We start from the raw sequence: 72,089 nt of genomic DNA, 5'->3' as shown, positions 1-72,089 counted from the left end.
GAAGTTCTGATATCAAATGTCTTACGCTCGGGAAAAAGCGTGACTATAATGATAATTCTACCAACTGACCACACAGACGTCAAATGCAAATAACGAATGTCTCGCTATAACCAGAAGGATTTGGTGCACTGATGTAGAATAAAGAAGGAAAAGGAGAAATTAGCATCAGCATGAAAATCAGACAATTCAGGGCAACAGGTTCATACTCCTGGCTTTCCAAAGAGCGCCGGGAATTCTGACCTGTGTCATGACAGTCAACACATTTCTGCCATGACTTGATAATAATTCTGCTATACTGGTCGCTGAGACGTCAAATACAAATAGCGATAGCCTTGCTACTATTCAAACAGCTGTCATTTTTCTATTGATGCACAAAAGAATTCCACAGGTGCACTTGTGCCTTTGATGATCGGGGTTCCATGCCGCCGTCTTTTTGAGCAATCTGAAGATTCATTTTAAACTCTAACATAATATCGGCTTTATTCTGCTTGTTTCAGTCTGTGTTTATATTTGTTAATTAGAATAATGTTCACGTAATGATAAAGTATATGAAAAAAAGTAAAACCCGTTCACGATTATGTGCAAAAGTGTAAAAATGAGCTGCATGTCGTGAAAATATTTGAAACCGTACCCTCACTGCAAAGCTAATTTTATCATCTTTCCGATCACTTCCAAAAAATGAAACTAATATCGTATAATTTTCGAGTATAGGTCATTATTCATTTATATGTTGGATTAGTGTAAAGTCATGTAAAGTCGACAATTTTTATTTTTATCGCATCAATTTTTGAACAATTTTTATTCGCTCGTCCCCGTGTTTGTACCTGCATGTATACCGCTGTTTTATAAGAAGGGACGGCGAAAAGTAATTACCATCATAAAGACATATCTTCCTCAGAAGGCGTTTTCACATCAGCCCGATGTTTCGAAATAGCGCGCTATTTTGCTGACTATTTTCTGCGAAAAATATCTCGAGCTTGGATTTTTATCGGGCTGATGTGAAAACGCCTCATGAGTGACTAGTCATGATGCAATAGGCGTTTTCACATCAGCCCGATGTTTCGAAATAGCGCGCTATTTTCTGACTTGGGAAATTAAAAAAAAAATATCTCAAGCTTGGATTTTTATCGGGCTGATGTGAAAACGCCTTCAGTCTCCCTATCTGTGGGGCAGCTCCACTTTGGCACATACTTCAAATATTTCTGAGAGGCGGCATGAAACATGGGATCAAAGGGAATGCGATTGTTGTTACTCCATTTCTTAAACCTCCTTGGCTACACCCAAAGGCCCGAATTCACGAAGGTGGTACAAATGAAACCATGGTTTAAACCATGGACAAAAACCATGGAGCGCCAAGTGTCGCACGGAATATTTCGTTACGAAATTGGTTATTTCGTCGACAAAATAACTGTTTCGTTAACGAAATTATCATTTCGTGGACGAAATGTTCATTTAGTTACAAAATGTTGTCATTTCGTTACAAAATGTTGTCATTTCGTTACAAAATAATCATTTCATCGACGAAATGACTGATTTCGTAACGAAATATTCCGTGCGACACTTGGCGTTCCATGGTTTTTGTCCATGGTTTAGACCATGGTTTCATTTGTACCACCTTCGTGAATTCGGGCCAAAAGGGTTTGGTACCTATGAATGATGAGAAGACATGACGTATGCATCCTGAGGAGTCACTGCTAACATTGTATCATGACAGCCTACGAATGGAATGTTCATTTTATTGTTATTATTATTACATGTATTATTATTATCATTATAATTATTATCATTATCATCATTATCATTTATTATTCGTTTTTATGAACAATGCGGAAATCAAATCGAATCAAATCAACAAATCAAAGTCTTCCGATTATGGAGGCATGTTTGATCATCTTCTTTTATCTGTTTTCAAGCATCACATCTTTCTCATCTATCAACTTTTCCTTACAGATAGCAACTCTCTTCTGAGTTTATTCCGAATTTCATTTTGATCTTACGGGGTTGTGTTTTATTATAATCATTTTTCACATATAATTTACAAAAATCCAATATCTGCGAAGCAGATTTCTCAGTCTTTATCAACAGCCTAGGCCCCACCGATATGTAGGCAGTAGAATCCGATGCTTCCCAACAGAGGAACCTCAATTGATCCGATTCGAAACCAAACCAAATCAAACATGCAATGTTAAAGGGACTGTGCAGTACTGGTTTAGGTGGGGATTTAGGTTTATAGCATTCCTAAAGTGGGGTAATGAGAAACCTCTTAAAAGAACTCCGTGATTGAATGAAATTTGGAATAAACCCAGAGAGTTGCTATCTGTAAGGAAAAGTAGATGAAATATGAAAGAGCATGTAATTTTAAGAAGGATTCAACATTTATTTGATGAAAATTGGTTGTCAAATGGCTGAGATATCCAAAAAGTGGTAATAATGAAAGGCGACAGGCCACGCCTTTTATTAGGATCTCTTTGTTTCACCTTGTCTGTGGATATCTCGGCCATTTCAAAACCAATTTTCATCAAATAAACGTTTGATACCCCTTAGAATTGGATGCTCTTTGACATCGCAAAGAGTTGGTTCTGAATATCTTGCAAAACGTTAAAAGCTAACTACTTCCCTCAACCAGAACTGTACAGTCCCTTTAATAGGATATAAATATAAATATATATAATAATCACAATTGGATTCTTGAGTGAAGGAAGCAACCACTTGGCTGTTGGTGCACATTGCCTCTTCAAAATGCTTCGAGGCAGAGTTAGTACAGACTATATAATTATACATAAGTGGGGGCTAAAATCTAAAATCTTCGTGATCTCATATCACTAATACTAGACGAGCAATTGGTGTACTCTACTGAATTAGATGAAGTTAGTAGCCTTTGAATTTTGTCCTCATGTGTTTCAGCTATAGCATCATAGATCTTGCTGTTATATATCTGGAGTAGAACCTAAGAAAATGTTTAACTGCTTCTGGGACTTTACAACTAGTCACATATACCCGACACTTGTTGGTTTATTTTGAATAAATTGTCACTCAAACCTAATTTCCCATCCTGAGGCAATGTATAATTAATTGTCTCAGCCCTTTTGTCGCTCAAAGTGCATGAATAGTTCTGAGAAACCCTTTTTTTTAAACATAATAAGGGGGAGTTCGTCTCCTCCCAGTTAATTTGCCATTTCGTAATATAATGCAGATTACAAATAAATACCCTGTTGGGGTCATAAAAATAATGCAGATTAAGTTGTTCGTAAAATTCATATTCACTCAGCTTGTTCTTCACTTGTTCGATGCCTTTTGTAAAGCCTTTTTTGCTGCTTTATGCCACTTCATTTCCTCTTATTACACAGTGTCTGGGAATCCATTCCAAACTTCCCAATATTCCCTTAGAATATAAGCTAGTGTAGAAACTTATATTTCTGTAACAAAGCTTTCACATGTGAATCACAAGTGAATCACTAAAGATGAATACGCCTGTATGAAGCGCTGGTAATTGATCAATCCAATACAGAGCCGCCTATTAATTTAGCTCTATAAACAGACGTGTGGTTTGGCATTCTTTTACTCTGTACATACTCATACGCTTGCACATAAAATGAGGCTACCTTCCCTTCAAGTGATTAAGAGCCATCTGCATATAAAATACGTAAGCAGTTTTGCCATGTGGTATACATCACTTCTAAAGTGGCTTGTTTTTTAAAGGCTGCGTTGTCAATCTTTCATTATTATGCACTTTACAATCGTGTGGATACACACGGAGACTTCCACATCCAGAATGGCATGTTATTAGGTTTACACACAGTTCTTTTGTAAATCTGGATGGCCTTTGTCCGAAAGATTCTCTTGAGGCTGTATTATTACATAATTCAAATTGCCAGCGATTCTTAAGCCCCTTTTCTATAGGATAGGTATTCTCAATCCTTTCAGCTTTACCGAGAATACATCTCTCGACGTAACTCTATAGGTGACCCTGCATCACAAAACCAACAAAAGGCGCCAGACACGGATTTTTAGTTAAGAACAGATTCTGAAAGAGCAGACTCTAAGCTATAAAATGATGTATAACTCAATTCAAATGGACTCCCCTAACCTACCGCAATACTGGAAAGAAAGCACACACTCTGGAAAAGGCTGAAATGAGAACTTTAATATAGGCTCTGAAGTACACGGTCTATTCAAGCCCTTGATCTTTACCAAGCTAAAGGGATAAAACAGTACTAACACAGGATGGAAACCACCGGACCAACAACAATGAAGGGATTATCAGATTAAGCTGAAATTAAAGATGTTCTATCAAAACATTCTACTCATGATTAATGCTAACTTTCAAAGTAGTAGCGTCACCCTGTCAAAAGTCATTAGACCTGAAAGTAAAGAGTGTGCAAAGGATTTCAAGAAATAAAAAACGGCCTCTAAGACATACCTGATCATTCCACACTCCCCCCAAAAAGGTTGTAGAAAAACAGCTAAAAACACACTTTCCCATTCATATTAAGAATCTAAACTGAAGAATAATGTAAAAGAAGGATAATTCTGCCAGAAAATATGAAAGACTCATATGAAAAACTCAACAGATTGACTTGATTGACTCAGTATCCCATATTTGGTTGAACAATATAAATATATCTCCTTTTTTGATTCTGGTAAATATTTTTATACCTCATATCCTATCATCATATCTTATCTTCTCCCTGTGTTGAAGCCTTTTTATCTTGTACAACTCTTTCCAATTCACTCATGAGAAAAAAAGCTCGCTTAATATGCTTAAAGCCAATTGCAAGCCTTTCTCATTCTGAACCTGAATCACATCGAATTCTTCCTCTATCTCTTTATTGTTTTTACTTTTATGTATTATCTTTCTCTATGAACTTAAAATGTTAACCAAATTCATAAGCTTTGTTTTTATTGTCAACAATAGTACTTTTACCCACATACAACAGAGACATATTATGGGTTTTCTCACAAGAAATACCGTTCATTCTGTTTTTCTGTACTGTCACTCTATCAAACCCAAACTACGATATTGTTTATGGAATACGCAATCAAAAGAATAAGAAAAAGAAAAAAAAATCACTTAATGCTTCAGACATAGAGATCAGGGGGGCATTTCATGAAGGAACTTGTCGGATGAAATATCTGACAAGTCAATTATATCCGACAAGTTTTGAGAAATTCTTTAGTCTGATTGGCTGATTTCTCTGAACTTGTCGGATATAGTTGACTTGTCGGATATTTTATCCGACAAGTTCCTTCATGAAACGCCCCCCAGATCAGTGTGCTCTTTTATAGGCCGACATATTCAAGTTGTAGACTAAATGTTAGATTTAGGTCAAATTAAGGATACTGAGGTGTAACTCTATACTTGAAAATGCCATATCTCAGCTGTAACTTATTCAAGATGTCATAATGACCGGACATTTCCAAGAGGGTATTATACATAAAGCAGTTTCGAATACACGTATGCTCTCACCAATTACATGTATAGCTCGGATGTACACTTTTCCGTATATTTCCTAGATTGACTTTTGTTTTATATGCTTCACATTGTTAGGTGGAGTTTCACTTCACTTCATAAATAAAGGAACAAAATTCATCCTATTATAGAGAACAGAGTATGTGCTAGCTTTTAGACTGAAACATCTTCAGATGGCTCATCATCAGAGGGACGGCGGCATCGAGCCTCGATCATCCAAGGCACACAAATGCACCGAAATAATTCTTTTAGTGAATCCCAAAGAAAACCTCAGAACTGTCTGAATGAGTTGGTATACTTTGAACAACTCATACAATCGACTCGCAAACTTACAAAAGAAGATGTTGCAGGGTGCCGGCTGGTGGAAGCTTTCGACCGTCGGTCTACTTCAGCTTTATTGTCTGCTGAGCAGACATCCCGCCACAGACAGCCACAACACACACAAAGAAACACATACTGCTTGTCTGCTCAGCAGACAATAAAGCTGAAGAAGACCGACGGTCGAAAGCTTCCACCAGCCGGCATCCTGCAACATCTTCTGTCGTTACTTTGTCTCGATTATAATTCTTCCTAAGATGACAGAGGCGTACAGCACGAGTATCAGCATCATCTCACTATATGTATATATAAAGTCACTCTAGATATGAAGGACACTATAGGACTGACAGGAGAGAAACAAACAAACAAATATAAAACATAACACAATACATAGAACACAGTACAGAGCGTGCTCAGGTATGTCTTGAAGGCCGCGTAATCTGATAATACCTTCATTATTGCTGCTCCAATGGTTTACAACAGGGAGGTTGGAACCCTGTTTATATCCTGTTTTGTCCCCCGGCGTTATTGCACAGCTAGCACGGCTTGGAGCATTTGTGTAGACCCCTGGCTTGAAAGCCTCTTTTCTCAGTTCGAAATTTTTCTTAAGTATGTGCGTTCTTTATCATTGAAATACACGTAGGTTAGAAGAGTCCATTTGAATTCAGTTATGCATCGTTTTTAAAGCTTGGAGTCTGCTCTTTAGGAATCTGCTCATAACTAAATTTCTTTTTTTTTGTGGTGACTTTTAAAATGTTTTTATCGAACAATGAACAAACAATGTAACAATACATTTTATGCATATACGAATGAAAATACATAAACATGTATAGCAGCGCTGTATGGTGTCTGGTCACCCTAAATCTGAAAAAACAAACTTTTTAAAATGTAAGCTCTTACAATTTTTAGAAGCAATGGAATGTTTTAATTTGTACTTCATGCGAATAAAAGATATCAAGTGGTCAAAGAAGGTTTTATTAATTGAAATTTACAATGTATACCTGGTACATAGTAGATAACAATTTATACAGGCTATAGTTTGCCTTGATCACTACAGCAAAACAGCCTTTCCAACACTGTAAAAAGTACAGTTCTTTTTAATTTAGATGAAATTAGATGTTCTAGACGTTTCCAAAGGGGATTTTGTACATAGCTTAAAGGTGATGAATAGATTCTAAATCTTGCACAAAAGTTACGTAATTGACACTGATTGACATCCCTTTCCTTGATTTTGAACAGAAAATCATTTAATTCAATGGGAATGGCTTAAGTTATGGAAGACATCGAAATAAAAAGATTTCACTTGAGTTTCACAAGAACTTCTAAAATTCTTTTATGAATCACTGACCATTTTTGACCTGTTCTCTCTACACTGAGTAAATCGACAGCTAAGAGTATTTGTACAGGTTTAACAGACAGGGCTTGAACGATAGTCAGCCGGCTCAGGTTAACATTGTAGACTGTCAGTATGTATAGGCCTACACACATCCGTTATAAAATCGGAGCTCCAAGGTTTATACATAATTTGTGGCGTTTAACTAAGAGACTGTTATTAATAAACTCTATGATTTTTTTTTAAAATCTTATAACCTGTCAATCTTAGCAATTTTTTTCTTTAACTTTTATATTAATAAATGATGCTTATTTTGTTGACACAACGATTTCCCGGCTAATCTTTCCCGATATACCATCATACTTTGTACGGGATAGGCTACCATACAATTCTTTGACAGTTGGAAGACATAAAAAGATCACCAACTGAGTGGTCTGAGGCCACACCATTAGAAATACAACTCTCTTTAGGATTAGAAAGACAAAGCACTGAATGGAAATATATTATATTGTATATATTATATATATATATATATATATATATATATATATATATATATATATATATCTTGATAGAACAAGTGGAGAATGGTAATGTCTAGTGTATTTCTTTTTATTGGGATGAAAAGAAATGCCATTACATCAATTAGGGGTGCACGTCACGAGACCGACACCCACGAGTCACACAGCCCACAAGTTATACAGCTCACAAGTCATACAGCCCACGAGTCATACAACTCACAAGTCATACAGCCCACCAGTTATACCGCCCACCAGTTCGACACTGAGTAAATTAAGCCCATGAGTTCGACATCAAGTAAAATAAGCCCACGAGTTTATATACAGCCCATGAGTTCGACATTACGCACAAAAGGCTCACGAGACCGACACTAAGCAAAGAAAGCCCACGAGACCGACACTACACTTAAAAGGCTCACGAGACCGACACTAGGCAAAAAGAGGTTCACGAGACCGACACTAGGCAAAAGAGGCTCACGAGACCGACACTAGGCAAAGAAGGTCCACGAGACCGACAGGAGGAACAGCGCCACCTATAGACCAATTAATTGTACAGGGTATCCAGATAATGACATAAAGAAGGTATAAGAGATGAAAAGGGAGAGTTGCTGGGGTATTGCCCTCCCTCACCCCCTGAACGGTTCAAGGTCTCTAATTGTGTTTGCGTATGTATTGTGAGTGTTTGTGAAAAAAATAAACAAAATTCAGTATGAAAGTGCATGAGATGTTTCAACATTACTTTCGAAAATGCCAAAACACCCTCGTTTCCCTATATCTGCAAAGCCCATACCGGTATACCTACTTAGAAAAAAATAATAAAATGATGTGGACATTCAGATCAACCAACTAGAAAAATACCCATGTATTGAATAAAGTTCACTACAAGAAAATTATTCACAAAATGATCAATGTTGTAGTGCACACCTGCTTTATATGATATGGGAGTGGGGGCTAGTCATCTGCAAAGGTGTTGAAATAATGAAAAAAAAATCACAGAAAATAATGTAATAGTCAATTAAGGCAGCGTTAAGAATTCGGAAAAAGAAGATGCATCCATGAAAGTAAGTTTTCTATTTCACGAAAAATGTGTTGAGAAGAATAATTTTACAAATACAAGCTAATGAACTCGAGGTGAATCGCTGCGATAAAAAAGGAAATTTCGTCTGTTGAATTTCATACATTAAAGTTAAGAAGAAAATTACGAATTGAACTCTAAGCAGGCGGGTAAAAGCAGGCAGAAAGGATATCTGATAAGGCCTACTTAACTTGTGAAGCGAGAAAGAAAAGGGCCAAAAAAAAAAACACTTAGATCCTGTCCACCGTCTAAGTAGAAATTAGGAAAGACAATTAAATATAGCATAATGGCATCTAAACTATTCTCTACTACTATTCTCTTCGGGGCTACATCCCTCAGAAAATAGTACTACTGATCGGAGTCACCTCATGCACGTATTTTCAACCAGAATCTTTCACAGCTGGTATATTTGTATGGTATACAATCCCCCCCCCCCTTCCCCATTCTGAGGCCCACAATTTTATTTTGTCGTTTATGTCTAGCGACTTGTTGTTGGTGTTGTCATGCAGGATGGGCTAATAAAAAAACAGAATGTAGATGGTACGACTAGACAGATAGCATTTCAGTCAGACCGCAACGCGACTGTTAATGAGCTCAAATAAAAAAAATTTATCGTAGGCCTAGGCGCAGGTTTTTGCGCATGTCCTTCTCAGCACCAACATTCACCAGCACTCAACAAAATCCAAGCCAAAGTTGAGCTGTCGATCAGACTCAGAGTGGAGCGTTGTTCTTGTTTGCGTGGAGATCGTAGTTGCAGTTCTGAGCCCGAGCGCGTTTACATACCATGTGCGCGCACACACACACACACATAACTACACTGTCAGCTACATACAGTGTACTTAGTATTACTGTATGTGTACAGTACACGTTTACTGTCATTCCGCGAAAGTTCCTTCAACTCTCCACTCAGAGGGAATTAACCAATCAGGTACGCGTATTCGCGGCAAACTGAAATCTCGTCAAAAATTAATTGTACAACGTAATGATTTATTCGACAACCTGACCCGTTCAAAGAATCAATCCACACGATGTCATTATGTTTTCATTTTATACCTCTTCCATTTTTGGTCCACGTTTATTTCATTGGTCTAGTGTACTCCCTAAAAAAATGAAAAAAAATTTATGTTTTATAATTTCCTTGTTCAGTATATTTTATATGTCATAACCTTTCAAGTGGTCGAATTTCATCAAAGTGCAACTCTTCAGCTCTTTATCGATGTATAAATCATGTAGATTGCTAATGTTGTGTAGATTTACAGGGACTCTAAAAATGTGACCGTGCATCACAAAATAAACAAAAAAGTCGCACCCCCTGATTTGATGAGGAATTAAAAAAGGTGTAATGGGTCAACCAAGTCAATCTTAAGTTTTTTATATTTTCTGAAAGAGTCATTCTTCTTCTACATTATTGCTAAGTCTGGGATCATAAAATGAATGGGAAAGTGTGCTTTCGGCAGTTTTTCTACAATCCTATTTGTTGTCAAATAGTGAGATAAGGTATGTCTTGGAGGCCCCTTTTCATTTCTTGAAAATCCCTTGCACACTCTTCACTTTCAAGTCTAATAACTTTTCACAGCCTAATTCTACTGCTTTGACAGTTGGTAGTCATCATGGGCAGTATATGTTAATCAATCCAGCTTAATTTCAGCTTAATCTGATAATCCCTTCATTGTTGTTGCTCCAGTGGTTTATGTCCTGTTTTTGTCCCATTCATCGCCAGCTAGCGTGGTTTGGTAAGATTAAGCACTTGACTAGACCCTCTACTTCAGAGCCTCTTTTCTCAGTTTACACTTTCCCAGAGTGTGTACATTCTTTACAATATTTAGGTTAGGAGAGTCCATTTGAATTGAGTTAAACACCATTTTAAAGCTTAGAGTTTGCTCTTTCAGAATGTGCCCTGAACTAAAAATCCACGTCGAACGACTTTTTGTTGGTTTTCTTCGACTTTTTGTTGGTTTTCTAATGCAGGATCACAAACGTGATCTCCCAGTTCATTAGGCCTACGTATTTATGTCCGCGAGGTCCACGCATTAGCGTACGATAAATGAGAAGGCTTTTCAGGGAGTTACGGTCTGACTGATTTTCAGGTCTCATTCTAATTGCCAACGAAACCTCGAGCAAGCCACACAACACAGAAGTTACGACCCGAGCGTAATCCTTTCCAGCATTGATATTTTTTGCTAACTATTGGTTCTGGACACTGGTTTGGCAATGAGAATTCTTACCTCCCCACTCTAGGCGAGGACATTGCGTCAGAAATAAAGCATCACACACGAAAACTAGTCTACAAGACGTAGGGCAATCCACCACTCCAGCCGGCGTATGTGCGCTTAACTCCTTACACAGTCCCAACACTCCCCCAGCTAGCTACACACAACAAGAGTGAAGACTTGCAGACATGGAAGTGGAATTCTTCGGCCTTTCCATGTCATTGACATGGTTTCTTGTGCTTGCAGCAGTTCTCCTGTTTGTACTGTAAGTATGAAAAGTAGTTTTTACCTCACTCTTATACTGGAAGGGTTTACATACACTCTGTACTGGTATAACTGCTGCTGAATTACCTTCCCAATAAGACTATTGTAACAGGGATGTGGGAAAAGAAACTTCTCACATCCCTGATTGTAACGTCACGTTGTATGGCAGGCAAATCAATATAGACATAAAATTACGTCTGTCCGGAGGAGTCTTAAATCATTTTTTTTTTTTTTTACTTTATCGGCTCTCCGGAGGAGGGGATCTGTGAGACAGACGCAGTCTGCACGGAACATAGTCCCGACGACCAGCCACAGACCGATCTTTCGGTCAAGCAAATCAATAACCTTTTGTTAAACCCACAACCCGCCCTCCGACGGGAATGGCGTAACCCTGCATTTCGGTGCAGGAGTAGGCAGGAGACGTCTTTTCCTAAAAAAACCTATCCCCTTTCTCCTTCTCTGATTATCTAATTTGTGAATATAATAATAAATAAAGTAAGATTTTTGTAAATAATTAGAAGTAGTTAGGTTTTATAATTGAATTTAAATGGATATTTAAATTGATATATATTTTGGTGTATTGTCCACCCGGCAGAGCGCTCCATAAATTTAAAAGAGCAACAACAACAACAATAACTGTTTCAGAAATTAGGACAAGTCATCTGGACAAAAGGCCTGGACGCCTGGAATGAGACTTGGCGCACATCCACACATATGTGTGACCAGAAAATACGATCGTCGATTGGGAGAGCTCGAACCGAGGCCAGTGAGGGAGATTTCATTTCGATATAATGTATTATTTTGAATTATTTATCAATAAAATGAAAATAATATAGGGTAAAATTTGAAAAATTTAAAGTGATTTTATGAATATTGATTTGGTGTAAATATTCCTTGAGGAATGATAAACGCCAAATAAATTCAAATAACAACAACAACAACATATTTTCGCGTAAATACTCAATGCTGAGTGATACATGCCATTAAAACCAAAGCAACAACAACAACAACATTACGCAATTTGACTGACCAAGAGTGGACGTCTATGACGGGCTGGTTGTTGGAATTTTGTTGTTTTTCCCCCTTTTTGTGGCTAAATGGATTCAAGATTGTGGATAGAATCACTCAGAGGTAAGCAATCATTCTGGCCTATATTTGCACCCCATCTTGCACAACTAACAATTTAGTATAGACCTATACTAGAGCTGTAGATTTACACATAGATTTTGTATCTCTCGCCCTTAACTATTCAGTAGCGCCAATATGGCTGCCGCAACCCCCCCCCCCCCCCCGGATCCATTTATGGATTCGGAAGTGGGTCTTGCGACGTGAGATGACGAATTTCAAACTGTTGTGTCTGGTAGACCAGTCCATCTTAAAAAGAGGAAAATACGAGAAGGAAGTGTTGATGTTGAGGACCTCACAACAAAAGTAGACTCCTCTTCGGAGGATGACCATTTCGATAAATCTATGAATGGTAATGAATAATTTGGTACACCCCGTTCTAAACCACCTGATCTGAGATTAGACATAGGCCTATATGTGACCCTGCACCTCAAAACAAACAAAAAGTCGCCAGACATCAATTTTTAGTACTGACCATATTCTGAAAGAGCAGACTTTAAGCTTTAAAATGATGTATAACTCAAATCAAATGGACTCTCCTATTAAACCTATCTAAATATTGGAAAGAAAGCACAAACTCAGGAAAAGTGTGAACTGAGAAAAGAGGCTCTGAAGAACAGTGTCTATTCAAGCGCTTAATCTTTACCAAACCATGCTGGTTGTGCAATGAATGGGACAAAAAACAGGAAGTAAACCACCAGAGTAACAACAATGAAGGGACTATCACATTAAACTGAAATTAAGCATGCCTCATTAACACATTCTCTCCATAATTAATGCCAACTTTCAAAGCAGTAGCCCTATCCTTTCAAAAGTTATTAGAGTTGAAAGTGAAGAGTGTGGACAAGGTTTTTCAGAAATGAAAAAGGGATTCTAAAGACACACCTAATCACACTATCTACCAAAAATGTTTGAGATAAACTGCTAAAAAAAACACACTTTCCTGCCCGTTTTATGATACCAAATTTTAGCATAATGTAAAAGAAGACCCGCTATTTCAGAAACTACGAAAAAGTCAAGTTCAGCTAGGTTGGCCCATTTCACCCATTTTCAGTCCTCACGCAAAATCAGTGTGTGCGACTTTATGTTCGTTTTGAGGTGCACGGTCACATATGTCCAGTAGACAAGAAAAAGACTTTGACAAACACAAGCCTGGATACGGTAGCCAAAGCTATCCATACCTGTTGTGGCTCTCCACCACAATTTGTTAAGCCGACGCGAAATGGCATTATGGTGAAATGCAGAAATGAGAAACAGTTCAGAAAACTGATGGAACTTCAAACGATCGGTACCCTGCCAGTAAAAGCACAAGATCAAATGTACACGGTGAGAGGAGTAATATCTGGGATCCCTACGGAAATGTCTGAGACAGAAATTCAGATGGAATTGAAAGAGCAAAAAGTATAATGAGAATAATGAGAAAGGAACAAAAGAATACGCAAAAACCCCAAAACCTCAGGGAACGGAGAAACGAAGCGCATCCCGTCACGCTGCAGTGTCATACTATACATTGAAGCAACAACACTGTCATACTATTCATTGAAGCAACAACACTACCCCAAGACATTGTTTTATGCTTTCAGAAATTCCAGGTCAAACAATATATTCCTCCAGTACTCAGGTGCTTCCAGTGCCAAAGATTTGGGCACACAATTGCAAATTGTAAAGCAAAACAAAGATGCCTAAGATGCGGCGGCCCGCATACATTCGAAGAATGCCCCCAGAAGGATACGCCAGAATGTATTAATTGTGAAGAAAACCACTCAGCCGCATACAGCGGATACCGAGCGGTTTAATAGAAACGTTAAAGAGATACAAAAATTGAAAGTAGTGAACAACTTAACTTGCGCACAAGCCATCCTTAAATGACGAGAACATGAGCAAAGGGTATATAAGGAGATACACTGCCCATATCTCAGCCTGCAGTGAAAGAAATGAAGCACGTTACCACTCGGGCAAGTCAACCCGTAAGTCATACCCAGCATGCAGCGGAAGTGAATAACTCCCCACCAAAACCCACATGACCGTTTGCATCGACTCCTAACCAAAGCAAAAACCCCGCTCAACCTCTGCAAAAGTTAACAACAGAAGCAGAGGGACCTGCCGAAAACAGGTTGGGTGTAATTAATCTTTATAGCTCAAGCTACAGACAAGGAGTTGATTGATTTCATTGTTATTTTGATTATGAATCTCATGAAAGACAAATCAGAGGATGAAATTTGTCTTCTAATCAAAACAGCAGCCGGTAAACTTCTTGGACAAGACAGCTATGATGTTGGGGAAACTTGCTAGTTTTTATATGTCGGTCTTCCTCGTTCTCCAATGGAATGCTGAGGGGATGAGAGGACATGGACAAGTATTGATACAACTTTTAAGTAAAGATAAAACTGATATTATACAATAAATATGTGCACAAGAGACATGGTTTAATGATGATAATGTTGTGCAGATTCCAAATTATATTTGTTTGTTAAAAAATAGAACAACACAAATCAGAGGAGGATGTTGTTTCTACGTACATGAGTCTGTAGTAGTCTTTTGATCCAGCCGTGACTGAGCAGAAACTTCAAAAATTCATAACTCACATATATATATATATATATATATATATACATATACAGATGGCTCTAAATCACTATTCATTTTATGTGCCAGCGTATGAATATATTCAGAGTAAAAGAATGCAGAACCAAACATCTATTTATAGAGCTGAATTGGCGGCTAGCATGTTAGCTCTGCATTGGATTGATCAATTACCAGCACTTCAAACAGGAGTAGTTATTTTCAGTGATTCGCTCAGTGCCCTTCAAGCCATACGATGTCAAAGAAAAGAAAGTTTTGTTACAGAAAATAGAATATTAACTTTCTGCACTAATTCATATTCTAAGGGTATATTAGTAAATTTGGAATGCATTCCTGGACACTGTAGTGGAATAACAAGAAATGAAGTGGCAGATAAAGCAGCAAAAAGGCTTTACAAAATGTTTCTTTACAAGTGAATAACAAGTTAAATAAATATGAATTTAATAAAACCTTGAAATGTATTATATTGCAAAAAGGCAAATTAAATGGGAGGAAAAAAACTCCTCCCTCAAATATGTTCAACGAAAGGTTTCTCAGACCTATTCGTGCACTTTGAATGACAGAAGGGCTGAGACAATTGTACATTGCCTCATAATGGGGAACTTGGGTTTGAAAGACAATTAATTTTGTTCAAAATAAACCAACATATGTCAGGCATATGTGAATATTGTAAAGTCCCAGAAACAGTTGAACATTTCCTTAGGTTCTGCACCAGATATAATACCCATTCATATGATGCTTTGCTGAAACAAAAAAAAAAAATCCCTCATGAGAACAGCATTCAAAGGTTATTAACTTCATCCAACTCAGTATACCAAAGAGCTCTAGCAAGTGTTTAGTATTATACATATGTCAAAAGATCACAAAGGATTTAGATAAGCCTTTATGTTATATAGTCTACACTAACTGTGCCTCAAGGCATATTCTTCAGAGGCAATGCATGCGCACCACAGCCCGGAGATTGCTTACTTTAGTCAAGAGCGTAATTTTGATTGTCATATATATTTGTATCCTATTAACATTGTTTGTTTGATTTGTTTGGCTCTGAATCGAACCAACTGACACGATTGAGGTTCCTGTGTTGGTAAGCATCGGACTCTACTGCCTGCATATCGGAGGGGCCTAGGTCGTTAATAACGGCCGAGAAGTCTGCTCGAGACAATGAGCCGGATCGGCCAGAAGATATACTTTTAAGCAGGCAAATAGATCGACGTACCGACAGCTGACCAAGGACTCTCATTAAAATATTTGACCTTTTTGTGGGGAAAAAATTAGAAAAGGAAAGGATATTTATAGGGCAGTGTTTGGCGTGCATTTATTCTAAAGAGAATGCAAAACGCCACTAAACACAAAACAACAACAACAACATGGTCGCAATTTATATTCTATTCACAATGATGTCAAACAACTTTTCCCCATCAATTGCACTTGCCGTCGTGACGAAATCATCATTCATCGACTAAGGATGGGTTGTGCTCGTCTATAAAATGATTATTTAATCCATAAACATCCTCCTGGCATATGCCATATCTGCAATTCTCCAGACACCATAGGGCACTACTTGCTCTACAGCTCTGCTCTTTCATCATGCATAAGTCCATTGAAATTTCCTTCTATTTTGTTTGTGTGCCCTTTGCTGCTGTGTTGGTTGTTGTCATTCAAATCAGTTAAGCCTCCCTGTTAGCGCTCTTAAATTCTCGCTATCGCCAGTGACGTAAAAAGTACCCGGATGTGGCTTTTTCGTCAAGATTTAGTGCACTTGGTAGCAAGGGCACTTCCGGCGCGGGGCATAATTTGCACAACGCTAGCGTACGCGTACGTGTACCTTACCTATAGCGCAGCGCCGACCACGGATACTAGTACTAGTATTACTTGGGTGACCCGCACCTCGTCATAGTTAACGTTTGCCCATAATTGAATCACATTTCGCCACTGAAATTCTTTGAAATCCAACTCACATACAGGAAAAATGCTGAAAATTCCAATGGAATCACAAGTTCACTGATCGATATTGAAAATTTGCAGCTATCGTCGTCAAAGGCGAACGATGCGAAAAAGTTGCGCGCTAAGGAAGGGGCCCGCAACTCGTCACCCGCTCTCCCATAGACTTAGCACGTAAAAGACGTGTGCGGGTGACCGTGATGTTCCCATAGACATACACGTAAAAGATGCGTGCGGGTGACATATAACACGTACTCCTATAGCCCTATTAAAATTTCAGATTTTCGCGAAAAACTGTTCGGTTTTCACCACAGTTTGCTTGGTTGTGGTAGTCCTGCTAAGTTTCAAGCGTACAGAACACAGTCCCGGGCATACATTTTTGTTCAGTGCGCTCAAAACGATTTTAAGCGGGGTGACGGTATTCGGGCCCCTGACGAGGTGCGGGCACCTGGCTATACAGTAGGCCGCTGTACCGCCCGAGCCAGCGAGTGGCCAGGCCTGTCATACTCGTACACTGTAGTCCCCGCCGGCGGCCGGCCTTGCATTAGCATGCACCACTGCACGCAGCGCATAAGCTAACACATACCGGTACAACGTACTGCTTGATCATGCGATCGATGTGCACATCACAGATCAGTCATCTCTGCATACGCTGAAAATATGCTGGAAAATATTCACCCACCTGGATATACAGTATATCGTCATGGAATGCCCATCTTTTTTCTTTATTTGATCTCTGTCGAAATGTCGCAAACACAATCGGGAACGAACAGTGATCTCGAACTTATTCTGTCTCCGAAGCAATTTCTTCCAAGTAAGTACGTAGGAGGAAAATAAACGGAAAGATGTTAACTCCGCAAATGCCATGGGTCGTCAGCAGCACACCAGGGATCACCAGTGTTTCGGCCATTTAAGTGCTGTACACCTCCCCCTGGCTGGCCGGTGCTGCGTTGGGATCCCCTTGACAGCACCCCCATGGCATTTCAAAGAGAAAAACAAACAAAACACGAGATATGAAACTCGTCACGCTGACGAGTTAGGTGATACGCTTGGGGTCATCAGGTGTCGGTCATCTGTGATCGACAAAGAAAAGAATGTGATATAGGCACCTTGAAGTTATATTGAGCGTGCATGCAAAACCGTTTCTCTAACCACTCGGCCACGGGACATCCCCGGAAATGGTAAGGCAAAAAAGAAATGTATAGATATGACAGGGAGAAAAAGTCAATGCCCACTCAACAATCGTGGCCGCGTGAACATGTATTGCATTGCTAGACGGAAATGAGGCCTTGTAACGACTGATGTCGCTATGCCATTTCTGGCAACTTGGGAAAAATACGCGCCGTAGACATAAAGCCTATAATCGGCTGGTTTTGATACCTTGTCTTTAATCACAATTTTCAGTGTGATGACGTCATCAAAGTACAAAACAATGACATGGTCTTGAAAGACATTTTTTCAAAGTACAACACCTCAGTCGTCGTCATTACATACTATGATCGGTTTGACAAAGTCAGCCTGCAAAGTTTTGCAGCAGTCGAAGCAATGTGGTCTCCAACACAAAAAAGAGGGATATGGTGTGTGTCTGTGTGTCTGTGTGTGTGTATAGGTGCGTTTATATACGAACGTGATTTCTACATGGACGAATATGTAATACAAAATTGAAGAAAAAAAGTAAAATAGCTAAGTATTTTGTTTCGTGATCTTGCGGGGTTCGAACCCGCAACCTCACGTCTCTGAGACGTCGCCTTTAACCGCTCGGCCATACGTCTCGGCGAGAAAATATGAGGAACGTAAACTTATGTATGTGAAAGCTGAATCGGGAATCGTTTTGTCCACATTCCATTCTCATTTTCAGTTTTAAACTGCAAAATTGTCAACCTGATGATGAGATTTCAAAAAATAAAATGCATGATTACTGCAGCTTATTGTCTCAGCTACAACATACTAAAGTTTCAGAGGAAATGAAGCAAAATCAGCTGAGATAAAGGTGCTTAAACGTTGTCAAGTCAATGCATGGTTTTAAAAAAGATCCCCTCCCATAGACATAACACGTAAACTTGTCCGATTTTGCGTCTTTACCTTTAATCACAATTTAAAGTATGATGACGTCATTAAATTTCAAAACCATGACATGGACCTGAAAGGCAAATGTTCAAAGTACAACATATCTGAATTTGGGATAATATTGAGCTTAAACAACAGAGATACGAGCAAATGAATGTCAGAAACAGTACCTCAAAAAAATTAATTCCACTTTTTTGATTTCAGATGATGATATGATGACGTCATAATGTAATTATGGAAATATTAATACTTGAAACGTTATTTCCAATTCATATGTTTTTGTAATATGCAATAAAAACATAGGGTAACCAGACGTTTTAAAGAGCTATGGCGAAATAAACAAAGACATGTTTTTCGCTATATTTGCACAAAGACGCGCACACGAAATTTCAACTTTGACGCCAACGCATTCCTTTGTTATAGGTCAAAATTGATCGGAAATCAATGGATATTGTTACTTAATGTATCAGGAATCCAAATCTGTCAAAAAATGTGCATTTTCAGTTTGCTTACGCGCACTACGCGCGAAAATGTGCGGACGGACGCGAACGCGCGAAACGCTTAAAATTGTCTGAAACTTCGAGATTTCCCATTGGTAAGTTGTTTTGAGCCTTTTAAAAGTTTGACGCGCGCGTACGCGCGCGTAATAATGTCTTAGGTAATTAGCATTAAAATGTATGATAGAGCGTGACCTGAACTTAATGTCCGCCGAAAATGATACAGACATGACCTTTAGATATGAAGTTATGATCGATCATGTAACATGGTCCGAAAATCACAAAATGGCGCCTAGATGACGTCATAGATATGTTACTGTCATGAAAACCTTATTGTGGCTAGATTTTGTCATGAGACATGTTCCCTGAAAATGTCATGTTATTCCGTAATGTCATTCTTGAGATATTGATGACACAAAATTGTCCAGAAAGAAAGAAGAATAAAAAGAAACGAGATATGAAACTCGTCACGCTGACGAGTTAGGTGATACGCTTGGGGTCATCAGGTGTCGGTCATCTGTGATCGACAAAGAAAAGAATGTGATATAGGCACCTTGAAGTTATATTGAGCGTGCATGCAAAACCGTTTCTGTAACCACTCGGCCACGGGACATCCCCGGAAATGGTAAGGGAAAAAAGAAATGTATAGATATTACAGGGGGAAAAGTCAATGCCCACTCAACAATCGTGGCAGTGTGAACATGTATTGCATTGCTAGACAGAAATGCGGCCTTGTAACGACTGATGTCGCTATGCCATTTCTGGCAACTTGGGAAAAATACGCGCCGTAGACATAAAGCCTATAATCGGCTGGTTTTGATACCTTGCCTTTAATCACAATTTTCAATGTGATGACGTCATCAAAGTACAAAACAATGACATGGTCTTGAAAGACAATTGTTCAAAGTACAACACCTCCGTCGTCGTCATTACATACTATGATCGGTTTGACAAAGTCAGCCTGCAAAATTTTGCAGCAGTCGAAGCAATGTGGTCTTCAACACAAAAAAGAGGGATATGGTGTGTGTCTGTGTGTCTGTGTGTGTGTATAGGTGCGTTTATATACGAACGTGATTTCTGCATGGACGAATATGTGATACAAAATTGAAAAAAAAGTAAAATAGCTAAGTACAGTGTATTTTGTTTCGTGATCTTGTGGGGTTCGAACCCGCAACTTCACGTCTCTGAGACGTCGCCTTTAACCACTCGGCCATACGTCTCGGCTAGAAAATATGAGGAACGTAAACTTATGTATGTGAAAGCTGAATCGGGAATCGTTTTGTCCACATTCCATTCTCATTTTCAGTTTTAAACTGCAAAATTGTCAACCTGATGATGAGATTTCAAAAAATAAAATGCATGATTACTGAAGCTTATTGTCTCAGCTACAACATACTTAAGTTTCAGAGGAAATGAAGCAAAATCAGCTGAGATAAATGTGCTTAAACGTTGTCAAGTCAATGCATGGTTTAAAAAAAAATCACCTCCCATAGACATTACACGTAAACTTGTCCGATTTTGCATCTTTACCTTTAATCACAATTTAAGGTATGATGACGTCATCAAATTTCAAAACCATGACTTGGACTTAAAAGGCAATTGTTCAAAGTACAACATATCTGAATTTGGGATAATATTGAGCTTAAACAACAGAGATACGAGCAAATGAATGTCAGAAACAGTACCTCAAAAAAATTAATTCCACTTTTTTGATTTCAGATGATGATATGATGACGTCATAATGTATTTAGGGAAATATTGATACTTGAAACGTTATTTTCAATTCATATGCTTTTGTAATATGCAATAAAAACATAGGGTCACCTGACGTTTTAAAGAGCTATGGCGAAATAAACAAAGACATGTTTTTCGCTATATTTCCACATAGACGCGCACAAGAAATTTCAACTTTGACGCCAGCGCATTCCTTTGTTATAAGTCGAAATTGATCGGAAATCAATGGATATTGTTACTTAATGTATCAGGAATCCAAATCTGTCAAGAAATGTGCATTTTCATGTTGCTTACGCGCACTGCGCGCGGAAATGCGCGGACGGACGCGAACGCGCGGAACGCTTAAAATTGTCTGAAACTTCGAGATTTCCCATTGGGAAGTCGTTTTAAGCATTTAAAAACTTTGACGCGCGCTTACGCGCGCGTAATGATGTCCTAGGTAATAAGCATTAAAAAGTAAGATAGAGCGTGACCTGAACTTTATGTCCACCGAATATGATACAGAAATGTCCTTTAGTTATGAAGTTATGATCGATCATGTAACATGTCCGAAAATCACAAAATGGCGCCTAGATGACGTCATAGATACGTTACTGTCATGAAAACCTTATTGTGGCTAGATATTGACATGAGACATGTTGACTGAAAATGTCATGTTATTCCGTCATGTCAATGTTGAGATATTCACGACACAAAATGTGCCAGAAAGAAAGAAGAATAAAAAGAAAGAAAGGAAGATTTTGACAAACACAATAGGTGATACGCTAAAAGCGTATCACCTAACGAGACATGAAAACTCGTCACATTGAGGACGAGTTAGGTGATACGCTTGTGGTCATCAGATGACAGTCATCTGTGATCGACAAAGAAAAGAATGTGATATAGGCACCTTGAAGTTATATTGAGCGTGCATGCGAAACCGTTTCTGTAACCACTCGGCCACGGGTCATCCACGGAAATGGTAAGACAGAAAAACAACAACAATGTATAGATATAACGGGGGGAAAGTCAATGCCCACTCAACTAACGCGGCCGTGTGAACATCTATTGCATTGCTAGACGGAAAAGCGGCCTTGTAACGACTGAGGTCGCTATACCATTTCTGGCAACTTGGGAAAAATACGTCCCGCAGACATAAAACCTATAATCGGCTGGTTTTGATACCTTGCCTTTAATCACAATTTTCAGTGTAATGACGTCATCAAATTACAAAACAATGACATGGTCTTGAAAGAAAATTGTTCAAAGTACAACACCTCAGTCGTCGTCATTACATACTATGATCGGTTTGACAAAGTCAACCTGCAAAATTTTGCTGCAGTCGAAGCAATGTGGTCTCCAACACACAAAAAAGAGGGATATGGCGTGTGTGTGTGTCTGTGTGTGTGTATAGGTGCGTTTATATACGAACGTGATTTCTACATGGACGAATATGTAATACAAAATTGAAGAAAAAAAAACAGTAAAGTAGCTAAGTATTTTGTTTCGTGATCTTGTGAGGTTCGAACCCGCAACCTCACGTCTCTGAGACGTCGCCTTTAACCACTCGGCGACACGTCTCGACGGGAAAATATGGGGAACGTTATGGACTTGAAAGACAGTTGTTCAATATATAACACATTCATCATACGTTGTCAGTTTGCTATTGACATGACGATCTATCACATGAATATGAGGGAGGCATTAGTACCTGTATGAAATTATTATAGGCATGGTTATCAAATTGCCCTAAAATATCCTTATAATTGCCTTATTTTTACACACAGTTACGCTATCCCTTTAAACTCGTCACAGTTTAATTAGAATCATTAACATCATACATTAGTACCATATTCAGTTCCATAGCTGATCACGTTTGCTAATCAATTAAGAGTAATTGTCTAGAATGTGTCATATGGCCAACCTGTATACACACGTATATACACACACACAATGCTAAATGTATGTATCAAACATCTGTAACACAGCTTTGAACTAACTATAGGAATTATCGCTGCACTTATCATCCATACTTTTTATCACTATCTGAAACTCCACAAAAACCACTAATTGACAAATAATCATCAATACAGAAGACTGAATACCTTTTTTACAATGTATAGCTTGTTACATGTATAAATCAGCACAAAGTAACCACGACTACATTGTGTTACTGAATTGATATGAACAAATTTCATTTTGTTACAGTATACTGTATCAGTTTGAAAAGCCCAACCTGCAAAACTATAATTTTGCAGCAGACGAAGTAATGCAGTCTCCAACGCAAAACAAAGGTATACTGTGTGAGTGTGTGCGTATAGGTGTGTTTACATGCAAACGTGATTTCTACATGGACGAAGGTGTAGTACTCCATTGAAGAAAAAAAGTTAAAAAAAAAATTATTATTTTCTTTCGTGCTCTTGTGAGGATCGAACCCGTACGTGTGCAACCTCACGTTTCTAAGACGACGCCTCTAACCACTCGGCCATACGTCTCGACGAGAAAATTAGAGGAACGTAAGCTTATGTACGTGAAAGATGAATCACGAATCGTTTGGTCCGCATTCCATTCTCATTTTCAGTTTTAAATTGCAAAATTGTCAACCTCATGAGGAGATTTCAAAGAATAAAATGCATGATTACTGCAGCTTATTGTCACATCTACAACATAAATAAGTTTCAGAGGAAATGAAGCAAAATCAGCTGAGATAAAGGTGCTTAAACGTTGTCAAGTCAATGCATGGTTTCTAAAAAAATCACCTCCCATAGACAATACACGTAAACTTGTCCGATTTTGCGTCTTTACCTTTAAACACAATTTAAAGCATGATGACGTCATCAAATTTCAAAACCATGACATGGACTTGAAAGGCAAATGTTCAAAGTACAACATATCTGAATTTGGGATAATATTGAGCTTAAACAACAGAGATACGAGCAAATGAATGTCAGAAACAGTACCTCAAAAAAATTAATTCCACTTTTTTGATTTCAGATGACGATATGATGACGTCATAATGTAATTATGGAAATAATGATACTTGAAACGTCAAGTCCAATTTATATGCTTTTGTAATATGCAATAAAAACATAGGGTCACCTGACGTTTTAAAGAGCTATGGCGAAATAAACAAAGACATGTTTTTTCACTATATTTGCACATAGACGCGCAGGCGAAATTTGAACTTTGACGCAAGTGCATTGCTTTGTTATTTGTAGGAATCGATTAGAAATCAATGGATATTGTTGCTCAAAGTATCAGGAATCCAAATCTGTCAAAAAAAGTGTATTTTCATGTTGCTGACGCGCTGTGCGCGCGAAAATGCGCGGACGGACGCGCACGCGCAAAATTGTTTGAAACGCATAAAATTGTCTGAAACTTCGAGATTTCCCATTGGAAAGTTGTTTTGAGCCTTTTAAAATTTTGACGCGCGCTTACGCGCACTTAATGATGTCCTAGGTAATTAGCATCAAAAGAAGTAAGATAGAACGTGACCTGAACTTTATGTCCACAAAAAATGATACAGAAATGACCTTTAGTTATGAAGTTATGATCGATCATGTAACATGGTCCAAAAATCACAAAATGGCGCCTAGACGACGTCATAGATATGTTACTGTCATGAAAACCTTATTGTGGCTAGATATTGTCATGAGACATGTTCCCTGAAAATGTCATGTTATTCCGTAATGTCATTCTTGAGATATTGATGACACAAAATTGTCCAGAAAGAAAGAAGAATAAAAAGAAACGAGACATGAAAACTCGTCACATTGAGGACGAGTTAGGTGATACGCTTGTGGTCATCAGATGACAGTCATCTGTGATCGACAAAGAAAAGAATGTGATATAGGCACCTTGAAGTTATATTGAGCGTGCATGCGAAACCGTTTCTGTAACCACTCGGCCACGGGTCATCCACGGAAATGGTAAGACAAAAAAAAAAAAAAAACAATGTATAGATATAACAGGGGGAAAGTCAATGCCCACTCAACTAACGTGGCCGTGTGAACATCTATTGCATTGCTAGACGGAAAAGCGGCCTTGTAACGACTGAGGTCGCTATGCCATTTCTGGCAACTTGGGAAAAATACGTCCCGCAGACATAAAACCTATAATCGGCTGGTTTTGATACCTTGCCTTTAATCACAATTTTCAGTGTAATGACGTCATCAAATTACAAAACAATGACATCGTCTTGAAAGACAATTGTTCAAAGTACAACACCTCAGTCGTCGTCATTACATACTATGATCGGTTTGACAAAGTCAACCTGCAAAATGTTGCTGCAGTCGAAGCAATGTGGTCTCCAACACACAAAAAAGAGGGATATGGCGTGTGTGTGTGTCTGTGTGTGTGTATAGGTGCGTTTATATACGAACGTGATTTCTACATGGACGAATATATAATACAATTTGAAGAAAAAAAAGTAAAATAAAAAAAAATTGTTTCGTGATCTTGTGGGGTTCGAACCCGCAACCTCACGTCTCTGAGACGGCGCCTTTAACCACTCGGCCATACGTCTCGACGAGAAAATATGGGGAACGTAAACTTATGTATATGAAAGATACATGAGGAATCGTTTTGTCCACATTCCATTTTCATTTTCAGTTTTAAACTGCAAAATTGTCAATCTGATGAGGAGATTTCAAAGAATAAAATGCATGATTACTGCAGCTTATTGTCTCAGCTACAACATACTAAAGTTTCAGAGGAAATGAAGCAAAATCAGCTGAGATAAAGGTGCTTAAACGTTGTTAAGTCAATGCATGCTTTTAAAAAAAATCACCTCCCATAGACATAACACGTAAACTTGTCCGATTTTGCATCTTTACTTTTAATCACAATTTAAAGTATGATGACGTCATCAAATTTCAAAACCATGACATGGACTTGAAAGGCAAATGTTTAAAGGACAACATATGTGAATTTGGGATAATATTGAGCTTAAACAACAGAGATACGAGCAAATGAATGTCAGAAACAGTACCTCAAAAAAATCAATTCCACTTTTTTTATTCAAAATGACGATATGATCACTTCATCGCGTTTTCCTGGCAATATTGATACTAGGAATGTTATTTACAATTCATATGCTTTTGTAATATGCAATAGAAATATCGGGTCAACGGACGATTTAAAGAGCTATGGCGAAATAAACAAAGACATGTTTTTTCACTATATTTGCAGAAAGACGCGCGCGCGGAATTTCAACTTTGACGCCAGTGCATTCCTTTGTTATAGGTCAACATCGATCGGAAATCAGTGGATATTGTTACTCAAAGTATCAGGAATCCAAATCAGTCAAAAAAATTGCATTTTCATGTTGGTTACGCCCTCTGCGCGTGAAATTGCGCGGACGGACGCGCACGCGAGAAAATGTTTGAAACGCTTAAAATTGTCTGAAACTTCGAGATTTCCCATTGGGAAGTCGTTTTGAGCCTTTTAAAATTTTGACGCGCGCGTAGGCGCGCGTAATGAAGACCTGGGTAACTAGCGTTAAAAAGTAAGATAGAGCGTGACCTGAACTTTATGTCCACCGAAAATGATGCAGAAATGACATCTAGTTATGAAGTTATGATCTATCATGTGACAAGGTCCGAAAATCACAAAATGGCGCCTAGATGACGTCATAGATATGTTAATGTCATGAAAACCTTATTGTGGCTAGATATTGTTATGAGACATGTTGACTGAAAATTTCATGTCATTCCGTAATGTCATTGTTGAGATATTGACGACACAAAATTGTCCAGAAAGAAAGAAGAATAAAAAACGAGATATGAAACTCGTCACGCTGACGAGTTAGGTGATACGCTTGGGGTCATCAGGTGTCGGTCATCTGTGATCGACAAAGAAAAGAATGTGATATAGGCACCTTGAAGTTATATTGAGCGTGCTTGCAAAACCGTTTTTCTAACCACTCGGCCACGGGACATCCCCGGAAATGGTAAGGCAAAAAAGAAATGTATAGATATTACAGGGGGAAAAAGTCAATGCCCACTCAACAATCGTGGCCGCGTGAACATGTATTGCATTGCTAAACGGAAATGCGGCCTTGTAACGACTGATGTCGCTATGCCATTTCTGGCAACTTGGGAAAAATACGCGCCGTAGACATAAAGCCTATAATCGGCTGGTTTTGATACCTTGCCTTTAATCACAATTTTCAGTGTGATGACGTCATCAAAGTACAAAACAATGACATGGTCTTGAAAGACAATTGTTCAAAGTACAACACCTCCGTCGTCGTCATTACATACTATGATCGGTTTGACAAAGTCAACCTGCAAAATTTTGCAGCAGTCGAAGCAATGTGGTCTCCAACACAAAAAAGAGGGATATGGTGTGTGTCTGTGTGTCTGTGTGTGTGTATAGGTGCGTTTATATACGAACGTGATTTCTACATGGACGAATATGTAATACAAAATTGAAGAAAAAAAGTAAAATAGCAAAGTATTTTGTTTCGTGATCTTGTGGGGTTCGAACCAGCAACCTCACGTCTCTGAGACGTCGCCTTTAACCACTCGGTCATACGTCTCGGCGAGAAAATATGAGGAGCGTAAACTTTTGTATGTGAAAGATGAATCGGGAATCGTTTTGTCCACATTCCATTCTCATTTTCAGTTTTAAACTGCAAAATTGTCAACCTGATGAGGAGATTTCAAAAAATAAAATGCATGATTACTGCAGCTTATTGTCTCAGCTACAACATACTTAAGTTTCAGAGGAAATGAAGCAAAATCAGCTGAGATAGAGGTGCTTAAACGTTGTCAAGTCAATGCATGGTTTAAAAAAAATCACCTCCCATAGACATAACACGTAAACTTGTCCGATTTTGCATCTTTACCTTTAATCACAATTTAAGGTATGATGACGTCATCAAATTTCAAAACCATGACTTGGACTTAAAAGGCAAATGTTCAAAGTACAACATATCTGAATTTGGGATAATATTGAGCTTAAACAACAGAGATACGAGCAAATGAATGTCAGAAACAGTACCTCAAAAAAATTAATTCCACTTTTTTGATTTCAGATGATGATATGATGACGTCATAATGTATTTAGGGAAATATTGATACTTGAATCGTTATTTTCAATTCATATGCTTTTGTAATATGCAATAAAAACATAGGGTCACCTGACGTTTTAAAGAGCTATGGCGAAATAAACAAAGACATGTTTTTCGCTATATTTCCACATAGACGCGCACACGAAATTTCAACTTTGACGCCAGCGCATTCCTTTGTTATAGGTCGAAATTGATCGGAAATCAATGGATATTGTTACTTAATATATCAGGAATCCAAATCTGTCAAAAAATGTGCATTTTCATGTTGCTTACGCGCACTGCGCGCGGAAATGCGCGGACGGACGCGAACGCGCGGAACGCTTAAAATTGTCTGAAACTTCGAGATTTCCCATTGGGAAGTCGTTTTAAGCATTTAAAAACTTTGACGCGCGCTAATGCGCGCGTAATGATGTCCTGGGTAATAAGCATTAAAAAGTAAGATAGAGCGTGACCTGAACTTTATGTCCAACGAAAATGATACAGAAATGACCTTTAGTTATGAAGTTATGATCGATCATGTAACATGGTCCGAAAATCACAAAATGGCCCCTAGATGACGTCATAGATATGTTACTGTCATGAAAACCTTATTGTGGCTAGATATTGTCATGAGACATGTTGACTGAAAATGTCACGTTATTCCGTCATGTCAATGTTGAGATATTCACGACACAAAATGTGCCAGAAAGAAAGAAGAAAGATATGAAACTCGTCACGCTGACGAGTTAGGTGATACGCTTGGGGTCATCAGGTGTCGGTCATCTGTGATCGACAAAGAAAAGAATGTGATATAGGCACCTTGAAGTTATATTGAGCGTGAATGCAAAACCGTTTCTCTAACCACTCGGCCACGGGACATCCCCGGAAATGGTAAGGCAAAAAAGAAATGTATAGATATTACAGGGGGAAAAAGTCAATGCCCACTCAACAATCGTGGCCGCGTGAACATGTATTGCATTGCTAGACGGAAATGCGGCCTTGTAACGACGGATGTCGCTATGCCATTTCTGGCAACTTGGGAAAAATACGCGCCGTAGACATAAAGCCTATAATCGGCTGGTTTTGATACCTTGCCTTTAATCACAATTTTCAGTGTGATGACGTCATCAAAGTACAGAACAATGACATGGTCTTGAAAGACAATTGTTCAAAGTACAACACCTCCGTCGTCGTCATTACATACTATGATCGGTTTGACAAAGTCAGCCTGCAAAATTTTGCAGCAGTCGAAGCAATGTGGTCTCCAACACAAAAAAGAGGGATATGGTGTGTGTCTGTGTGTCTGTGTGTGTGTATAGGTGCGTTTATATACGAACGTGATTTCTACATGGACGAATATGTAATACAAAATTGAAGAAAAAAAGTAAAATAGCTAAGTATTTTGTTTCGTGATCTTGTGGGGTTCGAACCCGCAACCTCACGTCTCCGAGACGACGCCTTTAACCACTCGGCCATACGTCTCGGCGAGAAAATATGAGGAACGTAAACTTATGTATGTGAAAGCTGAATCGGGAATCGTTTTGTCCACATTCCATTCTCATTTTCAGTTTTAAACTGCAAAATTGTCAACCTGATGATGAGATTTCAAAAAATAAAATGCATGATTACTGAAGCTTATTGTCTCAGCTACAACATACTTAAGTTTCAGAGGAAATGAAGCAAAATCAGCTGAGATAAAGGTGCTTAAACGTTGTCAAGTCAATGCATGGTTTAAAAAAAAATCACCTCCCATAGACATAACACGTAAACTTGTCCGATTTTGCATCTTTACCTTTAATCACAATTTAAGGTATGATGACGTCATCAAATTTCAAAACCATGACTTGGACTTAAAAGGCAAATGTTCAAAGTACAACATATCTGAATTTGGGATAATATTGAGCTTAAACAACAGAGATACGAGCAAATGAATGTCAGAAACAGTACCTCAAAAAATTAATTCCACTTTTTTGATTTCAGATGATGATATGATGACGTCATAATGTATTTAGGGAAATATTGATACTTGAAACGTTATTTTCAATTCATATGCTTTTGTAATATGCAATAAAAACATAGGGTCACCTGACGTTTTAAAGAGCTATGGCGAAATAAACAAAGACATGTTTTTCGCTATATTTCCACATAGACGCGCACACGAAATTTCAACTTTGACGCCAGCGCATTCCTTTGTTATAGGTCGAAATTGATCGGAAATCAATGGATATTGTTACTTAATGTATCAGGAATTCAAATCTGTCAAAAAATGTGCATTTTCATGTTGCTTACGCGCACTGCGCGCGGAAATGCGCGGACGGACGCGAACGCGCGGAACGCTTAAAATTGTCTGAAACTTCGAGATTTCCCATTGGGAAGTCGTTTTAAGCATTTAAAAACTTTGACGCGCGCTAATGCGCGCGTTATGATGTCCTAGGTAATTAGCATTAAAAAGTAAGATAGAGTGTGACCTGAACTTTATGTCCAACGAAAATGATACAGAAATGACCTTTAGTTATGAAGTTATGATCGATCATGTAACATGGTCCGAAAATCACAAAATGGCGCCTAGATGACGTCATAGATATGTAACTGTCATGAAAACCTTATTGTGGCTAGATATTGTCATGAGACATGTTGACTGAAAATGTCATGTTATTCCGTCATGTCAATGTTGAGATATTCACGACACAAAATGTGCCAGAAAGAAAGAAGAATAAAAAGAAAGAAAGGAAGATTTTGACAAACACAATAGGTGATACGCTAAAAGCGTATCACCTAAAAATAAAGAGAGATTTTGACAATCACAATAGGTGATACGCTGATAGCGTATCACCTAATAAAGAGAGATTTTGACAATCACAATAGGTGATACGCTGATAGCGTATCACCTAAAAAGAAATAAAGAGAGATTTTGACAATCACAATAGGTGATACGCTGATAGCGTATCACCTAATAAAGAGAGATTTTGACAATCACAATAGGTGATACGCTGATAGCGTATCACCTAAAAACAAAACAAAACATCACAAAACAAGACAGAAAAGAAAAAGCTTGGCATCAATCACCTCTCCTCACTCCCGAAACACTCTCTCTACACCCCCCTATTCCCACCACCCCCCCCCCCAAGCCTTCCCTACTATCCATGCAGATCCTGTCTCCGCTGCCCCACAAATTCTCCTGATCCACCTTTCCCCGTCCCTACCACCTATTCCCATCCCTCTGACCCACCTCCTTACCGATCGACCAGCATATCCCCTGCACCCCACCTCCACAGTATGCACCTCCGCTCTCCACCCCCTTTTCTCACACTCCTCCCTCAACTCAGCATACCTATCCAGCTTCCTTTCCCTTGCCTCATCCATCCTTGTCTCCCATGGCACAGTCAGCTCCACCATTGCTAACCTGTGCACAGACCTAGCCACCAGCACCATGTCCGGCCGAAGGGCAGTTACTACCACCTCCTCTGGCACTGTACGGTTTCCCTCATCCACCCGCACCTCCCAATCATCCCCCGCTGCTAAGATTCCCCCACCATCATCCCTCTGACCCTTCCTTCTCACACTGCATCTCACACCCTCCTTCACAAACCGGATTCCCCTCACCCTAGGAGGCCCATTCTTCTTCCTTGCCTCCACTGCCACCCTCGCCACCTCCGCCATCTCCTTCAACACCTGGTTATGCCTCCATGTATAGGCCTGTAATAGACCTCTACATGCTGACAGAGTGTGCTCTAGTGAGCCCTTCGCCTTGTTGCAGACCCTGCATCCACCATCCTCCATAATGCCCCATCTCTGGAGATTTACTGGAGACGGCAAAACATCAAAGGTGGAACTGATCATGAAGCGCACAGCTCCAGAGGACATTGACCAAAGGTCATTCCATGACACCTTCCTCTGCTCCACCCCTTCCCATCGGGTCCATGCTCCCTGCACTCCCTGCTGTACAGCCTTGGCAAAGCGGTACTCCTCCTCCTTCTCCTTAACCGCCTCCACCACCAACTCCCTCCTACCCTTCCTGCCTTGCTTGCTGTACCATCTGACACCCTGATGAAACCCGACCCCTTTCCGACCCACCTGAACCGCACCCTGCATCTCCTTCCACTTTGCCATTGCCACTGCCTCGTCCGCAGCCTCCTCCGCCCTCCACTTCCTCCCTGTGCGGATCGGTGGCCTAACTCCTGCTATTACCTGGTCCTTTGACTCCCTCATCATCATCACTAGCCTAACCTTGCCAGCTTTGAACTCCTCCACCACTGACGTCATAGGCAATTGCAACCTGCCTGATCTGCAAAAGAATGCCAGATCTGTAAGCACAATGTACAATGTACAATGTACGTAGGCTATAGGCACTAAAACTACTACCACTACTAGTATTCAAGTCGCGCGTGCACGACCGTCGTACTGCGCTGTGGAGTCACCCGCAAACTTTACCCACGCTGCCACGTCACGTCTCGCATGCTAATAAGGGTCCTATTTCTGCAGATTTTTTTTTCATTTATTGTCGTGCGAACAACACATGGCAGCTTCGCAGCAACAACCAATAGTTGTATTAACAGCAATTTCTTAAGAATGGAGAAATTTCAAATCATATTAAAGCTGTAATTCAAGTCGAGAAAATCGGAAGTACACGTAAAATACAGTCGGTTGTGTGTGTAAATAGCATTAGTCACGTATCACGCGCGTACGAACGGAAGTGACTTTGCTACCGGACTATCCCATAATGCACCGTAAATGACGCTTAAATCAACATCCGGGTACTTTTTACGTCATTGGCGATAGCGAGAATTCCTCCACATCAGTACTCTTTTTCGTACCGTAAGACTTCGGAACGCGTGAACAGCTGGCTTTGTTGTACTCACCCCAGTCCTATACTGGCTGATGGTAATTTTTTTTTTTAAAGGCCTTGTCACGCCTTTCCGGGCAAGCCTTGAGTGCCACTTGTGAAGAACAATTTTTACTACCCGGAGGTCCCCGCAGACGACCCGCACATGACAGTACCTAGCACGTATCTCACTCGTAGTTGCCCGGAGGTGCGCACGCAAATCTTTTTACCCGCAACCATATTTAGGCCCTGTCACACCTTTCCGGGCATGCTACGGGGGCTTGTTGTCTGTGTGGGTTTTCCAGCATACCGGACAATTTCTGAAGACGGACAAGTCAGAGCATGTGTCTTACTTGCTGGACGCGTTCTACTTAAATTCTACTTGCGGGTATACTATGTGACTTATGTACCAGTCGCGTAGGTGCTGACAACTCAGTGAAGGAATACCTCTGAAGGAATGGCAGAAGTCCCACAGAATATCATTATCTTGGCTGCATACGGGGACTGCGAAGTACCTGCGTTGGAGTTGCCTGCGAGGTGCTGCCGCTAAAGCCCAGCTCACACCTTTGCGGTTTTAGCTGCGTATAGCTGCGTCAGTCGAACGCAGCCTTAAAGCAGCCTACGCAGCACTCCGCGGCAAAATATTTTGTAGCAGTCACATTGTTGCGTTGTAGCTCGTATATTTTGTACAAAATGGTTGCCTACGGTTGCCTTAGCTTGCTTTTCACCTCGCTCCATCTCGCTTTTGCTCGTAACAGTACGATTCAGTACGAAGATTGCTCGCCCCGTTGCGCGTGTACCTCGTTCGCCACTCGTTCGTTGCTCGCTGGCATCTCGCACTAGCTCGTAGCATCTCGCACTAGCTCGTAGCAGCTCGCATGAACTCGCTTCTCCTCGTTTCACTGCTCATCCACTCGACTGTTGCTCGTTCCGGCTCGTTCCGTTGCGTATCAGTTTGCCCTGCTGCGTATAAGCTCGTAGAGAGCTTCACTGGTATATAATTTTTGACATTTTACAGTTACGGGGGGGGGGGGGGCACAAGGACTTTTCGGTTCAAATTCTTCAAAAAGCACTAAATTTGGTACACGTGTTGCCAAAACCATACTATTTCAATTTTTGATGGGCGCCAAGAAGGGCGCCCTGAGGCCATATTGGCCAAATCCAATATGGCCGCCATCTGAAATTCAAAAGTCACTTCCATTGTTTAAAAAGGTAAACATTTCACAATAATTTTCAAAATCTGTATCATAGGTTTTCTGGGTCAATGAAATCGATTCTGAATGTTGTTTTCATGGTCTGAAGTCAACTTTTCCTTATAGGGTCACCCTTAATGTCGCTTTGGGTCAGGACATTATTTTCACTACAGGTTATTTCAAAATGGCTTGCTTACGGTCACTATAACAGGAATGACAACCTTGCTCATTACCTGCAGTTGTTGAGGACTGAACATAGCATATTACTGTGTTAAAAAAGTCACTTTTCAGCAATATACATTGTGTGGTAATACAATTCTGAGAGAAAAAAAGATTTTCCACAAAACCTACAATAACAGCGGGAAACTCAGTTTGAGGTGTTTTTAAAAACTGATAATTTTGAATCTGATGTTGCTGAAAGCATACAATCATTCCAAAAGCTTCATGATTTAATAAGCATAATATTGTGTTTCTTAGTCAACTAAGTGAATTTTAATTAAATCTGACTAGATTTTGTATGAACAGATGTATACGCAGTCATAGCGAGCTAAAGCGAGCAGCATCGAACAGGATCGAGGAGGAACGAGGTAAGGCGAGGATGAACGAGGGGGAGCGAGCGACGGACGAGCTAGATTCGCAATGAAGCGAGTTACATCCGCAACGGTCCTTGCTAATGCAAGCAGAGTACTAGGAGTAGAGTGAGGTGATGCGAGGTAAAGCGAGGTAACGCGAACTAAAGCGAGGTAAGTCGAGGTGAAGCGAGCAGGTATCGTAACCATACGCAGTGAAACGCAGTTCAAAGTAAAGCTGCGTTGGCCTGCGTTAAGCAGCTCGTTGTCGCTCGCCCTTGCTCGTCCTTGCTCGCATTAGCTGGTTGTCCCTCGTCTTAGCTCGTATGGATTTTGATCTTGCGTTCAGTTGCGGATGTTCGAAAAAAATTCAAACTAGCGAGCTAGAACGCAAAGCCTCTGCGTTAGTCTGCGTATTCACCTCGTATTAGCTCGTTTCATTGCGTAGTGCTGCGTTGGGCTGCGTTAGACTGCGTTCGGGCAATACGCAGCTGAACGCAAGCTCGAAACGCAAAGGTGTGAGCTAGGCTTAAGGGCCTCCTACTGGCGTTCTGCGTGGACCTCTCCAGGCATCCTCGCGACTCACCCGGAAAAAGTTTTGGTCATGCTCAAAACTTGGCTGCGGTTAAATGGGACTTGAATGCGCACCTCCGGGCAACTACAGTCGAGATACGCGCTAGGTACTGTCAGGTGCGGAGCAACTGCGGAGAGCCCGGGTAGAAAATTTGTTTCCCCGCAAGTCAAGCCGCAAAACTTCCTCAGATACGGTATGACAAGGCCTTGAGCATGCGCAAAACTTGTTCCGAGTGAGTCGTCGGGGTTCGCTCGCAGAGATATACGCAGAACACCAGTAGGAGACCCTCTCAAGCAACTCCAACGCAGGTACTTCTCAGTACCTGTAAGTCGCTCGTAATACAAAACGGATCGGTTCAGAGCTCTCAGGCAAGTCACATGGAATACACGCAAGTAGAAGATAAGTAGCACGCGTGTAGTAGGTAAGAAACAAGTGCGAAACTCGCAAACATTCTTGTCCGCCAGCGTGGGGGGGGGGGGGGGGGATTCTCCTGCGTGCTGGAAAATCCCTCCTCGCAACAAGTCCGAGTAGCTTGCCCCGAAAGGTGTGACACGGCCTTTATGTTAGTGCTTGTATGTTCACCCTTTAGGCTTCCCATGTCTCTTCCGAGGACTCGCATGCCGAGTTGTTGTTGTTGTCTTTTTCAGCTTTATTCAATTCGTATTATTACACTATATTGTCAACATTGCTAAATCAACTGTTCTTACGTCTGCAGAATGTGGTTGTCTGTTTATCATTGATAAGCAAGTTTGTGCATGCTCAGAACAGGCTTTTTTTTCCTTTCTCTGAATGTCTGCGTCACGAAAATCTAAAGTTCCATAATATCTGATAGGGATACTTACTGGTGGTATGTGAAGGAAAATCTCTATTCTGTATTCAAGTCAAATCTTATATGAGTGACACAAGATGAGTGGAACAAAAACCTTCATTGCAATGAACAAAATGAATACGAAGTTAAAGGAATTTTTAAAGTTGAACATACCTCTGTGAAACTACTGATCAAAAACACAACTTTGGCATTAAAATGATGAACAACTCAATAGGTAAAGTTTACTACAATTGTAATTAAACCTCAGAAACTACATATCTATGGTTGATGCTGTATCTGTGTAATGAATATATTTCTTTCTATTCTTTGTAAGCATTTAATGAGGGAATGTTAGCACGGTTAGAAAAAAAAAAAGATCTTATGAGCCCTCCCTTGGTCATTTCATCCTGTTTGTTCCTGTCGCAAAATTTTACCAGCCTCTTATTAATTGCTAAATCTATATCAAACCGAAATCGTAAATTGGCTCCACATTTCACAAGATGAAAGTTTCCTGTTTCACTCTCAAATCTGCATTTTTTCTTTTATATTTCTTTGTGAATCTGTGCAGCATCAATAAAGACACCTAGTTTCATCTACAATGTTTTCCCAGTATATGAGATGCAATAATATTCAGAGTTGCCACTTTGCTAACAAGAGCATAGTTTCTGCAGCAAAATTCCAAGGAACTTGGTGGGTCTAATAAGATGGCACGACGAACACAAAAGTTTATCTACAGTTTCCATCGTGTGCCACAGGTTAAAGCCCCTTGCCAGCATTTGCAGATGAAAAATAAAACAAAACAAAACTAACAGTTTCAGTGCCTCGGCATAGTTCTACACAGTGAGTAGGGATAAAAATAACCAACATGAAAATGTTAATCAGTATAGTCTTTGTTAAGTATTGTTGAATATATAAAATGTGAGCAATTTAATTTTATCAAAAACCGTTTCACGAATAAACCATCACCAAGACAGTTTATTGAGAAAACTAGAGATATCTCTTTATATTTGCAGCTTTATTGCTAAATTTTTGTAAGGTAGGGTGTTTTGTGATACAAATTACTGAACTATACTTATGCATTACATGTGCTAATGCATACATTTTTTTTTTAATTTAATCACTGCTCCCAATGTTAAATAGTGGCTTTAATAAGAGACAATAATACTCAGGAAAGTCTGCTGGAAGTACTGTCTAAACTCCCAGCAGAAAATTTGAAGAATGAGAGGAAAAGAGTCCACTACACCAAGAAACAAACACAAAAGCTGTCAAGAAGTCCAGATGAAATGCTGAATCCCACAGCCAAAATAATCATCCCCATGCCAAAATAAAGATATTACCATGAGAAGTTAAGATGCTCAATGTTCTACATCAACAATGATTTTAATCAAATGTACCATGTATCATCTTGACACATAAAAAGAACATGAAAAAATGTGAATGTGTTGGACTGAGAATATGGCTTATCTGAATTACACAAATTTAAGATTAAAGTATGTGTGTTAAATCAAGAATTGCATGAAGATTAGAGGAATTAAATCATTAAAAAACAAACAGACAATGAGAATGGCACAGTTTTACAAGAATTGAAAAATAAAAAAGAATGATTTTTGCCACTCTTATACAAAAACTAAAACAACCATAAATAACCTACAGCCCTTAAAGGCACACATCTGATTTGTGGGATTATTAGATGATGGGCACATTCGAATCCATTGGATGTGTTTGCAGGCACAAAATAATGAGGGGCTCGTTATTCATTTTATATAAGATAAGAGGGAGGGGATTTTTAGTAATACACAGCCTCAAAGTAATATGATAAGAATAGGTTCTCTTCAAAGAGAAATTTGGCTGATTTTAGATCAAAATGAGTGCATTAGTAATTGATATACGATGTAAGTTGATCATGTGGAATGGCAAATGTGAAAAAATAAACTGTTCGGATTTGCTAAAGGCCACCCAAGAACCCTAAAATATACCAACACAGATGTACATTGTATTATGTAAAGGACTAGTGTTATTATCTTTTTTTTAACCATCTTTTACCGTATGGGGAAAAATTCATTTGTTTGGTCTCAAGCATTTTCCTTTATACCAGGGAGGTGACACCTCCCTGTTTATACCCATTCTCATGTCTACCTACCTTGTTGCTTTGTGAAAGTTAGAAGAAAGGAGAACAAGATGGGGGAAATTTCAAATATTTTCCAGCTGCCCCAAACAATGGCTCTAACTTCAATAAAATGTAGTAACATTATTGTCAATAGAGAATAAAATGATGTCGGCAGAAGATAAAGAAATACATGGCGTAGGCCTGTTATCTCAATGCTCCATATTCCCTTGTTGTCAGATAATAGCAAACTTTAGATCTATGACAAGAAGTGAATGCTAAGACGATGCTATTAGGCAAAAAAATGGTGTTCTGCACATGCGCGCGAGAGCTGCTTTCATTGTCCACGCAGGAAGCTGTGTCGTCTTAGCGTTTGGATGGCAGATCTAAACTCGCTAATACATTTAACAACACTCATGTGTACATTTCATACAACGGTTTAGGAGTTGTATTTCAAACATAAATTCCCATTAAACAGCCAAACATTTTTTTTTTAAATGTTGAATTACAAATGGGTTGACTGCAAAATGATTCTAGAATGACAATAAATGACATATCCAAATAATAGGCAAAATGGGAAAAGATACTGTCTATTCATGCGGGTATATCACGAGAGGAGAATGTGGACCATCCAAACCCTCTGACTTAAAGGGATCGTACAGTTTTGGTTGAGATCTAATTTCGGGTTTCTAACATTTTTTTTTTTGGTGGGGTGAAATAATGAGAAACCTCTTTTGGAATATGAAAGAGCGTGTAATTCTATGAGGAATTCAACATTTATTTGATGAAAATTGGTTTTAAAATGGCTGAGATATCTAAAAAGAGCAATTCTAATAAAGTGTGGGAACCACACTTTATCACGATCGCTTTGATTTACTTTGTTTTTGGATGTTTCAGTGATTCCAAACCCGATTTTCATCAATTAAACTTTAGAATTCCTCATAAAATGGTATCCTTCGTGTTATATCATAAGTGTTTTCTTGGTATCTCGCAAAAAGTTAAAAGCCCAATTCTCATCTCCACCAATACTGTACCATCCCTTTAATCTGGCTGAAGTCATAAAGATGAGGAAAATGAAATGACCATCCTGCATCACTAGAGCAGATACTGTATACGCCATATATTTCATGGCGTTTTCATTTTCATGAGATGTTCAAGTGTAGTAATATCCTTGTAATCAACAACTTGGCAAAATGTTGCCTTGGAGTAAAACAGAAATGCAAAGCATAATACAAGGTAGAGAAAATACATCTGATGGTTAGTTTCCTCTTGAGATGGGATAATACGGATTTCTCAATCCCTCCTGTGGCTCTCTATTGCAAATTTAACTGCTTTCAAGATACTGTTATACAAGTCTTGAACGCTCCAAACAATCTCATCGGGACTACCACATGACTATCGCGTGAATTTGAATGCACGAGTAGGAATTGCAATGTTTGCATTTGGAAATTGAACGCCCAATGTGAATTTGATTGGACGAAAACGAAATAGAACGCCCATAAATAAAACTGATCGCTTGGATTCTGAATTTGATTACCCGAATATTTTCGCGTGCGTGCGCTATGTGAATTTGAATGCACATTAATGAAATGGAATGACAAAAGTTTGAAATTGACCGGAAAACCTACTTGCTGGGTCGCTTTTCAAAAGAATTCACATACCTGTGGTCTTGTAGTATCATGGCTGTTCGTTTTATTTTTTTTTTCTGTGGGTTTTTTACGCAAGGTCTATGCATGCTAACCGTGATGTTACATCTTACATTGGTTGTTATACATTTGCATATTTCACTCAGACATGTTACTGTTTGCCTCCGATGTCTACATTTTCATTTAAAAAGTTAGAAATCAATGAATCACAGCAGTACAAAATCAAATAAGTCAAGGCCATGTTATAGACTCGGTGTTACAATGCATGTTTTAAATTTCCAAAACGTTGATTTTTGTGTTGATTGCGCAGCTCGTGTAAGTCTAAATTTGATTATGTTAGTTTATGTTGTGATTAAAGGAGAACTTCGGATGATTTTCAGACTTTTGCCAAATTGGTTATACTAGATGCAGAGTTGCAGATTTTATATAGAGTAGGATAAAGAATACGAATGTTTTAAAATTTATAACAAATCAGGCGTTTTCACATCAGCCCGATTATAATCCAAGCTCGAGATATTTTTTTTTTTTTGCGATCGCAAATTAGCGCGCTATTTCATTTCCTATTCACATCAACCCGAAGAGAATTAGCCCGAAATTTTTTCGAGCTAATTCGACAGCTGAGCATGCGCAAACAGTGTCGGGTATACCAGTAGAGCGCACGCTTTCGGGTCACACACGCTAGGCATGATGGGATGCATCGCGCTAATTTCTTGAGGCGATTTCACATTATCAAATAGCGCGCTAGTTCGCTATGTTATCCCGCTATTTCAGAAATTTCCCGAGTTGGACTCGATACAATTTCCCGAGTTGGACTCGAGAAATTTTCTCGATCAGAGCGATACAATTAGCGCGGTAATTTGTGTTGACATTATCAAATAGCACGCTATTTCGTGATCGGGTCAATTTCCCAAGTAAGAAAATAGCGCGCTATTTCGAAACATCGGGCTGATGTGAAAACGCGTAGTGATCAAGGTTGATGAGACAACAGCCTCACAAGCATTAGGCCTACTGAGTGCTTATGGAAGGAAGAAATTCTACACAGACGAACTCGTTTAAACAGTGGTATTGTATTACATTGTATTATATTTCTATAGTACTGGAATAAATGGGATTCCTATGTCATTATCTTTGTTCAGTGTACTTTATTTCGGATTGTCAGACGATTGGTTTAACAGCTAAAAAAACACAGTAATTTTCACAAATCTATTGGGGCCTATATATGGCACTACCGATAATGTGCTGCATATTGTGAAAGTAGGAAAAGCGCCTGGGATTCCATTTGAAGATGCTGTTGTTTCAATGCTAAGCATCAGAAAATACAAAGTACATTCATATCCAAGTCTTTCCTTCCCTTTCTTTTTTTAATTTTTAGTAGTATGTAATGATCATTATACATTATGACGTCATTTGAGGCATGTTTTGGACTGTAATTCTTTCCCGTTTAGACATGACTCATGGAGCCATACATACTGGTGGCGGAAAGGTGTGATCTACGAGCCGGCCTTACCCATCGTGGGTAACACCGTATTATTTATGGTACATCCAATTACTAAACTCCTCAAAAAAAGTTCTGCAAGTCCAATTTGATGTATTGTATTTCTCTTAAAACTACATCATTTCACTCAAATGTGACATCATAAGAAAGCCTGATTAATTTTCTTCACAACGACAAATGACTTGTTTACATTATGCATTCCTGGAATGCACGGTATGACTTAGTACTGTATGAGGAAAGGTCAAGTAATGTGAAATGTTGCAAAATGGAGCAAACATGTTGTGTCAAAAGTATAGTTCCCATTTGCCTTGTCGTTTCAGGGATGGAATGTTCTTGAAAAGAATGCATTGTGAGATTATCATTAGATTCCAGGCTTCATCCATGAATTAAAAGCTACAGTAGTATCACAAAGGTTGTCCAAAAAGTCATCTAATGTCTAGGAAATTGGAGTTTTTGAAAGTGCTCTCATTACAGCATTGCTTATTCCTGTGCCTTTTTTCATCAAAACTGTACAATATCAATAGCAGAATCTTTAGATATTATTACAATATAGTGTATATCAAGTATTACTCTTTCGTTCATTTTGTTGCGTTATGGATAGCCTTCTTGTTTATGTAAATTCCAAATCATTTCAACAGCAACAAAAATACAAGAACCTTCGTGCAAACTTTGAATTTATCGGAAAACTGGCCTGATTTTGTTCTTCGCAGGGTCTTCGTAAGACATTGGACATCTTGAGGGCAAAACACGGTCGAGTATATGGGTAAGTATCATGATTAACGTGAACAGTTAGTCAGAGCCCCATTGTGAATCAGTTTTTCCGATGAGGATAATGATTTTGACGATTGTTTAACTATTTTACATTGAACTAGTAATACACTGATGCTGCAGTATACTAGGTTCCTACTACTTGTCTATAGAACTGCTACTACTACAACAAGTATTAACCATGATAGTAGGAGTAATAATGATAATAATAATACTAATAATGATAATAATAATAATGATGATGATAATAATAATAATAATAATAATAATGATAATAATAATGATAATAATATTGATAATAATAATAGGTTTTCACGGTTAATTTCATACTTTCCTCATTCCAATTCATGAATTGTGTGCATTCACATTCACACAACACACGCACTCGAAAATTTTCGGTCATTCAAATTCAAAATCCGAGCGATCAACTTCATTTATGGGAGTTCTATTTCGTTTTCGTCAAATCAAATTCATGCTTGGGCGTTCAAGTTCCATATGCGAGCATTGCATTTCCTACGGCGTGCATCCAAATTCACGCGATAGTCATGTGATAGTCCCGAAGAGCTTGATTGGAGCGTTCAGTTTCATTTTAGGGGATGAAGTTCCTGCATTGTATAATCGATTTAACGAGGAAATTGAGTATTGACTCCTTTTTTTTAAAGAAAGGAGAAAGGCATACACAACTCATAAAGGTTAAGGTATAATGTAATTATGATTGCGTAAAGGTTCTACTTTGTTCTGTGTTTACGTATTCTTTTTTTTTTTCATCCAAACAACACATCGGAATAATTACACTATATGCAAGCCTTCAGGAAGGAGAGATCAAGATAAGTCAAATGAATTGAATACATTTTTTTTTTTTTTTTGCCAACGTTGGTAGTGATGTGGTTGCAAATATTCCAAGTGTTCATGACACTCTACAAGATTCTGACAATGTGTATGAACCGGTTGATTCGTTCTCATTGCAACTTGTCACTTATGAAGAGGAGTTTAAAGTAATTCGTGGTATACGAAGAATAAGAAATTATCAGGACTTGATGGTATTTATATATATATAATATGTTGAAAATAGCTGCTGTTATAGCCTGTTATAGCGTCTCCTAAACTACCGTCCCATTTTTATTTTGTGTCCTTATTCTAAAATCATTGAAAAAATCGTTCATAAGCAACTATTCCGTTATATAAGATCGGGCTTTAGAGAAAGCAGTGGACTACCACTTCATTGTTAAAAGTGACGAATGACTGGTTACACGCTATTGACAGAGCCAAGTTCACTGGGGCGGTTTTCATTGGCATGAAAAAGGCGTTTGACACCGTGGAGCATTGCACTATGATAAAGAAGCTATACTCAATTGGTGTTTCCGATATGAAAGCCTTCGCTGGTTTGAGAATTACTTGTTTGGTCGCCGAATATGTACATACTTTTGGAATGCAATGTCGAATCCCCAGGAAGTATGTTACGGAGTACCACAATGCAGATGCACTTTATGATTCTGCTCATAAGAAGTATACTGATCGATTTCAGAAATTACAGAACAGAGCGGGGAGAATGATCCTGAGTCAGTCCGTAAATGCATACTCATGTATTTCGAATCATGTTATTCATCAGAAACTAAATTGGGAATCCTTAAAAATACGCCGTTCAAAGCATATTTTGCTTATGGTATTCAAAACTCTTAAGGCATGTAGTTTCAGCGCTCCCTATTTATTGGAGCGGTTTGACTTTGTATCTCATCAATATCCTTTAGCCTCTTATGGAAGGCTATCGTTGTCAAAGCCTAGAACAGATTATTGTTAACGCATGTTCGCCTATCGTGAGGCATCCATGTACAACAATGTTCCCTTCGATATATTCCCACCATCATGTAATTCTCTTTAGAGAGCAATACATAATTATGTTCTACACTGGATGTTATAATTTGTGATCAGGTATCCCTGTTTTATGTTAATGATTATGTTATATGGGGAGGGCTGTGGGTAAGGGAGGGGGTATATTTGGCAGTCGGGATGGGAGGGGTAACATTTTCCCAATTTTTTTGTAATGTTGTTGTAGTTGATGTCCTAATGTTTCGATATTTTGTTCGTATGATATTATCATATGTAAGTGAGTGTGTGTATAATTAGTTTCATTGTATGGAGTTTAAATTAATGTGATTATTTAATTCATTGTATGGAGTTTAAATTAATTTGATTATTTAATCTAATCATATTCCTTGATGATACTGCATGCTGACAACCGTATACGCCCCAACACTAACCACAATAACAATGCATTAGTTTAAAAACAAACGGACACACAATGAATACACAAAGTCCCGCAAAAGTAAACCAATAAGGTAGCAAAAACAAAACAAAACAAAACAGCAACAACAAACAAGATGTTATCAGCTTCAATGTGGTTGTATAGTCATTTTTTTTCCGAAGGTGCCAGTCAACCTTCCCTATTAGGCTCGTCTGTAGGCCTTAACAGTGCCTAAAATATGCCTGTATATACCTTCTCGTGAAGCCCGAGTTCAAATTATAGAATTAACAGATAGACCTATACTGCAAAATAAATAATCTTCATCATAAATCCCAATATATTCAAAGCTAAATGAAAAAGATACGCATACACGGCCCCAGAGTAACTATATAAATTCATGACTTCTTTTAAATTGAATGCAGTTATTTGGAACATGGTTGCCTATTCACGAATTTGAATGACCGACGAGATTCCATCTCCAGCTCGTGATGAATTTGAATGCTCATTGCTAAAATGGATCCTCCTATCGTACATTTGAATGCTCCTATCTTAAATTTGAATGCCCCTATCTTAAATTTGAATGCTTCCATAATGAATTTGAATGCTCCGATAGTGAATTCGAATGACCGGATTTGAATTTGATTGCTGATTCAGTGCTGCGAGCGTGGAATGCGTGAAATCGAATGCTCGGAACCCAAACATCGAGGAGGGGAATGATGGCCTGTACAATCATCCCACCCCTGAAATATGAAAAAAAAAATGGGAGAAGCAGAAATGTGATTGTATCAATTTCGGCATATTGTATGACGTTCTTACGCCCACCTTCAGAAAGCTAACAGAGCTCAACAGTATTTTATCTTTTAGGATATGTATACATAAATTTCTTAAAGGGGATGGCTAGTAACTGATCAGTGGGAATCAGTGGGAATGCTGGAGGATGAGTGTTCCAATCCTTGTGGGATTCATTTAAGAGTACATTATATATCTATTGTTGTGTGAAAATTATTTGCTTCAGAATGGTCTCATATTCAAGTAATGTGCAGTTTAATGTTTCCAGGTTAGCGTGCCTGGTCAGTGACGGGGCATTAATCTGCACATAACTTGAATATGAGACCGTTCTGGAGCAAATAATTTTCACACAACAGTAGATATATAATGTACTCTTAAATAAATCCAACAAGGATTGGAACAATCACCCCTCAGCATTCCCACAGATTCCCACTGATCGGTTACTAGCCATCCCCTTTAAGCTCTCACTCACTTCGGTCGCTTTCTCTCGCGTTGGAAGGGGATAGCCCCTCCCACACTCTCCCAAGTTCGGTCCTTTTCCAAGAGACATAGTATACTTTTAGATTGACGGACTTCCAAAAGTGTTGCATCTAAAAAGATTTCCATCTGAATTCTAAAAATGCACAGGCTTCTTCGTATGCAGGGGCGTCAACCCTGGAGGACGGGGGTGGGGAGGGGGCAAACATCAACTTTTCCCAAAATCCCGAAATTAATGTGCACCAGATCGCTTAATTTCTGGTCTGAAAATCTTCCTCGTGTGGGAGTGGGGATACCCCACCCCCCTCCCCGCTCGGGTGCTCCGCTCCCTCGCATAGATATTCCAACTCCAAGTCCCCCCCCCCCCCCCGTACCCCAATCGTGGAAAACGGATCGACACCCCTGTCCTTCTCATAACGATCTCTCTTTCTGTCTCTCCGGTCTCTCGCACATATTACATTAAAACGCAATGATGCCCCTGGGGATGATTGTTTTAACTGACTTAGAGAAAGAAAATTGAGAAACACAATAGCTAGAAGGAAATATATTTACTACATTATTACATTCAAAGAAATGCATATCCATATTACCATTTTTAGAGATTTCACTTGCGTATTATGCTCTGGGCGACGCTATTATACGTTTTTGAAACTGGGGGGGGGGGGGTGTCAAAATTGTCCGTCAACAAAAAAAAGAACAAAAACAAACAAACAAACAAACAAAAGAAAAGAGAGAAAAAAATCCTTCATATTTTTTAGGTATGATTTTCCGCCGAAAGTCGGCTAACAAGCGAAAACAAAACAAAAGAAAGAACAAAAAGTCTTCGTAGTTTGCTGCCACTTCCCTTCCACCTAATATTATACGCAAAAAAGGTGAGGGACGCAAGCATTCCAGCCCTGTAAAGTGTGTGTGTGGGGGGGGGGGGGGGGGGGGGGGGGGGCAGCCACCACCAAGCTTCTCTCCCCTCCCCAAGCCTCCAGCCCCCACCCCCGCACTGTTGCGCCGGTCCTGTTATAGGCTTGTAATCGTGACTGTGACTATGGCCGATCACCCCCCCCCCCCCCCCCTCCCCCTTGATACGGATTTACGCCGTTGGAACTTGAATGCAAAAGTATGAAATTGATCGGGAAATTCTATAATAATGATTAGAGGAATTGAAAGAGTGTGATGTAAGATGTAAGAAAGATGACTTACAATAAAAGAAGCACCGGCTTCCATCATACATGGTACATGGTCACGAAATCAATATTGTCAAATTCATTCATATAGGATATTTAGCTTTTCCACTCCAATGTTGGTCGTTGGGGAGTTGGACCTGTTGCGACACATCTTGGTGAAGAATTTCAGTAATTTCCACAACAGACCGGTGAGTTCAATTAGTTTTTTTTTTCATTTTGATTTGTTCTTTTCTATTTATTGGTTTCTACGTTATCATTGTATACATATCAAACACACATGGTTGAAAGCATAATATGCATAACATATTATCAATACATACGTTGTTTACAATGTTGTATAACTAAACGTTTCGGACATTGTGGACCTATGTCACAGATGATAATAGATGCACGCCACATGGATGTAAGACTACTTCAGACGATTTACATTGCTACGCTTTTAGATACAATGCAAGTCATTGTGTTTTTTTTTTCAATTCATTAATTTCAAAACAAAATAAATCAGAAATCATAGCATAAGCATATTTACATCAGAGAGGGAAAAAATAAACGATAGTCAACAAATAGAGATTTTGCATACTTAATTAATTCCTAATTATGTTTAGATGGGAAAAGAAAACTTAGAGGTCCACCAAAAAAAAAAGTATTAATGCTTTTGAATTATAAACCACTAAAGAGTTTTTCTTTTCAAAAATACTTACTGTAATTACAACTCCATAACACAAAAATAATTAGTGGAACAAACAGCAGAGAGACAACAACATTAGTCCATGGGCCAAGACCCGAAAAAATGGGTTGTTGGTACCATCTGAGGTGGCACAACCTTTTTGGTGACAGTTTCTTTGTCGGGCATAGATATGCTTATCAAGCTATGATTTGGTCTCGTTTTTATATCCCTATACTTCTGAATCGAAACTAAACCGCTATACAAAGAAGAGCACTGCCTTCTGTATGTCCACAGGTGTTCTGTTGTAAACGCGGTGCGCTTAGTTTTTATTCAAGGCAGCGAAGGGAATATCCAAAAGGTTATGATGTCCACAGCTGTCACGCGGTGCGCTTAGTCTTTATCTAGACCATTGTACCGTTATCATATCTAAAGTTCCTCATAAAAGGGATTATCTATACTGTTTTTATACTACCCTATCAACAAATACATCAGTTTTAAACAAAAATCACTCTGTTCATTTACAATATCATTCATTATAATGTATTGTAGTGTACCGGTACATTGTTTTTGCATATCTTATATTGTGGAGGGAAATAAAGCGACACTTGCGTGGTATCAGCGTTTTCACCGTAGCGTTTTCGCCGGAAAATGATAAATAATTGAAAGATACGGTAAAATTCACGAGGAATTGCTTTTGTTGTTGTTGTTGTTTTTAGATAAAAGGATATACACTGTATCATACGCTTTGAATATTCCCTTCGCCGTCTAGAATAAAGACTAAGCGCTGTGGACATCATAACCTTTGGATATTCCCTTCGCTGCCTTGAATAAAGACTAAGCGCACCGCGTTTACAATAGAACACCTGTGAACATACCATAGAGCTGCATTTTACAGCTCTATGGAACATACAGAAGACAGTGCTCTTCTTTGTATAGCGGTTAGTTTCGATTCAGAAGTATAGGGATATAACAACGAGACCAAATTGGTTAAAAATTCATTTACTATGACTAAGCTACTCATTTGGAAATGCTATCATAGCTTAATAAGCATATCTATGCCCGACAAACAAAATGACACCAAAAAGGTTTTGCCACCTCAGATGGTACCAATATCTGGCCTGGCCCATGGACCTCATGACATGACTAAACTGAGGGGGGGGGGGGGGGGGGGGGTACCATAGAAAGGAATAGGGCAAAATCAAATTAGAGGGAAAAAAAAGGGAAGGAAGAGAAAGAATGCCTACACGCTGAACAAGAGAAACGGACATAGTGTCTGTACAAAGTGCCTATACAATTTTGTGTGGTCGCAGTGTGATGCCAGAATGACTATGGATTTTTTCTCTTGTTTTCGATAAGTATACTGATGTATGTTTTGCCCATTTACTCCTTTTCTCTGTCTTTTAAGGCTTTCGTATGACGACAGTCTCCTGCATTCACACTCCCAATACAGGCGCCATTATTTAGTCAGATCACTTGTTTCACTATATCCCGAGTGGTTCCCAATTGATGTGTTTTCTTATTCTTTCCTTCAATCTGCATATATACACGTCTATCTCAATCGTGTGGTTTATACACACTGTATGTTTCATTGTCTTGAAAAAAAAAAGAGAATGACTGTGTTTCATTTGTAATGTACATTCAATGCAGAAAATTCCTAATGAATTCATGTAAATTGAATCGAAAAAAGAGGGGATTAAGGAAATGCTTCTGACAGCTGGTGACTGCTCGCAGCTGTGCAAAAAAAAAAAAATATTCAAATGAGATGCCGTATTTCATTGCGTAGTAATAGCGTTTTTCATTGCATAATGATGAATTTAATGACTCTTTGCCATAACCATATAGGTAATGAAAATTGATATCTCAGCGAGATTTCGACAACTCATTTCAAATTACGCTTAAAAGAGTATAATGATGGAGATTTTTTTCTTTTTTTATATTTGAACTCCACAATTTAGGGCCGGTGTATATATATGTATGCTGAGCTAATAAGGTTCTCAGGAGGGGTAAATGACACTCATTCGACCACCTATTGGGATAATCATGAAAATATTGATTTCTTGGAAACATTGAATTAAAAATACTGGGAAGGGACATTTGTGTTGTATTTTAACATGAACTGACCCAGCTGAAAAAGAAACAAATCTTTAAATCTTCAAATTTTATATTCAGTGAATAGTGAATCTGAATAGGAACGTGGTGAAATCCTAAAAATGATACAAAGTATTTTTTTTTCTGCAGTAACAATAATTCATCAAATAAAATTTGTTAGGCGCTACTCCATAATTATTAGAAAAGGTAGTATTAAAGAAAAATACAAAGTTAGCAAAGAAGACGACGGAATACCAATATCATGTGACATTATTTTACTTATGTTAATGTTATGAGGCATCCACGAAAATTTATTATCTACTCTGATACCGAGAAACTTTATGTGGGAAACTCGTTATAATCGAGTGTCATCAGAAATAAGATCTGTACTTAATATTTCTATGGAATTGCTAAAAATCATATACTTCGTTTTCTGAAGATTGAGTGATAAATCATTTGCTCTTAGCCATTGAGCATGTTCAGTCACGCTTTTCAATTCAGAGATGACGGTGTCTACGAGAGTAACTGGGTTATGATGGGAAAAGAAAACATTGGAATCATCATCAAGTATAAATGAGAGTTTGTCAGATGATCTGCAAAAGTCATTGATATAATCAATAACAAGTAAAGGTCCTAATAAACTACCCCGAGGGACGCCACATTTAATAGATTTGAGACTTGAGTTATTCTCGTTCGAGATACGTATTGTTTTCGGTTTTGCAATGTAACCAAGCAATTAATGTAACCAAGCAACATAATAAAAGCTGTGTGACGTAAAGGATGAAACGTAGAGGATGCAATGTAAAGGATGTTGTGCCGATGTGAGACCTTATATAGTGAGTTGACAATAACAATAACACGTCGTTTAGAAAGGAATTGATGGATGAAAGTGATGATAATCTGTTTCTAGGAATACACTGATTGTTCATGTCAATGTTAACTTTTGATACGTGCAATATACGATCGGCACGAATCTTGTCCCCAGGTGGTAAGGCGGAACAACGAAGAGCTCAAACATGGCCTCGCGGCTTTGCGGGATGAGCGTTGGAGAGAGGTGCGAAACGTCCTCACTCCAACCTTTAGTGCCTCCAAGATGAAGCTTGTAAGTGTGACCAGCTTCCATATACCGTGTAGTTAAAAGAGTTGACTCCACGAGCTAAACACCCATGAGTAATACGGCCTACGAGATGGACACTAAGAAAATGTCTAGAAGATAGCAGCCAAAGAGCTACACCGTCAAGTAAAACAGGCCCACTAACTTGACACCGATTAAAACAGGCCCGTGAGCTCGACCTATACAGGCAAATGAAGGTCCACGATCTCGTTGCGTACATCAAGGCTCGTAATGTAAAGTTGAGTGTGTGGGCCTTTTTTATTTACTAATAGTTTCAGAGCTTGTGAGGCACGTTTGCCTAAAATGTCAAACTCATGGCCTTATTTGCCGATTGTCTAGCCCATGGACCGTATAGTTCGTGGGCCTATCTAAATGATGTCAATCTCGTGGGTCTTGTTCGCTTAGTGTCTAGTTCGTTGGCTGTATATAACTCGTTGGAAGTATGATTCTTAGGCTGTTGATGACCCGTGGTTGTCCAACTCATGACGTGACCATAGAATTAAAAATCTTGTAGATTGAGAACACCATGGTGTCCGAAACCTGGCTCGGCTCGGATATGTTCGATATTCCCCGTAATATACGTTTTCCCGCCCAATTTTCATTCGATTTGCATTCGAATTGATGAAAAGACGGTCATATTCAAGCGAAATTGGTCACTGCCGTACTCTCACGGTTCGTTTCATCTTTTTTTTTTTTTTTTAGAGAGAGAGAGAGAATTCAATTTCGTTTATGTCATTCCTATTGACAGTAGCGGATCCAGCACTTTAAAAAAATGAATCATTTTTTTTTTTTTTTTTTTGCATTGATTTTCCGATTTCCTCTATTGTGTTCTAATAATGTTGCTTCTTTCGCTCAATCCACATTGGTCTTTGGGTTATGGTTGCCTTTAAGGACGTTCCCCAGTTAAAATGAAGTGCATGTCATTTTCTTCAAACTTCCCATACCGTAACTCTGACCCATCCGAAGCCTAAACATGCAAATAAAACCACAGATTCGTGTGCTTGTTTTTCTTCTACAGGAAAAAAAATCTTATGCTATACTTTCAAAACCCACGTCATTTTCATAAAACTTGACCAAATCGCAGAAGAAGGATTACTAAATGCATCTAAATTGTTAAAATGGGTGGTTAATGTGCTCGTTTCTGTCCTAAAAAATCTGTGCTAGCAGCGCTCCCATGCGGCAGAAATCATTGTAAGACCACAAATTAATTTTGGTCACAAACCTATCAAGGGATGCTCTGATTAGATGGGGTCAAGAATCTCAGGCTGTACATTCAAAGCCAATGTCATTTTCACGAAACCTTACGAAATTGTAGGAAAATGCTTACTTATTGCAGAAAAAAGCAACAAAATATGGGGGGGGGGGGGTTCGTAGGCTACACTGCCGCTGGCAGCACCCCCATATTACAGAAATTATCGTAGGACCCAAAATTTGGCTATAAACCCATCCTTATGGGTACCCTCATTAAGTGGGGTTCATAAATCTCATGTTGTACATTCAAAACCAATGTAATTTTTATGAAAATTGACCAAATTACAGGAAAAGGAACTACTAGATGCAGAAAAATTGTAAAAATGGGTGGTTTGTGTGCTCGTTTCTGTGCTAGCAGCGCCCCCATGCGGCAAGAATCATTGCATAGACCCCAAGATTTGGTCATAAACCTATTCGTTGATGCCCTGATCGGGTGAGGTTCAGGGATGTCATGCTGTACATTCAAAACCCCTGTCATTGTCATGAAACTTGGTCAGATTGTAGAAGAAGGGTCACTTAATGCAGAATAATTGAAAGAATTGTGGTGTTTGTGCTCTCGTTTGTGCTAGCAGTGCCTCCATGCGACAGAAATCATCATCAGTGTGGAAAACTCCACACTGACATATTTGTTTGTTTGTTTAACCCACTTCCCGTAACTGTGCAAAAAGTGATAATGGAGGAAGATGACGAAATATACGAAATGGGAGTTTTGACATTAGTCTGCCCTTCAAAGGTAAACACATAACGTTGACTGTAGATTGCATTCGTTGGTTGATGCAGTGGATGGTACAGTGTATGTTGTAAACTATGGCGATGTACTACATTGAGTAACCTCTCCCCTCCCCCCATAAAAAATTATATTATTTGAATCTCCTTTTGTTGCACTAAATTTGTAATAAAAATTAATAGCTGAATGGTAAAAGTCCTAAATACATGTCTAGTAATACTTTCGTGACCTTGTATTTTGTAACCAACGATTGAAAAAAAAAGTTTTAATTTATAATGACAAGTTTAGATTTGTCCCTGTGCCTGGTTCGGTAATCCTGTATAGGGGCACTGTGTCTTCGTGACCCCTCACCTACTATAACCTTTAATGTTTAATGGATCCAAAACCCGAAACTGAAGCATTTTCTTTTACGTCATTGCAGAACGCGTATGTCAACCTCCAGTTATCACAGCTTGAAGTCCAAGTTCGTTGACCTTATATGCTAAAAGATGAAAAATCCTTCAAAAATCAAAACAAAAAAGAATAAAATTCCCGGAGCACTACCAAAATTAAACGAAGTATCCCTTGTGTCAATATCGACTTTTTATGCAAGTTTTATTTTAATCCGTAATCAACTTTTTAAGTTATTTTGCAAACAGACAACCAACTCCGATGATCCCTTAACCTCCTCCTCCCTTGGCGGAAGTAACAAACAAACCAACGGTAATGAAAGCATATTACCTCCTCCCTTGGCGAAGTTTACCAACAAACAAACCAACCAACAAACCAACGCAGATAAAAACATAACATCCTCCATTAGTGGAGGTAAAAAAAAAACACGAATAAATGAAATAAATAAAAGTACACTGAACATGAGTAGATCACACTTGTACTTGCAGATGTCATCGCTCGTCAATGAGACTGCAGACAAAATGGTTCTCAACATTGGAAACAAGCAGAAGAAGAAAGGATTCATCGAATGCCAAGAGTAAGATGACTTCTATTCAATCCGTCCCTGCAATTTAAATTTTCCCCTGCAAATTATTATTCTTTTTTTTTTATATCAGGTTTTGCAGATCAACTAATGCGATTTCATTATTTCGTCTGACCAGGCACAACGGAAAGCGAACTTGAATGATTAGATAAAGCTAAATTACAATTTGTTCAGATTTTTATTGTCTATTTCGAAAGGAAGATTTGCTGTGCCTTTGATTTTGCGTAGATTTATGAATCTGTAGTAAGAATTTAACTGCGCGATGATGTTCGGTACCCGATTTACGTTTGTGATACATGATGGCCGCAGGCATACATGCATGTACATATCGATGACGTATTTGGAACTTATGGAATCACAGTGGCGGATCAATGCGATTTGATTTTGTAAAACAAAAACAAAACAAAACATAACATAAAAAAGATCAAGAAAAATAGGGGGCATGCACCCGCTCCCCTCTTAATTTTGTAAAGGCATCTCCTCTTAAAGGAATCCCTGGATCCGCCCCTGGGACCAAGTAGTTGCATGGTAATTACATTTGATGAGAAAACATGTGAAGTTAAAAAAGAATTGTGATATAACTTGGAGCGTATCAATCTGCATACGCAAAATTTCAATTGTTGAGAGTCCAACGAGCCGTTGCTGTTGCGCTCGTTCATCTCGAACTAAGCATTATTATGGCAGCCTTGTTGCTCGCAAGAAGATGTGACAAACGTATTTATCATTCTGAAATAACCTTTTTAAAGCATTTTCGGTGCCTTTGTAATGGATACCATCGGAAGCTGTGCATTTGGGCTCAACATCGACTCCCAGGCGAACCCGGACGATCCTTTCGTTGCTCATGCAAAACGTGCCTTCAAACTCGACTTTCAGACCTTTTTGTCTAGCATCCAGGGTACGTAGACAAATCTAGCTCTTTCACTTCTCCTATCGATATAGATCGAGCCGAACAAATCGATCCGACCAAGATCGATCTGACCAAGCAGCTAATCCGCGATTACTTCGGTGTCCAACGCTTCCGGTGAATGTATTGTAGATGTGCTGGCCACAACTATTATTTACCATGCTTTCACCTATACGCATGCGCGGAAGCGACACCGTGCAATGACAGATATTGTCGGATCGGTCTATGATATAATTTGAAAGAGAAATTTATGTAAATCTGTGAGTTAATGGATTTACCATTCTCAATATTTCTCGACTTCTGACTAACGTTTATTTGAATTGAGTTCTGATATGGTAACTGTACATAAAAATCATTACGGAAAAAAGGAAAATTTTTAGAGTGCTTGACTGGTTATCATTCATTGTTGTAATACATTAATTAAGGCAGCAAATTTGTTTGATCGAGTTTTTGAACCAATTTAGAACCAGAACCAGTTTAGGACGTTAAGGGCGTCAATATTCTGTATAACAAAATAGGAAAAGCAGAGGGTCTGGAAGCCAGACTAGTTCATGATGAAATCGGGGTCCCCCCCCCCCCCCCTTTGGACCCAGGGGAGGGGGGGGGGGGGGAGTGGGAGGGATCCTAATGAGGGTCTTTTATTGGATTTTCATTTCCTTCTTGAAAACCCCATGACTGATTTTAACCAAACTTGGCGGGTAGCATGCTTAATGAATGAGATCTCAAATTGTTCAAATGGGCGCCAAGTCCCACCTCGGGCCCAAGGGGATCCAAACTCCCCCAAATTCAGTAATCTTCTAAAGAAAAAAAGATATCCAGAACCAGATCCGATGAAACTAAGCTAGAAATATGAGTTTAAGTATTAATTACTGTAGTTTTGAGTTTTTTTATGGCGGAATTACGGGTACCCCCTTCCCACCCCGGACCAAGGGGACGGGGTGGGAGGCCCCGGGTCCTAGTGAGTCCTAAATTGTACATTTTCATCTTCTTTATCGAAAACAACATAATGGATTTTCACCAAACCTGGTAAGTATCGAGGAGGGTAGAATCTCAATGTGCTCGAATGGTCACCATGCTCATCTTTGGTGGCCCAGGGGCCCAAACCTTCTAAATTAAGGAATATTGAATAAAATTCTTCTATAGAATAAAAAAGGGTAGAGATTTAAGTCTTTGTTTGTTTCAAAACTGCACAGTCCAACTTTCTACATGTAAGTAGGCCCTATACTAGTGTACTTCACAGGTATTTTTTCCGATGTGATGGGATATGCAAATGGACACCATATCCCTATCGGTATCAAAGCTGCCCCCTCCCCAAGTTTTCAATTTCCTCAGGTAAGAGTCTGCAAGATTGCGTATAAGGTGAACTTGCAATATCCAGGTGAGCACGATACCCCACGGTGCCTTGCTTGTGAAAATATTCTTTATAGTGTGCTTGCTAAATGTAAGTAAGAAAAAAAATACAAGTACCATCAAAAAATGTCTTAAGTATATTATTGTATTTCAGAATGTCGTATGTATTCCTTATTCTTATGACGTTTGGTTTTCATTGTTGTTTTTCAGTGAAATTTGTCCGCGACACTAGTGCAAGCATGAACATTTGTTATTAACTGATTTTAATTGCAAACACTCAAATAGAATCATGCTTTTATGAAATATGACTGTAATCACAATTAGCGTGTAATCGTATATGAATTCACTTTTTTTCAAAGCATTTTTTTTTTACATGCATGTACATACTTATGCGTAACTTCGGAACCTCGTGCCCGGGGGTCGCAAATTTTGTGTCAAAAGATGCGGGAGACTTGAAAAAAAAAGTCGTGAACTATCACGGCGATGCTTTCTTGCGATAGCGACGTACCGCGCGGAATGCCGCGCCTATATAGTTAGGGTTAAACAGCATCATAAGCCGGATTTATGCCGCATCTGTATTATAATGTTGGATGGAAGAGAAACGGAATTAAAGTGAAACTTAACAAGCTCTAATTAAGCCATCTTGACAATTTTTACTAGAAACCTCACTGAATACTTTTACCGTTACCGCGCAGGATTATTCCCGAACCTCGGGAAACTGTTGAACTACTTTGGGATTGGACTGCTCATCCCTGATGACGTTGTCAAATTTTTCCGAGAGGTCACGGTGAAGACAGTCGCCCTCCGCCAGCCATCTGCCTATACAGTCAAGGATAAGGTAATTGTTGGTTTATATAGGCCTATATATTATGTATATAGAGATACATTATGATATTATATGTATTAATATTATCATTAGTATTATTAATTATTATTGTTATTATCATCATCATTATTACTATAAATGTCACCATCATTATCATAATCGCCATCATTACCTTTTTTGCTGTCAATTTTGCAGAGAGTCGACTTTTTGCAGTTGATTGTCGACGCCACGAATCAGACAACCTCGGAGCCACCCGTCGGCGGGGAAAACGATGACGAAGAGGATCTCCACACCGATCACGAGCGCAAAAACGACGTTGGTTATCACTCGAAGAAACTCACAAAAAATGTTGAGTTGACGGAAATAGAACTGATTGGTCAAGTACGTGTTCCAATGGGAAATTGGGTGGGGTAGAATTTGACACAGATCGAGTGTCAGTGACAAGTTTAATTCCACTAACCTACCAGCACAAAGAGATTAAAGACAGGCAAAGAAAGACCTCCGATCAAGTAGTCTATGTCGTAGGTCCATGGTCGAACGGTTTCGATGAGCATCGATTGCACGTTGGTTGACAAACAATTCTATTCTAATACAGCATGTCGAAAAAAAAATTACAACGGGACCCTCCGCAATGATAACTTTAAAAATAGTGAATCAATCCAAAAACAATTTCAGGGTACGAAACTATAACTCATTGCCCACATCTTACAGAAAATCCCATTCGATTTGATTCAATGGTCAAAGAGAAATGAGGAATTTTGTAGAGCATGTCAAGAATCTCTTCCCTCCAAGTTCTGTCTATTGTGTTCACACGCAAGAGCATCCAAGTGCTAAACTTGGAAGAATCAGAATCTTGACATGCTTTACAAAAATCCACTTTTCTCTGTGACCGCTTAACCAGATTACATGGGGTTTTCCGCAAAATAGGGCTAAGATGTAATATTCTAAGACTCTGCAGTAACATTTAGACAGTTTTATCTTATTTGGTGTTATCAATGCAAAAATCTGATTGTATTTTTTTTTTTGGGGGGGGGGGGGACATACTGTACAGTATGCGAAAATCTGACTGCAATTTTTGGGGGACATACGGTACATAACATGTCTGCAAATTCCGGGGTTTTTTTGGTGAGTGTGTTCTTTTTTAATGTACCCCTGTGGGTAGCAAATGTAGATCAATTTATGTCGTAAATTGAGGAATGTTCGCGTGCATTTTAATTTGCGAATTTTGAGAGAACCAAGATTCGCGAAATTAGAATGCACGTGAAAGTTCCTGTCTACACTAAAGTGAACGTTAAAGGCAACTCGTGAAAAATTTCATGCCACGAAAAAGGCGTCGGCTCCAATTCGCGAAAATTTCATGCCGCCAAAATATCGTATTTTAAGCGGGGTTCCCACTATCGTGCGATCCGTTACGAACGTCACGATTGCCCATTTATAACTGATCATGGAAGTTTCGTTCAACTCATGTGAAACTTCGCGTTCGGAGACGAGGTGATGCGAGTCGATACGAGTTGGTGCGCTTTGATACGATATGGTCACGATTGGTCTATTTCAAGCAATACGATCTGCCACGATCTGGTTTCCCGCTAAAATACGATACAATACGATTATCCCGATCGACTTGACGATTGGGTCCCGGTCTCACACAATCATAACGATCATGGTTCATGACGATCATTGTTCATAACTACAATGGTTCTCAAGTTATCTTTCAAACAGAAAACAATGTGTCCAGGTTAAAGATTCTCAATCTACCCTTGCACCAATTTCAATAGGGGTCCCCCAGGGAAGTATTTTGGGACCTCTTCTCTTTTTGATCTTTGTCAATGACCTTCCGAGAGTCTCAAAGCCACTCACAATGATACTTTACGCGGATGATACCACCATTTTTTTTTTGCAGATACAAACTAAGATAGACTTTTGTCTGTAGCAAATACCGAGTTAGAAAAGGTTTCAAACTGGTTTCAAGCTAATAAATTGCAACTCAATGTATCAAAGACCCTAAGTACAATTATGTTGTATAACATGAAGAAAAAGCTGCCTCTGCTGATGTAAAACTGAAACTCAATAACGATGATATTTCACAGGTTGACAATGTCAATTTCCTCAGCTTAATTATTGATCAGAAATTATCCTGGACCAGTCATATACAATATATTTCGCGTAAGATAAACATGAATATTGGTGTTCAGCATGAGCTACGACTATGTTACCATTAAATGCCCTGCCGCATGCACTGTACAACACCACTATATTACCTTACCATAACTACTGTAACCTCATATGGGGTCGTGCATCTGCCTACTTTTTAAAGAGACTAGTGGTGTTACAGAAACAGGTTATTCGTCTTTGCACTGGCTCACATTATCGTGCGCATACACATGATCTATTTCGACGCCTCGGCGTCTTATCTCTGTCTGATTTGGTTTTGTACAAGACTGGAATTTTTATGTATAAGTTCATTCACAATACACTTCCATCTGTTTTTATGGATTATTTCAAACATTGTAATGAAATTCACTCAAAAAACACATACGGCATCAATTCAATATTTATCCATTCTGTTTCCGAACAACTCGTGCCCAAGCACAGTCGATAAGGTTTCATGGATCTAATATTTGGAACTCCGGAATTCCGGAAAATCTTAAAAAGCTGCCTCTGAACAATTTCAAGAAAAAAATTCGATATGCTCTTTCCTTCTCCTCATTTTAGTCAAAATAGGAAATTTGAATTACATTTTTTTATCATGTATTTTACATGAGCTGCAATCGGTAATGTCTTCTCCTACTATTTACACGTATTTTCATAGTCTCGTTCTATACCTCATTCTGTTTTGTTTGCCTTGCTTCATGTGATGTTATTTGTTTTGTTTTGTCCTCTGTCTTAGTATGTTTTATTCTCTCCATGTTCCCTTGATGTTATTGGTAATTTCTGTTAATTTCAATATTGTGCTTGTTTTAATATGCTTCATTCTCTCTGTGCTCCTTTTATCATTTCATATTTTAATGTTTAAATTGCAATATGTGTATGATTTGTTTTCAAGGGTACATTCTATTTTAACAAGCCTCTGGCTTTCTCAGAACTGTACCTGCTACATTTTGTAAACATTTTATATTGAAACGATTTTTATTACTGAATAAATGTATGAATTGAAATTGAATTGAATTGAAAATTGAAATCATGGTTCCTGATCTGTTACGTGCAGACACGTCCGGATACGTTCTAGGACGATCATCATGAACCAATGCGCTCTGTTGCGATAGGATATGATATCTTTGGCAATCGGCATCGGGAGCAAAGCCGATTTTGAGCCACGATTGGATCCTGAAGGGTATAATTAATACAGCCCCACTGACCATGGATTTCACTTCATTTCATATTTCGGACTTCGACGGACTTAACATCCCAACCAGCAGACACTGAAAATGACGGAACTTGAGGAAGACAACGTAACACTTGCAGTGTTACTTTTTGCTTACATCACCGCCAAGGAGGAAGAAGATGAGCAGTAAGACCAGCCACAATCCCAACCACGAAAGGCCAGGAGAGGGAATGAGACAACATTTTGATCAGTTCTCCAGTCTTCTAGACAGCCCAAGTCATCCCTCCCTCCCATTTTCCTATATGTTACGTGTGTTGTACGAGGACTGCATGCAAATCAAGCAATGCTTAAGCTGTATCCCTTCTGCATCGCATTCATTGCATCGCTGATATGTTTTGTTATGCATTGTTAAGGCAATGAAGAAACTTACTTTGTTAACAATTAATGTTTACATATATATTTAAGTATGACACCAACAATGTATATAATACAAGTGTATGTATCTGCATGAGCAATGATATAATGGAGGAACCAATAAATTAAATTAAAAAAAAAATCAGTTGAGTCTAGAATACGATCATCCAGTAGCTTTTTAAAACTGCAAAAGTACATTTAGGCATTGTTTTCTTCAAAAATCCATTTGGAGCAATTCTTTTTATATTATTGGGTAATTTTGTTGTTAAACACATACTGTTTGATTCTCATTATTCCATATACATTAACACTTCAGAATGTATACTAGTATTTCAAAGTAGCTGATGGTTATGAATGGACGAAAAGCACCAACACTAGCCTTGTCGTAGAAAAGAATTGTGTTAAAGTATGAATATTGGGACGCTTAAAAGTGTTATGTCCAAAAGTTGTCATGTCCATAACGCTTATAGTAATGTCCGTAATGCTACATTTGTGAACCTGTAGAGTAAATACTGAATCTGTTGTACACAGGTATCAATCTACAACTTACACATGACCGGAACACTCATTTCAGAAGAAAATTTCCTTTACCTAATACATGTATTGCAATTCAACATTTTTGAACATATCGGCATGGAGATAAATAATCATGTCCAAACATGTAATGTCTGTCATGACAAACATTTTGTGTAACATCTACCAAATGATTTATGGCACTGATCAAAATTCGGATTGTAAGCACTTCAAGATGACCGCTTTAGAATAAACCATGAATGGGCTAGTGGTGATTATGCCGAGTTATTGAAATAAGCTTACACAGACTCAGGGAAGATTTTCTGTATGCAATGTTTGTAACGCTGGAACTGCCCAAATAGAGCTGTTTCTTTCACGTATATTGTCAAGTACATTTTCATGTGAATTTCAGTGAATAAGTTGTAGGTAAAAATAAAAATGATAATAAATACACAGATTTCCGGAGGTTACCCTGTCCTCACTGCCTAGTCTTGGCAGGCCGATCCTGGGCGTGAGGAAGTCTGAGATCCTGGTGGTGATATAGTCGAGGGTGGTGGCGTTGGAGTCCTGCTACTCTCTAAAAAAGATCGAGTGAAAATTTTCACTCTTGAAGGAGTGAATACAAAAAGAGTGAATTTAGAGTGAAATCGGAGTGAACTTTGAGTGAAAATGTTCATTTTCACTCGTTTAAGAGTGACGTCAGGGATCACTCCAAAATCTTCGAGTGATCCCTGAGGTCACTCCAAAATGAGTGAAAATGAACATTTTCACTCGAAATTCACTCCAATTTCACTCTAAATTCACTCTTTTTGTATTCACTCCTTTAAGAGTGAATATTTTCACTCGATTTTTTTAGAGAGTAGAGGTAGAAGCAGAGGCTAGTATGGAGGTTTGGCTGGTCGAGGGGTTTGATCCTGTTCCACTGGGACTTGCTGTCGTTGCTACAGTAAAGGATGCCACATTTCTGGGTTCCAGGGTTTCAATATGAAGAATCAAAAAAGAAAGTTTCTCCCACACCCACTTCTCTGTGCTGTTCAGCTCAGCAGTAACATCTTCTTCAGCCAGCAAATCGTAGTCCGCAGGCTTGCGTACCACACTTTAAGGCACCCCACAGTAGTGTTCATCTTGGCTGCCTGTGCAGCACAGGGATCATCTTTCTGGCTGACATTTTTTTTTTGATCCCGCAAGGCATTTGCTGTAGAGAACCTCATTTCCCATGAGGAACTCGATAATTTCTTCTTATTTTTCTTAACTAAATGAAGTTGTCATCTTAGAACTCAGAACTGGGTAGGGGTAGTCTCTCCATCTTCCTCGATCTGCCACCTCATGTGCCAGCTGTGACGGAATTGATTCAGGTTCAGGGCGTGGCAGGGGTTCCCTACCCTTACCTTTCTTGCCTCTGAAGCCTTCGGGTGGCATGCCGAAGACTGTTCAGATTACTAAGAATATAGACAGAGCAAGTTGAAAGAAACGTGTGCGCTGTACAAGTATAGAGTGCCTATTAAGAAAACTCGTAACAGATTTTGAGCATAAATGAAAAAACAAAACAAAAACGTGACTACTCGTATTAACTCGCATCTACTAGTATCAAGTTGTATCTTCTCGTTGGTCATTCGTATCTGATCGTGGACAATGGGATGCGTCAGACAATCATAGATCGTGGCAGATCGCAAGAGATTGCAGCTCATCTCAACATGTCGTGATGTTTATCCTTTACAAGATTGATTGCGATAACCACGATTAAATGTCAAGATTAGATGTGATCTTTTGCGCTGTGTTAAGATCTGCTACGATCTGATGCGACGACCACGATTGGGAATCAATCGCGCTAATCGCGGAAAATTTTTGAACCGTCCAAAACTTTTCTACGATTGCCGCGATTACTGCGATTGACTTCAAGATCTGATATGATCTGACAAGATCACGACGAGTACTCCACAATTAAGACCACGAATTGAATCGTAACGCCAATCGTGATAGTGGGAATCCCGCTTTACTGTATTCTGGTCGCTCTTTTCTCCCCTATGGGTCCATAACATAATCATGATACTTGTGGTTTCCATCCTTACCTTATCTTAGCGTCATTATCGTAATATTCGGGATAATGCCTGATAAACAATCAATAGTGCCTGATGCTCATGTTAAGAATATTATACAAGCATGTGGTCATGTGACTACATGCCTTCATGCCGTCCGCTATGTAGCTCCACGCCGAATTATGCATTCCAATGAAAACAATGGTTGCTCTAGTCCTTGCGTCGCAAACTTTAATCTGACCGCTTAGGCTAGTCATATTTTTGCTCTTTCGTCCACTATCTTCCTCGAAGGCAATAACGTTCTTTACGGCTGGACATGAGACTACCAACACCACGCTTGGCTTTGTCTTTTATTTCCTCGCGATGTATCCTGAGATTCAAGAGAAGCTGATCAGGGAAATTGATGAGATGACGCCCTCTCGGGACTCAGTCGGATACACGTCCGCCTCCACAATGCCCTACCTGGATCAGGTCGTATGTGAGACCATGAGATTCTACCCGCCTTCAATCTTGTGAGTGCCCCCACCCAAAGCTCGGCATTAGTGGTGGCCTGGACTTGTGGCCCCAGGCTGCTAAATTATTTTGATGCCGGGCTGCTAAACTTCAAAACAAAAAAAGCGCTATAGTCTATGGTTATACAGGGGCGGATCCAGGAATTCCTTAAAGAGGGGGCGCCTTTACAAAATCAAAGGGGAAGGGGCGCACGCACCCCTCCCCTCATTTTTTCATTGTATTTCTTTTGATTTCACAAATAAAAATAAAGGGGGCGTGCCCGATGCGCTCTTCCTGGATCCGCCACTGTTATATCTTTTACGTGGTGGCCCAATCGGACACTTACGATTCAAAATGGATAATTATGATTTCGTTCACTTCGGCCCACTACATTTCTATTTCAGGCCACCAAAATTTTGGCCCCAACTGTACATCTTTTGGCGAGGAGTTAGTGTGGAGTCCTGTCTTTCCTATTAGGTTCTACATATTTTTACAAATAATTAATTTCATCCCCAAAGCAATCATGTTATTAGTCATCATTTTAACTCGTGTTGCTTATTGTATTATAATTATAATCATTTTTATTCGAGGACTGTGGTCTAGTGGGGAACAGTTGTCGGGCCTGTTGAACAAGAGATTCCTAGTCCAGTTTCCTTTTCAGACGACCTCGTACCAAGAAGCAGGCCTTCCTATCAGAGGTGTAATGCGAGCGAAGAATAATTTTGCACTTCTCTCAACCCAAATGATTATTTCAACCCTTTCACTGATTCCTGTTCCTCTTCAGGTTTTTGATTTGATAATTACAGTGATTCAATTTTTTTTCCGATAGCAATTCGCTTTATCAAAGACAATAAAATAGCCTTTGATGGTGTATAGCTATACAGTATGATAGGGATTGTCCGTTCCTGAGAAGCTTCTGTCTTGTCTACTTAATTATTTCAGGATCACCAGGGCCTGCACCGACACGTTCACTCACAATGGCCTTACCGTGGAGAAAGGCATTCCGATCCTCATCCCCGTTTACGCCATACATCACGACGAGGAATACTGGCCGGATCCAGAGAAGTTTGATCCTTCCAGGTATGAACACATTTAGACGCTAATAAGACTGTCTTTCCAAGCGAATATCTCAAGTTAAATGGAATCAAAACTACACAAATATCGTCACACATTATCACCCATGCTTAAAATTGAATTTCATAGAATAACGATCAGAAATGGTAGATTTCAGCTTCGAATTAGGCGTCGTCGCTTGGTGAGATAACACAAGGTCACGTTAGGCTAAGAGTATTCCTCAGATTACACAGCGTACCGACAGCGACCGATCGTGAGGGAGAAAGTCGAATATCGAAGTAGTAATAGACACTTTCTGTAGTCCCATATGATTCAAATTCACGAAGGTGATGCAGTGCGTGCCGTTGAGGGGGTTAATTTCCTGAATAACGAAATAGTACGAACAGAGGGTCTGGAAGCTAGACTAAAACTGAGGTTCGTGTAAAGAAAAGCTAAACGACTAAAATTTTACCACTTGTTCATGATTTGTTGTAATGATATTGCATTTAATTAAATCAAAGTGCAGGATGCATGTAAAATTTTTCCATTGAATCAGTAAAAAAATCCAAACAAACAAACAAACAAAAAACAAAAAACCAGTAAAACAAAATTAAACGCATTCTCCCGTGTAGATTCAGCAAGGAGAATAAAGAGCGCCACCACCCGTTTGCCTGGCTGCCATTCGGAGCCGGACCCCACAACTGCATCGGGCTGAGGTTCGCTCTGATGGAGACTAAAATGGCCATCGTCCGGGTGCTGCAGAAGTATCGATTCGAAACCTGTCCCCAGACAGAGGTGAGGTTTTGTTTGTTTGTTTGTTTGTTAGATTTTGAACATCAAAAGCAGAGGTTTCTGTGAACAACACTGATCACCTCTAAAGACAGCGGATGAGACGCCTGTCCGGTGCTCAGGAGTCGAAGTCAGGATTTAAGTCGAAGAAGGGCAAGGCGTCAATCAGTTGCAATGTCAAAATTATAGTATAGTCACACAATATTGTAGGTTGTAAAGCAAAGATGCATGATAATTATTAAATAAGGTTCAATATGGAGGAGAAGCTAAAGAGCAGGGCTTGTGAAATATTTTCATGTGTTGTAATTTATGTACTCACTATATGTGTAGGCCTACATGGTATATAAATGAATGTATGATATGAACATAATGTATATTAATATAGATATACTGTAATAAATCATGAAAGTTCTGCGTCAGTGTGTATGTACATAATATGTACATACACATATGACTCTCACTTCCAATTATATAATAATTAGAAGTGAGAGTCATATGATATAATATATGTTGTATACATAACCTACACATATATTTTAGGTGTACATATATATATATATATATATATATATATATATATATCTACTGCAATTCTTTATCCAGAGTAGCCTGATCAGCATGAAATATATAAACAGTATAAAATATTACATTTCAAAACAATGTAAAGTAATCACACACACCAAATATTTAAATAAAATAATATCATACAATCATACAGATTTAAAATAGACTAGCTGCCGGTCTTCCTCAGGGCTCTGTTTTCGTAAAAATCCATGAAACATGAACAACAACATCAACAATAAGAAAACGATTTGTTTAAAAGTAGATAATTGTGGCAGATCAGCAACGGGACACGTAATACAGTCAAATATAAAAATGAAGTGAACGCACATGTCCAAACATCTGGAAATACGATAAAACAAAATAACATCTAGAAGGAGGAGAGGAAATGATTCAATACCTCCTATTAGGCGGTTGCAACTCATCCCGCTGTTCTACCGCGAGTTAATGTGTGTTATACATGTGTAAACAGGGGTCCCATTAATTATCAGTACAATGCTTTTAATTGCCCCCAACACAATTTAGAATCATGCAACATCTGCTCCTTACAGGGATAATATATATAATATATATTATATGTATATATATATATATATATATATATATATATATATATATATTACGTGTGTGTGTGTGTGTGTATGCGTGTGTATGTGTATGTTTGTGAGTGTGTATTGCAGTTGACGTATTTGAAAGCATTCCTAATTTTGAATTTCTCCGTGTCAATCATTGTATTACAGATACCCCCAAAGCTGGGTGCAAATGTCTTTCTGTCTCCACCTAACGGTGTCACTCTCAAAGCCGTGGCGCGCAAAGATGTTTCAGCGTAATAGCGCCAGCATCGACCTGTCAAACGCCAGGCTTGGACTAGACTATGGGCCTGACCTTATTATCATATAATCATAATCATGCGGATATAATCCCCCTCATTTGTTGGTGTTGGGTTATTTTGGTTTTTTTTGGGTTTTTTTCCTGAAGGGTAACATACACACGTTCACTGCGAAGAATGAGTGTGTTCAAAAATGAAAATGGAATATTGTATGATTTATTTACGATGTAAATCGTCGATATCGTTTTACATGATCATTATCATGATCCCTTGAGAAACAACGAGAGAAAGAAAGGGAGAGAGAGAGAGGAGCGAAAGTAGGATGTTGGATGCGAAGGATATTTTGAAAATACTTGGACGTCGCTTAAATGGGGCAAACTCGAACAAAACTTTCCATGGCATGATTGTGGTGACCGAAATCTTCGGAAAAAAAAAATCGGTTAGATTTAAATTTCTTCTTTCTTTCTTTTGTTCTCAATTAGGATATCCAACAGAATGTGGAGAAGTGAATACTCAACGTTCTCGAGAGATTTTATAAGAAGTGTAAGACGTTCGTAAAGAGAACGTTTAGAGGATGAAATAAAAACCTGTTTTGAGCGCCTGTATTATGTTAGAGCCCGCGTCGCCTGAGTTTTCACTACGCGCTCTGGGCTGTTCTTACGTCCGCTCAATTTACGGCGTAGCGTTTGGATAAGGCCAACGCTGCTTTGACCGTTTGAAGGTAGACTATTGAAGCATGTAATTCGTGTTCGTTCCTGCACCGCAATTAGACTCGATCCAGACACACAAGGTAATATAAAGACCAAGTCAGCATTGGCTAAAGGCTATTTACGACGCAGAGAGCTACTTGATGCACTGATCATGTGGGGGCCCATTTCATTTTTGATAGGTTGCGTTCTCGCGTAATCTATAAAACGCTACTTTTCAGCACGACGCAGTGATCGAGAGAGGAGAACGTCCAACGCAGTCGTTGCAAATCTTACGCCTCGACATACAGTCAGAACGACGCGATTTATGTAGCACAGACTTATCGAGACAAAGTGCTTTCTCCCAGGTCGCCCTGTTTATGCGAAGAAAAATTATCATTAAAGCAAACACACAAACTAATGCTTGTGTAAGCTAATTTCGAATGGCGTGATTTTACACAAAAAAGGGAATGGTCACGAGTGCGAGGGTACAAGATTTCGCAACGAGGTGAAAGATAGAGGTGCTATATTCAACTCGGCTTCGGAAGAAAGTGATCGATCCGCTAATCGATCCGCACAATCCGCTAATATCGAGCAGTGCTTACAGTGTTCATTCAAATTTTGTTTTCAGATGTTATGCTATCGTTGTCTTATAACTGAATTGACTGATCAATAGTTAATGTCAAAATAGTTATCTACCCACAAATAATACGTCGAGACTTATTCGCCAGCAGTATTTTAGTGAATCTACTTTATTCACTATAAAGCTTTGCCATGAATGACATCTTATCATCCGAAGTTTTCTCTTTATATACGAAACTACTCTGATTGTTGATATATATTTGTATTTGAATTTCGATTATAGAAATGAAAGACAGATACAAGCTCTTTAGTTACCAGATTGCGAATAAAATGGAATATCATTAGTGAGAAATTGAAATTAGTAGATATATCTATCATAACGATTAAAGTATCGCTTTTTTTCCTGTCTGCCAAGTTTAGTTGACGACAGAAGAATAGGTATGGGTATATAGATAGAGTGGCGTATAGATAGAGTTGGGGGCTTAATCCCTTGCTCTGGGGGAAGTCGTAAAAAAAGATGAGGGTATGAATGGGGTGCGATATGAAAATATGATGGTAGTGAAAGGGGAAAAATATAAGGGTAATGGAGTAACGTGTCAGGTGTATGAGAAAGAGTTGATGGTTGTGATTGTTGACAAACTGTGAAATTATATCAGTATTTTATTGGTCAAGTTGAAGTTTGACATATTTGTTCACATCGTTTATAGCGTGTTGTGTGAAAGGTGGGAGAGCAAGGAAATACGTGAAGAATGATGGTAGTTACGTTCAAAGATAGAATTGATTATGATGAAAGGGGGAAGCTGTGGTTGTAAAGTGTATGAATAACTTGGGTAATGTGGAGGGAGGAAACATCAGAACTACAGGTGTAATGTATTGCATTTGTAGAGACGACAATTTTGACAGTGATTATTTTTTATTAAGGAATTTTCAGTTGGTGATAGCAGACAATGATAAAAATATTTGCTGTCCATGGTGTGTGGGATCAGTGCTTTGGATGAGGAATAAGAGTATTTTCACAAATTTAAGACAAATTACTACGAACAAGGATGATAGCATGGCAGCTTTGCCATATGAGAGCATGAGTGCAGACTCAAGGAAGCAGAACAAAAGAAAAAAAAAACATGCATACAATTTACAGAGGCGATGTAATGGAATTTACATTGGTACATTTCTGAAATATGTGAGCTTCTATAATTATGTCAGTATCCTTGTTGAGTGATGTATATACATATTTTTTTTCAGAGTAGCGGTATTTCGGCTCAAGCACGACAATAGATTTACAAATCTAGACATGTTGCTGTCGATTTATACACTACATGATTTGACATTATGAAAATTGTATGGACTTCCTCTTTAAACACAGTCTATAAGCTGGCCCAGAAGATCGTGAGCACGCGATATTTGAGAGAGTCATGAAGAGCATTTTGATATGACTTTGTTTAGTTTTTTGTGTGCATTGTGAATGGTCTGGTACGACAAAAAATGTTGCTGAAGTGTAAATTTACATGCCGTTTATGCAAGACTGAAGAATGTCCCCCGAACTGACGAAATGATTGCACAGCAATAACAGAAACGCACACAAATAACACGTCTGTGGCGAGTTTTTATTGTTTTTTGTTTGTTTGTCTGTTTGTTTTTTGTTTCGTTTTGATTTTTGTTTTGTTTTTTGTTGTTGTTTTTTGTAGACGTAACAAATTCGACTGGCACGATTATAAATGCTACATAAAAGTCTGATATAGTCGCAGTGTACGATAAATACGGTAAATTGCAAGACGCAGCTGGTCCGAGCAAGTTTATATTTTTGACTTCGAGTGTACTCAAAGCACTGGCCAACAGCAACCAAATTATTGCATCGCACAAAAGTCATACAGCGAACGTTGCGACTGTGATTTGGAGAGAGAATGTCAAATATAACGCGATGATGAAAGAAAAAGAATATTTTCAGAAGGTAACGCTGACAACGAGTTTTGCAGTGGACTGTTTGGTGATGAATCGAAAGTCGATTTTAGCGCACAGTTTAAACGCTACGGCGGGTTATTTTGTTCAAAAGTATCTATAAAGAATCTGTATAGCGCCAAATCTTATTTCTACCGGTAAAAAGATCGTGCCAATGTTTGTATTTTTTTTTTTAAATTAAACGCGCTTCGTCGACTCTATCATATTTCTGCCTATGCCTCTGGCTGATATACCAAACACATTTGTGCTGTTAGAGCTGAAACAAAGATATGTTTGCATTGTTTTTGTTGTTGTTGGTTGGTTTTGTTGTTGTTGTTGTTTTTTGACACGAAAGAAAAAAGGGAATACAAAGATCCAATGTCTACCAGAACAGAACTATACAATCTAAAAGTTTTGAGTAACAGAACCCAGGCATATTTGTCTTTTTTTATCGGTATAAGCCCTAGCAGAGAGGTTGCTTTCGGCAAGCAAAGTTGTTATGGGAGATGGGATTTAGGTTATCAGTGACTTAGATATTTTGTGTCACTGCTGCTTGCGATTTAGATCGCTCGTTATTGACATTACTAAGAGATTCCGACGATATTGCCATACATACCTTTACAAAATGCTTCACTATAGCTGCAGCGTGTTATTTGGTGTAAACACGCAATGTCATGCCAAAAAAGAATGTAGGTTTGCTCCTACCTGAGGGTAACGCCTTCGAGATATTCAGACGGGGAAGCCAGTCGTGGAGTGGTTTCAATACATCGAGAAAATGGAGAACATGTACATAGGGTATGCGCAAAACCAAGATGAGATGGAAAAAAAGTGAGGGTATGAGAAAACAGAGAGACAAAAGTGTGGTGGTAGTGAATGTGGGAAAGATATATATAGGTAAACGTCAGGCGTACGAGATATATAGATATGATGGTAGTGATTGTTGGTAAACGGTGAAAATGTGACGGTATTTCATAGGTAAAATTGAAATTTGACAATCTTGTTCACATCGTTTATATAATGGGTCGGGTGAAGGGGAGAGAGCATCGACTGGTGTGATTTGTTGGAGTTAGGAAATACGTGAAGAATGATGGTAGTCACGTTGAAAGAAATTGTTGATTAGGCTGTTACATACATAAAACATGTGTGCGGAAGGGTGTGAAATAACTTGATAGTGAGTAGGAGAATTGTTCAGATCTACATGCAATTGCTGTAGAGGCTCCTATATTCGACATTATTACTTCGTCACCGGTGAACATGGTCGTTTCTTCAACTTCGTCATACGCAGGTACTCATCGTGTAGCAGCTTTTCTAGAAAATCGTGCGTGTCAGTTGGCAGAAAATGTTTTTTAAGGTAAGATGCAAGAAGCAATTTTGCTGTTTGTATTGTGGATATCATGTCGTAATGATCGAGTGTTGGCAATATTTTTGATGATGTCCGTAACGTTAAAGTTGATATTGAAAGCATAATCATGATGTTGAGTTGAGTAATGATGATTGTGACACATGATAATGCAGTTTAGGTAAAATACGTAGTATCTGAATAATAAGTACGGTGGCAATGTTTTGAAGTTCAGTGTAAATGCCAATGCCTGAATTTATTTTTGTAGATTTTGTTTTTAATGTATTTTAGTGGTAGCAAGTCGAAATAAGTTTGATTTTACAAAATGAATAAAATAGCAGACACACAAGGAACGAGAACATTGACTTTAGAACTAGAATATGAAGTCTAAAAATAGTGGATGAATTGTGGGAGAGGGGTAGATTTGAAGCGTTCTGAGAAAAAAACCCAGAACAACTGAAGGTAGTGTGGAATTAGTGTACTTACGGTTGCTTTCTTCGCCATGCATTATTATAAACTGCTTTATAACAGGATGCTCACACAAAAGTGAAAGCGAAAAATCATCGCCAAGAAAGACCAACGTTGCCTTTCCCAACCTGGGCTATTGAGACGGGGAAGACGATGAAGGGAGTTGTTTGACAGATGAAGGCTGAGCGGAGGCAAACACGACAGCAAAATCGCAAGTCATGTTTTCGATGTGGAAAGGAGGAAGACTGGAAGAGGGAATGCCCAGATAAACTGAGAAACAAGAACAAGCAGGTACGAAATTTGATAAACAGTGTCTCTGTCAGACCCATTAGGTTTC

The 72,089-nt window shown here is 38.9% G+C and overlaps 1 protein-coding gene across 1 annotated transcript; it reads left to right on the top strand.

Moving 5' to 3' along the window:
• Positions 1-13,991: 13,991 nt before the first annotated feature.
• Positions 13,992-66,791, top strand: LOC139725958 (cytochrome P450 3A14-like). The gene is made up of 13 exons (XM_071637044.1): positions 13,992-14,053; positions 41,330-41,420; positions 42,090-42,142; positions 46,925-47,021; positions 50,574-50,690; positions 53,559-53,647; positions 54,400-54,548; positions 56,603-56,745; positions 56,929-57,114; positions 63,310-63,530; positions 64,453-64,590; positions 65,196-65,358; positions 66,654-66,791. Exons 1-13 carry the CDS (start codon positions 13,992-13,994, stop codon positions 66,741-66,743), a joined length of 1,599 nt encoding a protein of 532 aa, XP_071493145.1. The 3' UTR covers positions 66,744-66,791.
• Positions 66,792-72,089: the final 5,298 nt, after the last annotated feature.

This window comes from Diadema antillarum, unplaced genomic scaffold, assembly GCF_040938485.1.
Source record: "Diadema antillarum isolate AM-2024a unplaced genomic scaffold, OU_Dant_1.0 scf00000017, whole genome shotgun sequence".
Lineage (NCBI taxonomy): Eukaryota > Metazoa > Echinodermata > Echinoidea > Diadematoida > Diadematidae > Diadema > Diadema antillarum.
Note: the sequence above shows the minus strand (reverse complement) of the source record. Positions and strands in the feature narration are given on the sequence as shown.

What these genes read in the sequence shown, in the direction of transcription:
- LOC139725958 (XM_071637044.1), top strand. Translation starts at nt 13,992, where the DNA reads ATGCCTAAGATGCGGCGGCCCGCATACATTCGAAGAATGCCCCCAGAA. An exon ending in GTAATTTCCACAACAGACCG is followed by an intron (nt 47,022 to 50,573) that starts GTGAGTTCAATT and finishes TCTTGTCCCCAG; the next exon opens with GTGGTAAGGCGGAACAACGA. An exon ending in CCTATACAGTCAAGGATAAG is followed by an intron (nt 56,746 to 56,928) that starts GTAATTGTTGGT and finishes TCAATTTTGCAG; the next exon opens with AGAGTCGACTTTTTGCAGTT.